The 61074-nt window shown below is 38.7% G+C and overlaps 3 protein-coding genes, 2 long non-coding RNA genes and 1 other non-coding gene across 12 annotated transcripts in view; 2 read left to right on the forward strand and 4 right to left on the reverse strand.

Moving 5' to 3' along the window:
• The window catches only part of LOC5579480 (cAMP-dependent protein kinase type II regulatory subunit), a 351461-nt gene extending 350210 nt beyond the window's left edge, over nucleotides 1-1251 (forward strand). For all 6 annotated transcript variants that reach the window (XM_021841993.1, XM_021841994.1, XM_021841992.1 and 3 more), the window contains one exon: nucleotides 1-1251. This exon is cut by the window's left edge and continues 589 nt beyond it. The gene's annotated coding sequence lies outside the window, so the exon portion shown is untranslated.
• Nucleotides 1252-16968: 15717 nt separating this feature from the next.
• Trnaa-agc lies at nucleotides 16969-17040 on the reverse strand. Its single transcript has one exon. It is a non-coding gene; the product is annotated as a tRNA-Ala (tRNA).
• A 16715-nt stretch (nucleotides 17041-33755) lies between these two features.
• On the forward strand, nucleotides 33756-49973 carry LOC110675926 (putative leucine-rich repeat-containing protein DDB_G0290503). Its single transcript, XM_021842002.1, has 10 exons — nucleotides 33756-34188; nucleotides 34248-34326; nucleotides 34381-34559; nucleotides 34617-34668; nucleotides 39547-39599; nucleotides 48718-48769; nucleotides 48830-49021; nucleotides 49078-49130; nucleotides 49399-49598; nucleotides 49660-49973. Exons 1-10 carry the CDS (start codon nucleotides 33880-33882, stop codon nucleotides 49913-49915), a joined length of 1425 nt encoding a protein of 474 aa, XP_021697694.1. The 5' UTR covers nucleotides 33756-33879; the 3' UTR covers nucleotides 49916-49973.
• A 48-nt stretch (nucleotides 49974-50021) lies between these two features.
• LOC5571704 (mitochondrial thiamine pyrophosphate carrier) lies at nucleotides 50022-50734 on the reverse strand. The gene is made up of 2 exons (XM_021839504.1): nucleotides 50112-50734; nucleotides 50022-50037 (listed from the first exon to the last, which is right to left on the reverse strand). Exons 1-2 carry the CDS (start codon nucleotides 50732-50734, stop codon nucleotides 50022-50024), a joined length of 639 nt encoding a protein of 212 aa, XP_021695196.1.
• Nucleotides 50735-53136: 2402 nt separating this feature from the next.
• Nucleotides 53137-53410, reverse strand: LOC110675285. Its single transcript, XR_002499333.1, has 3 exons — nucleotides 53386-53410; nucleotides 53259-53327; nucleotides 53137-53195 (listed from the first exon to the last, which is right to left on the reverse strand). It is a non-coding gene; the product is annotated as an uncharacterized LOC110675285 (long non-coding RNA).
• A 6642-nt stretch (nucleotides 53411-60052) lies between these two features.
• LOC110675927 lies at nucleotides 60053-60663 on the reverse strand. 2 transcript variants are annotated; one of them, XR_002499926.1, is made up of 4 exons: nucleotides 60579-60663; nucleotides 60390-60513; nucleotides 60263-60331; nucleotides 60053-60201 (listed from the first exon to the last, which is right to left on the reverse strand). It is a non-coding gene; the product is annotated as an uncharacterized LOC110675927 (long non-coding RNA). The 2 variants fall into 2 exon arrangements; XR_002499925.1 differs by having other exon boundaries at nucleotides 60390-60648.
• Between the last annotated feature and the right edge of the window lie 411 nt (nucleotides 60664-61074).

Here is a 61074-nt window from a genome sequence, read left to right on the forward strand (position 1 = left end):
TTCGCATACATGTGTAATTCGTAGTGTATTGTTTTTAGGTTAGCCGAAGGCGCTTTGATAGCGAAATTTACGAGTATGGGACATTTGTAATAACCAGCAGAATGGAAAATGTGGAACAGATGGAGGATTGAACAGACAAAAAGAAAAATAAATGATTATTTAGTCGATTTGTGGATTCGGAATTACATTAGATAGTAGATGACGAGAGCGAGCGAGATAGCGAGAAAGAGTCAGAAGCTTGAGAAGAGTGAAATAATATCACCACCGCCGCTGTTTAGCAACAGTTTTGATTATAAAAAAAATGATATAAGTGGAGCAAATATGATGATATAAAATCAAATATTTGGCGGAGGGCCGCCAAACGATTCATTTCAGTTGTAAATGTTTTGTAGGGTGGAAAAATTGCCAAATATGTGGATAAAATTGAGAATTATCAAATATTAATAGGTGTGTGTTAAACCCAAAAAAAAACTGATAACATCAATATCAAAATAACAACAAGGATTCTTAATCTTATTTGATGGCGAAGTAAACTGTCTAAACGATATGTTTGATAACAATAGATGGGAAAACAATTGATCATGAAGTATTCGTAAATGAAGCAAACTGCAACAAAAGCAAATTGTACTAAGTAACCACTGAAGATAACACGGAAGTATATACTAAATAAATAGATAATTGCTGGAAACACGCAAAGAAAGTAATAAGCAAAATTTTAAATTATTTCTGTTAACTTATTATAACATGAGGCAAATATTGATAAACGAGAAAAATACAAAAAAAAACAACTTAACTAGTGAAAATACTAAGAATTTAAGGTACAGTGTTTAACATTTAAGATAAAAACAAAAAAAAATATCACTCTTTAATAATTAATGAATTGAAAATAATTTAAAAAAAAATCAAGCAGAGATTTATTGTAAGGACCGTTAAGCAGAACATATATATTTAATACGAAAACAAAACTAGAGATCAGCGTTAGATAAGAACATAGAGGAAAAAATGATCGCCCTTGATTGGTAGAACCATCAGGGCGAAACGCGCAGAGGAAGAAAAACTGATAACTTTTAAGACTTTGAAACCGCTTCAAGAAGCGATAAGAAATGTAGCAGCAGCAACAAAAATAAGATATGCACAAAAAGTTAGAACTTTAGCGAACAAAGCAAACAAAAAATTGCTTGGACCGCGCAGCAGAAGAAGGAACGGATCAAACTTACACACACTGACAGTAACGAGAGTAAGAAAAAGAAAAATGCTGTGTCATATCGAAACATCAAATCAAACATCCAAACCAACACACCGAATGAACTGAATGAACATTTTTACCTAGTGTAGCAGCAACCTACATGTAGCAAACCACAGTCGTCATCCATATAGCCATTTAGCAGTTTGGTGGCGCAAACCGTAGAATTTGAATTGAGAACGAGACTACCTAGTTCCTGAAAGATCCGAATGGTGCTCTTCTGAAGAGATACACAAGTGTAATCTTCCGCCGCAGTTTAGCACACACACACGCACCCGCACCCATACCCATGCACCTTCCTTTATCCGATTTAGAAAGGAAGATCGCGGTATTTGCGCAATTTTCATCCCCCTACCTGTAAAAAAACCTAAAAAAAACTTGTTTCACACTCTCCAACCAAAGACGTCTTTGCTGTGACAATTTGCAATGGATTCATTAGTTTTTGGCCCACCGATTATGAAGCTGTTTTCAGAGTTTTCGTAACACGGACAGTTTTTGAGAGAACCATTTTTTTGTTCACCAAAAATTTTTGTTTTCATGGAAATTCCTCTTATTTAGATTCATTTTTGCTTTATGGCAGTTTCATAAACAGCCATAAATCATGCCACAGATTTATTAAACGCTATTGGGCTTATTCTACGACTGGGGTGAGGTGACAATTGTCGGTGTCGTATAGCGAGGTGACAATTCTCGACTCGAGTGAAGTGACTCTCCATTTGATTTGCACGGCGAGTCACTTCACTCGAGTCGAGAATTGTCACCTCGCTATACGACACCGACAATTGTCACCTCACGCCAGTCGTAGAATAAGCCCATATGAATCTTTGCACTGCGAGTTTTTTGTTTTATAAAAGGTTATATGACGGTCATGAAGAGTACTATTAAATCCATGTTCAACCCCGTGATAAACTTTAACAAACATCATCAATGCAGGCTTCTACTTCACAGTTACTTAGAGCATGACTATGCCAAAAGATGCAGTTTTATGTTTTACTTTTAGCGGTTGTCGTGACAAACTTCACTAAAATGCTAATAAATCAAACTTCAAACTACTCCATCATTACCTTCTGACCACGGCTATAAGACAGTCTTATAATCAATTGGCATACCTTTTAAAGAGGCTATCACTACCATTTCAAGAGCAATAATAAATCCGCTTTAACCTTCCATGTACATTGGGGTCATTTTTGGCCACTCTAAAGGAGCTGTAACTTCGTAGAGAAAAGAGATAGAGAACTTAAATTTTCTGACTTTTTCTAACTTCTGAATACGAACATTTTAGTGCTATAAGAAGCTTTCAGTGATCTCTAGGAGTGACACTACAAAAAAAGTGACACATTAAGGGTAAAAAATTACCTATCACTCAATTTTGAGACCAGTTCAAATATAGCTCCAGGAATTCCTTCAGGAGAACCTCCAGAGATTCCCTCAAGCGTTCCTCCCGAAATATCTCCTATTTTTTCACCAGCCTTTTCTCCAGAAACTATTTCAGAGATTCCTCCAGGAATTCCTTGGAAGATTCCTCCTGGGATTATACCAGAAATTCCTCCAAAATAATCCCTACCGTTATCCCTGCAGCAATTTCTCCAGGAATCACCACTAGGGATTTCACCACAGATTCTTCCGAGCATACCTCCAGGGAGAACTTTGGATCGTTATTAGGATTTTTAGATCGATAAGATGGGACTCTTCAGGAATACCTTCAGCAATCCCTCTAGGAATTTTGTCAGGTGTTCCTCTAGGAATTCCCACAAAAACTATTCCAGGGATTTCCGCAGAAAAATCTCTACAAGGATTCCTGTAGAGATCTTGCGTGGAGATTCTTCAGTGATTCCTCCATGGGTTCCTCCAGTATAATTTTTATTGGGATTTTTCCAGGAATTTCTCCTGAATTTTTCAAGCAATTATTCAACGGACTACACCACGCGTTCCTTAAGTTTCTTCAAACGTTTGCTCCTGATATTCCCGTAAAGCTTGCTCAAGCAATCTTTTCAGAGATTCCTCCAAAAAAATTCATCAGGAAAATCTCTACAAAAATTCTTGGTTCTATCCAGGAATCTTAATACTCCTGTTAGTTCTCCAAGGATTTCTGCAGAAATTCCTCCAAGCATATGAAATTTCCCCAGGTAGACCTAAAGAGATTCCACCAGGAGCTATTCCGGAGATTTTTCCAGGGATTCCACCAGGATTTTCTTCAGAGGTTTTGCCAGGAATTCTACAAGAAATTACTTCAAGAATTCTCTCAAGGATATCTCCAAGAAAATCGCTACATGAATCATTCCAAAGATTTTTCAAAACAATCCTCCAGGAATTCCCCGAAACATTTTCCCAGAGATTCGCTATTGGCCTCCGAAAATTCCTGTTCTTGAAGATATTCCCTCATAAATTTCTCCAAAGATTTAATCAGAAACTACCCTAAGAGTGCTTCCGGGGATTCCTCCAAGAATTTTCCCAAGAATTGCTCAAGGAATTCCCTCATTGAGGAAATTTTTGAAAAGCCCCTGGATAAATTCCTAGAGGAATCGCTGGAGAAATTCCGTCTTTCCATCAATTGGCCCACTCTTCAAAGAGGCTATCACTACCATGTCAATGAAATCGCTTTGTACATTGGGGTCATTTTTGGCCAATCGGCACTCTAAAAGAGTAACTTTGTAGAGAAAAGAGATATAAAACTGAAATTTTCTGTCCATTTATTTCAGGGATTTCCGCAGATAAATCTCTACAAGAATTCCTGTAGAGATTTTGCGTGGAGTTTCTCCATGGGTTCCATGGAGTATGATCTTGATTGGAATTCCTCCAGAACTTTTCAAGCAATTATTCCACGGATTGCTCCTGGGATTCCTTCAGGGTTTCTCCAAACGTTTTCTCCTTAAAGGGCTTCCTCGAAAAATCTTTCCAGGGATTCCTCCAAAGAATCCATCAGGAGTAATTCTTGGATATATCCAGGATTCCACCAAGGATCCTAAAAAAAATACTCCCGTTAGTTCTCCAGTGATTTCTACAGAAATTCCTCCAAGCATATGAAATTTCCCCAGATAGACCTCTCGAGATTCCTCCAGAAATTTCGGAGCTTTCTTCAGGGATTTTTCCAGGAATTTCTTCAGAGGTTTCGCCTGGAAGTCTACAAGAAATTACTTCAGAATATTCCTTCGAGAATTCTCCCAGGGATATCTGCAAGAAAACCGCTACATGAATTACTACAAAGATTTTTCTAACAATCCCCCAGGAATTCCCCGAGATGTTTTTCAAGAGATTTGCTATTGGCCTTCTAACATTCCTGTACAAATTCTTCTAGAGATTCCCTCATGGATTTCTCCAAAGGTTTAAATCAGAGACTACCCTAAGAGTGCCTCCGAGGATTCCTCCAAGAATTTTCCCAGGCGTTGCTCAAGGAACTCCTTCATTGAGGAAATTTTCGAAAAGCCCCTGGATAAATTCCTAGCGAAATCGCTGGAGAAATTCTTTGAGTAATCTCTAGAGATCTCTGGATGATCTGGAGAAAAAAATATGGGATTCCTCCAAGAATTTTTCCAGGAATTGCTCGAGGAACTCCTTCACTAAGAAAATTTTTGAGAAGCCCCTGGATAAATTTTTAGAGGAATCGCAGGAGAAATTCTTTGAGCCAGCCCTGGAGAAACCTCTAGGAAAAAATAATGAAAAAATCCCTAGAGTAATTCCTAGAGAACCCTGGATGAATACCCGAGTAAATCCCTCGATAAATTCCCGAAGAAATCACTGAAACAATGTTTAGAGTAACCCATGTAGAGTTTTTTTGTGAAGTATTTTCTCGAGAAATTCCTGAAAAAAATGATGGGTAAATCTCTGGAGGTACCCCAATAGAAATTTTCTTGGGAGAATCCTTGGAGGAGTCTCTGGAGAAATTCCTGTATAAATCTCTGAAAGATTACCTGGAATTACATAACTATTCAATGAAAGGTTACATGGAGTAACTTGCTGAAAGAATCCCTGGATCCATCTCGCGAGGAATCCTTGGAGTAATCTTCGGGGGAATCTCTGGAAGGATAACAGTGAAGATTGTGCGGGAGGAATCTCTGCAGAGACATTTCTGAAGAAATCCCTGAATAATCCTTCGAAGAATCCATGGAAAAATCGCTGAAAAAATATCTAGAGGACTCCATGAAGGGATTTTCCTAGAGGAATCTAGGTAGAGATTATCCTGTAGAAATTCTCAAAGTATTTTCAGATAAAATTCCTGGAGGATGATTCCATTGGAGGAATTTCTAGAGGAATTCTTGAAGAAATCCTTGGAGAAATTTTTAAAAGGCCAGAACAAATCTCTTAAGAAATTTCTGAGGGAATCCTTTGAAGATCACATGGAAAATGCCTTGGAGTAGTTCACGTAGCGATTTTCCAGGAGGTATTTAAAAAAAATCCCGAAGGAGCCGCTCAAAACATTCGTGAAGCAATTTCTTGTTGAACCCCTGGAGAAATTCCTGGTGCAAGTTGCTATCAACGCTTAAAATTTGCTGATTTGTACAGGCCGACTGTGATACGATTCGGATCAATCTATATCACATCAACATCATGCTGTCTACTCCATCACCAGTGCATTGATGGCGATAGACAATGGATATCACTGATGGGCTAAGTTTAGCCTTTAATTAAGCAAATAAAACGGCAATTTATCAGCACGATATTTTTGACAGTGCTACAGACAGTTTGAAACTATTTGTTGATCACTGAAAAACATGAATAGCACGGATAATTACCACGTGATCACTCATTCTGAAGGGATTATGATCTAGAGTGCGATGTCGCATCACTGCTGTTGGTTGTCAAATCAAAATGATATTGATAGCTCGTCAGTGATATTGATAGTTTTAGAGCATCAGCCATCAGCTGATATGATTGATATTAGGCAACTCTGGGTGGAACCCCTGGAGGGATCCATGGAGCCCTGAAAGTATCCTTGGAGGAATCAATGGAGCAATTTCTGATGAAATAATATGAAGAGGTTTATCTAGTGTAACCGCTGAAGAAAGACTTTCAGACATCGCTGGAGAAACCGCATGAAGAAATTCTCTGAGTAATCCTTGGAGATCTCTGGATCATTTCTTATAGAAAAAAAATATGGAGAAAGCTCTGTAGTATTACTTCAAAGAATCTTCAGAGTAATCTCTAGAAGAAACTCAGAGAATCCCTTGAGAAATCCTTTAAAAATTCTTGCAGCAGTCTCTGGATGAATACCCGGGGAAATCTATCGAGAAATTCCTGAAGAAAATTCTTCAAAAAATTCCTGAATAAATTGCTGGGTAAACCCAGTAAAGATTTTCTTGGGAGAATCCCTGGAGGAGACTCTGGAGAAATTCCTGTAGAAATCTCTGAAAGATTACCTGGGTGAATTGCTGAATTAGTCAATGAAAGGTTACCTGGGTTAATTGATGAAGGGATCTTTGAAGAATTACCTAGGTAACTTGCTGAAGGAATCCCTGGATCCATGTCGGGAGGAATTCCTGTAAGGATCACTGTGAAGATTATGCGGGATAAATCCCTGCAGAGATATTTCTGGAAATATATATGGATGATTCCATGAAAGGATTTCCTTAAAGGAATCTAGATACAGATTTTCCTGGAGTAATTCTTTAAGTATTTTCTGATAAAATTCCTGTAGGATGGTTCCATGGTTAATCTTTGGAGGAATTCTTGAAGGAATCCCTGGAGGATTTTTTAGAAGGCCAGGACGAATCTGTTAGGAAATTTCTGAGGAATCCCTTGAAGATCACATGGAAAATTCCTTGGAGCAATTCACGTAGCGATTTTCCAGGAGGTAAAGGGCGAACACGAAATTATTGCGACACCGAAAATGTCATGCCAATTGTCTTATAACCAAAATTTTAGGGTAGTTACATACATATATTTACTTCAAAAATCAAAATAAAAGTTAATCGATGGAGCCATGAGTGTAAAATTGAAGGCATTTTCGCTTGATGCCCCCCATCAAAGTTTTTACAGTGTCATCCGGTACCAGTTTCTCAATCTTTTTTTTTTTTTCATTTTCTTAACATGTCCTTCTTGTCTTTGACTGTCATCTTGCTCTTCCGAAGCGGGAACTTCATTATTGCCCAGTACTGCTTCACCGGGCGCAGCTCCAGACAGTTTGGCGGATTCATGTCCTTTGGAACAAAATGGACAGAATTGGCCTCATACCACTCCAGGAAACTTTTGGAATAGTGGCATGATAGCAAATCTGGCCAAAATATCGGAGCTTCGTCGAACGGCAAAAGGCGCTTCTCGAGGCACTCATATTTGTAGATCTCGCCATTTACTGTGCCCTTTGTCACGAAAGGCTCATTCCTTAGTCCACAAGAGCAGTTGGCCTGCCAAATGAGATATTTGAAGGCGAACTTCGACATTTTCTTCTTCTTAAATTTGTCGTCCACATCGAACTTGCTCTTGCCGGTGAAAAACTCCAACCCCGGAATTTGCTTAAAATCGGCTTTTATATCCAGCATTTTAAAATCGGCCGCAAACGGACTCGCTTTCTGGTATGGATAAGTCGATATGACGTTTGGCTTGGGTCGTTTTATATTGAACGGACCTTAGCCAAATGTCATAACGACTGATCCCTACCAGAAAGCGAGCCTATTTTCGGCAGCCATTAGCGCTCGTAAAAAGCTGGATACCTTTCGTCGTCCATCACCCAGCAGCCATATTTTGTCAGCATCTTCTCGTAGAGCTTTCGTGCCCGAGTTTTAGCCATCAATTGTTGCCGCTCATCGCGGTTTGGGAAGTTCTGTACCTTGTATGTATGTAGTCCCGCTCTCTTCTTTGCATTCTGAACGTATCTCTGCGACATGCCTCCGGTCCCGGTTTTCTTCCAGCTTCTTTGCCGTGGTCCAACGTCAACCGCTCCTGGAACCGCTTTAACACTCTAGAGACGGTTGAATGGTGAATGTTCAACATTTTTCCCAACTGCCGGTGCGACAGGTCAGTAAATTCCAGGTGTTTGGAAAGAATTTGTTCTCTCAACTCGCGTTGGTTCACCTCCATTTTCGTTGAATCGAAAAACACGACTTCGAGTTTGACAGCATGTAAACAATGCACATAAATGAGAAAGTGTGCAAAATTTGCTTGATTTTCACCTAATGGTGGAAAAGTTATGCCCTGTTGAATGGGTCGCAATAATTTTGTGTTCGCACTTTATTCTTTAAAGAATTCCTGAAGGAGTTGCTTAAAAAATTCGTGAAGTAATTTTTGTAGAACCCCTGGAGACTTCGCTATTCCTGATACGGTATAAAACTCCTGTCTCGGAAGCTGCTTGCTAAATCCGCCACCACATATGTTTCATGCGAGAACGTTGCTCCTCTTACTTGGACGTCATTTTGAAAACTGGAGAGCAAAATAGGAAAACTCATCATAGCAACTTTCAAATGCAGCATTCCCGATTTTTTTAAATGCATTTTCAATAGAAACACATCAATTTGAAGTTGACCAATTCTTGCGCGTTCCAGTCTTTATGAGTGATTTTGCGAAGACAACTCAGTTTTCATCAAGGTATGAATAATCTTGTACAAGTCCTTTTAAAACTTTCTGAGTAGAGATGATAATTATATGTATTAAATTGCTGTAGGGCAAAGCAACTTGAATGTACTTGATGATATGAAGTTTTGTGATCAAACAACCATTTTTCCTATACTGCCCATAAACGCATAAACCTCACATGTTACGAAAGTTCTTAGAGCAGATATGAAATCAGCAGGTCAAAATCCATTGCAAATGCTCAAAGTGCGTGAAACACTTGCCTATTGTATTAATCCTTCTGGTTTATTGTTGGAGCACTGATTTCTTTGTGAAAAGTTAGCTCTAGTGAGTTAACGCGATATTCAAGCTTGACAGATCGCAGTGCACATTCTATAATTTACTCTACTACCTCACGCGGCATCATATTTTGGGCAGCGGCAAGGGACATTAACGTCATTATTTCGTTTTTGGTCAGATTCTAGCTCCAATTTAGACATATTGTCGTCGTACTTCTTGCAGATAGTCTTAAAACCAAGTTTTGTCCATAATTGGCTCGATAAAAAGTATTGTATCCTGCCACGCTAAATCGGTTTCATGCCATTCATCACGTAAACTTACGTGCTTGCGATTCGTAGTACTAGATCGGATCTGACTTAGTCTAACTGACACGCTTCATCCAGTTAGAGATATTCAAAATGTTTCCATATAACCACTGCTGGTAGACTGTGTAGAAACCCAAAGTGCGTTCAAATCTGAGTAACATTCATCCCGATTATGCTTTCGTCCCTTATATTCTAATACTCCACATGTTCGACCGTTGTCGACAATCTTCGGGATATATCCGGACAAGCTCCCTGTGTATCCCCTAGACTTTCCGCAACGGCTCGTCAACGTCACCCAGGTTCATCCGAAAGCACGGAACAATCTCCGGAATCACAATGTCTAAAAGAATACCGATATAGTGTTAGTGTCAATCCTCGAAACAAACTCTACTACCACACTCTTCTAATGCCATTAATCGCGTGTAAGCCGGAAAACCGAACTCTTTCGAGCATATTTCGCCTGCGCAAAGTTGTAGACATTTCGTACTTTTTGGAGAGATATATAACATGAGCTTACACATACATGTGTATTTTTTATCCTTGTAAGACAATATATACAAAACAACTCTAAACTAAAAGAAGCAACATATGATCTACTACTACTAAACTACGAAAACAACAAAAAACTGCGCCACACGTTCACAATCATAAGCGAATGTCCTTATACAGCACCCACCACCACTATTAGCTAATACCGCAAAATTAGGAGGAAAATCATCAATCTCGTTACACTCGGAAAAGGGCAAAAAACGACCAGCAAAGTGACGTTCCAAGCTTTATTATGGTTTTATAACGGCCAACCAAGCCTTCCGAAGCTATGATAAAACCAATAATGTCACCAGAATAGCGTCCAGTCAACCGAACGGCGCTCCATTACTTCATTGCTTCACTCGTTAAGTTTAGCGATTATATTTTGTAGAAAATGCTGGACATTTTCGTTCGTCTTCTGAGAAAAAATGGTACAAGCAACGGAAATTTCTTTGATTTTATACGCACCTGCCTGCCAGATCGTATGATGAAAAAAGTACTACTACACAAAACCGTAGTACGCAGCCAGCTGAATATTTTAGAACGAAAAAATGTAACAGGAAAAGAAAACAATGTTACAACCAACGGATATTCGTTAACGGAACAGCACTGAAAAAGATAGGAATGATAGGACCCGACGACAAGCGTTTCTCGAAATTTGTAAAAAGTTCAAACAATCAAAACAGCCATATTTGTGTGTCTCGAACCACTATAGACGTTTCGAGATTTGACCCATATCTTTCTTGAATGTTCATAACGACAGTGTATACCCGTACTTTCCGCAGAAACTCGAAACTGGACTCTCGTGAAAAAGAGTTTCCCATTATTTTGTTATTAGTTTACTTTAAATAAAAAACGAACGAGGAAGCTTACATTGCCCCATACACATATACGATAATCTTATGTATGCATATTAACGCAAATATTAAAATAATAATGATAACTGAAGAAAAGCAAGCAAAAAAAGTCAAATGATTACAGAAAGGGAAAATACAGAGATACATTTTACTACTATTCTTCCCCTTCCCGATGGGTGTACGCAATTTAACGTCCTAGGTAGGTTGAATAAGCGAGTTTTTACATTTATTAACCGATTAGCTCACACACACGTTTAGTTTAGTTTCTTACCTTCGTCTTTTTGCATTCTTACATTATTTCTAACGATCGATAAGTTTGAACAATTATAAAAAAAACTAACAAGAGAAAAGTCCCCTAAAAATAAGAAGAAAAAAACACACTAAAAATAATGAAGATGATGATTTATCAAAAGAACACGCAAACACACATAACCAGCAGCAGCAGCAAGAGAGAAACACACAGAACACACAAACAAACACACTGAATCAAACTGTTACTGTCTCGTTATTGAAGGTGTCGTATTGAAGTAGTAAATCAGAAAGAAGAAATCAAATATAAGAAAAAAAAACACTTGAACCCGTCCTGGTGGTGGTACATTTGGGGATAGAAAGGAAAGAAAGCATTTTAACGACGTACATCTTTTTCTTCTTCTTGCTATTACGTCCCAACAGGGATAGATCCCTGTGATGTGTATATAGATAGATGTGTAAGGGCCTTCCTTAACCGAGTGGTTAGAGTTCGCGGTTACAAAGCAAAGCCATGCTGAAGGTGTCTGTGTTCGATTCCCGGTCGGTCCAGGATCTTTTCGTAATGGAAATTTCCTTGACTTCCCTGGACATAGAGTACAACCGTACCTGTCACACGATATAGGAATGAGAAAATGGCAACTCTGGCAAAAACAGCTCTCAGTTAATAACTGTGGAAGTGCTCAAAAGAACACTACACTGAACGAAATCTCCCGCCACGAATTGAATGATTTTTGTCTCATCCGAACCCCATACCTATTCTCAGACACATTCAGGATGATTTTCATCCTCGTTGGAATCCTCTGTTTACATATCGCATTGAATGAAAATCATCCAAACTTGAAAGGATTGCAATCCTTCTGAAATCGGGATAAAATTGAATGATTATCGTTCATACATATAAACACCCCATGCTATATTGTTATTAATAATTCCAAACTATTCAATTTCATAATGAATAACTCTCAACTGTTGATAACTTCACGCAATATGAGTTTTATTAGGGATAAATATCGAGCATAATAATTATTATTGCCAGCAAGAGATGCTTCTCTAGAGCGCACGAGTTTGACTCCAGAAACTCCATGATAATTCCGTCTAACCGCCGCACATTTATCAGGATTCCGTACACTGAGGAAAGCAAACGTAAGACTGTCATAAGATTTGCTTATGGAATTACGACACAAGAAAAATCTTTGAAATTCATAAGACTATCGTATGGTTTTCGGCAGATGTTGTTTCCATAATACACTTCGAAGGAATTTCGTAAGATGATCTTATGAACCATCATTGACTTGATAACAAAATCCATAGATAGTCTTATGAATTACGTTCTGAACCATTCTTGGTTCCATAAGACTGTCTTGTGTAATTTGAGCTTTAGATTATAAATTTCAATGAATGAATAATACTAATCCGCGTTGAAAAATAGGTTAACCAACTTGGAAAAATCAAATTTTCATCCATTTTGTCACGCCGCAATTCGATCAAAGCACTTCACTGTATGTATTAGAATCGATTTGCGATACGACAAAATGGATGAAAATTCGATTTTCTCTAGTTGGCTAACCTATTTTGAACGCAAAGAAGTATACACTGATAAAAATCCACACGCTCGATCTGTGTGTTTAAAATTATGGATTGATTCATGAACGTCCATATCGATTTGCTATGATTTTCTTGCAAACTTCGTGTGTGTTACACATTAAATTCCTGTGTTTTGCTTCATGGATTGATTCATCAACCGACAACAGGGATTCCATATTTTTTCCACATAAGTTCCTGAAGCTCTCTCTTCAGATTCGTATGTGTCAACCTATGGACGCATAAATCATCACTCCAACACGGATTCAGTGTGTTTTGCTTATGGTTATCTTGTGTCATAATCATCATGTTCAAGTTGGTCGATTCATTGATTTGCGCAATGAGATTGTTATGATGAAATCCATGAGCTATGCTATCGATTTCCATGTTCAAAGTTTCTAAATTGTTTGTGATCAACCCATGGGATGCATAGTGAACTGAATTGCGGTTGGACCTCGTGTCGAACGACAGTGATCATCATGCTTCCAAAGAGAAGAAGCAAATTTTGAAGCTGAAAGTGTTAGATGAAAAAATTTGTGAATTCGATTTTTCTTTTATTAGTGAAGTTGACCGATATACGAGAATTCTACCTTTCTATAAGAAAACATTGATTATAATGTATAGTTTAGTAGAAAAATCGGATTCCACTAACAGATTTTCCTGGCTTTCAGTTTCGAAAAAAATGGAATATGCTTATCCCTGGCTTCCCAAATTATGGATTTGCGGCGCCCCGCTTGTTGCTGGCTCACGGGTTTGATAAAAACATCAAGAGAGCTTGCGACAAGCAGAGAAGCCTCGGATCCATATTTTGGGGAGCAAAAGTTTTTCTACCAAATTTCTTCTTTCAGTCCCATGACATTTATGTTCTATCACACATGACTATCTAAAGCTACTACATTTCGAATTCAATAAGCAAATCAGTTGGTTTTCATGATTTAATATTTGGAAATTCATGTTTGTTTCACATGACAACCTAATGTTGATGAAATCCATATGGCTACCACACTCAAATCATGTGGTTTTCCTCATTGCGCAAATCTATAAGTAAAACACACGACCTTGACGTGTAGATTTTTCTCAGTGTATCATAGCAGCGAAACATTATTGCGAAAAGTTGTGAAGAACGCCTGAATTGTTGCAGGTTTACGTTAGGGGCGGATTAATGGATGAGGGGAGTTTGTGATTTCTTACGCGTCATACAAATTGTTTTGAATTTTCATTCCCAAATCTTATTGTTTGGATCCAATTCCTTAATCTGTTCGAAAGAAAATATTATTTACAGCGGAATTGATGATAAATAGAAAATATTTACCCTTTGATGCATTAGAAACGGAGTCAGCCAACGACAAATCAGCAAACACGTCCATTTCGGAAGCCATATTGAATTTCTGATAGTGAAATGAGAAAATTTGCCTCACGTGGTTCTTCACAATGATGAGCAATGGGGTTCATAAGCGTTCTTATGACATTGACAATTGATTGTTATGAAAAAATTACACTTGTCTTATGAATCTCAATCTCGTCGAATGAAATACACAAGTGTCTTATGAACCAACAAAAAAATAATAAAAAACGCGTTCATTAGTGCGATCTTATGAAAATCATGCTAGATTTTTGCCTCAGTGTAGATATCAGTGATTTTTCCGGCCTTTAGAATAAAAGAGACATGGTTAAAGTTAAGATAACCATTGATAATATCATCACAACACGCAATTACCTGTTATATTCAATCGGGAGTTTTGGATCCGCCACGCTTCTGCCGCCATATTTACACTACGATTCACAACAATAATTTGACAGCTATGATCATAAGCTTTCCATATGTTGTTTCGGACGGAAATTGAATGATTTTTGATTTGGAACATGGTAGAAGTTAAAATCCATCATAAGTTAGATGTTTTTCATTTGCGTTAGCATAGTTCAAATATCCACTTACTGTCATACGGATGTACAACGAAAGTCATCTCAGAATTGGATGATTTTCGTTCATTTGTCGATGGATTCATCATATAGTTAGATTTTCTTTCAAAAGGAGGAATGTGACGTTCTACAGACAAGTGAATTATAAATCATTCAATTCGTGGCGGGAGATTTCGTTCAGTGTAAGCTGAGAAGCAGGCTTTGTCCCAGTGAGGACGTTTTGTCAAGAAGAAGAAGAAGAAGAAGGGAAAGATCCGACACTTCTACACTCAAAAAAATCCAAACGTCATTGCTACGTGAAAAATCACGTAGATCATTCCAAATTCATTTTACCCCCACTTCACCTGACTAAGATAAAGATCACTAAACCATTCATAACCACCAAATAGTGACTCGGTAATTTTTACTGAGGTTACCTATCGCACTTACGTGAAATTCACGTAGGTGCCTAAGTTCATTTTGACATCTGCATATAGTACACATTCGGTGATGAGCTCAAATCCTAAGATGGCGCCCGCTTGATTTTGGAAGAACTTCAGAAGCTGCTGCTGCTTTAAACCCTGTGTAAGATTGAATTGCAAGGTAAATATGCTTTGAATACCGAAGAATCCCTGCATTACTTCGTATTTTATACCTGATTTATAACCTCTATCAATTATAGCACGCGTAGGCTACAACAAGACCGTCCAAACTCACAAAATTGGGGAAACAGGATTAAAAATGCTCAGATTGACAATAAAAATATCACATTTTTTTAAGTTTGTTTACATTTTCCAATTGGGAATTAGTTTTTTTCCAAAGCCTATTAAAAATAAGATTGATCTTTATTACAGTTAAATTTAATGCAAAACCATCTGGGTCCTATTGAAACGCTTCGTAAAGGCTACCAGAAAATCCACGTAGCTCTTACGTATAGCGCCGGTGGAATGGACGAAGTTTAAAAGTTCATGCGTTCATTCTGGGCTACCTATGATTCACGTAAGAGCTACGCGAAAAGTGCGATGGAAAAAAATCACGTATGTTTTCACGTAACAATGACGTTTGGATTATTTTGAGTGATAGTTGTTAATTGAGAGCAATCTGCGATAGCGCACATTGGGGAAATCCGAACCCAAAGGTGAAAAAATTGATAACTTTCACAATAGAAAGATAAAAAATAAGTTTTATAGCTCATTCGAAAGGAAATTTTCTCAGGAATCGATTGGTGATGGTTTGCCCCGATTCCTTGAAAATTTTAGATTTTCATGTTGTTTTGAGTAAAACTGTTTTATTGTGGAGATTATTTCCCATGAAATCCATCATTTCTAGTCCATTCAACAATGTTTCACAGAGAAAAAAGTTATAAAAAGATGAAAATTTAGGGGATTATGGGGCCAAATGTTCAATGAAATATTTTTTGTTTTAATTTTTTTCAACGTGTTTTTATCTATATAAATAAAAATGGAGTGGTGTTTGTATGTCACGAAATAACTTGAAAACGGATCAACGGATTGAGGTAAGTTTTTCACTTTTGAACTCGACAAGGGATGCGACGTGTTCGTGCAAGGAAAAAGTTTGGGAAAGTCTCTGGAATAATAGGGAAAACGGGAGAAGACTCAGGTGTAATTTTGTATGGGGTATTACATGACTTTTTGCAACAGCCTACTTGATGGCAAGACGAAGTTTGCCGGGACCACTAGTATTTAAATAAATTTTAAAATAGTCAAATAATCATGAATATACCTTGCAGAAATAAGTTGTAATAAAATTTTTAGAATACGTATGTTCATTATTTATGCTCTATGCAAAATATTGTGAATAATTTACCTTCTTATATCACAAATTCCAAACATTTCCAAACGATGTGCGATAGTTGGGGTAAACGATATTGATCTAAATGATCGATTGCCGTTAGCCTCATTGATAGGAGATGGTGGGAGCATATAGTTTTTTGGCTATGTTTTCCCCAATTCCCCTAAAAACGATTTCTTTCATGATTAATTGAACAGATATCTCCGAATTAAATTTATTATGTACTAAATTGTTTATTCAGTAGTTGATACAGTATTTAAATCCTAATAGATAGGATATTATGGGGATCTTTTACACATAAATAAAAAAAAACAATAAAAACACTCAAAAATGGATCCATTAAGTAACCATCTGCAGTTTTTTTTTTCTGATTGAAACAAATCACTCAGAATTAAATTAGTTACACAATCATACCTGAAGAAATTTCATGAGAATAAAATTGCATATTGAGAATAAAATTGCGTGGAAGTGCCCAAGTAGCTCTGCCTGCACCCTACTACTGAAAAAGTGATCATAAACAAACAAAGTCTTCCATATATTTCAATATGGCACATTTTGATTGAAGATGTAGTAGTTAATAATGCTTAATTCAAAATAAATTGACGCTTATATTGAGCTGTTCGGTAATCCAATTCGCATGGTTATTAAATTAATTAACTCATTACGCGTGGTAAAGATGGACAAATCATGGGTGAAATTATGAAAAAAAATCCACGAGCTCGGCTGGGATTTGAACCCAGGACTCTTGTATGCTAGACGAGCGCTTTACCAACTAAGCTACCGAGCCCGTAAAGCGCTCGTCTAGCATACAAGAGTCCTGGGTTCAAATCCCAGCCGAGCTCGTGGATTTTTTTCATATTTTCACCCATAATTTGTCCATTTTTACCACGCGTAATGAGTAAATTAATTTGAATTTCTTCATGTTATGCATTTTAGAAAACTCTTGCTTGAAATTCAGTCAAACAGATGTAACCATAATTACTGTTTACAATATTAACAAAGTATGGAACATTGATGTCAACCAACAAGCAATCTGTTAACAGCAAATGTAGAGGCAACATAACAAACATAGTAACTATAAATTATACTAATGAAATGAATGATCGGTTTTGAAAAAATCTAGAATTGAGCATTATTAACAACTGCATTATCACTTTTATGATAACTTTTTCTGTAGTGTATGATGGCAATTGGAATATTGAATACCAAATATCCATAAAAAGCAAAATTATTTCCCGAATAATTTCTTGTAAAATGCAATTTGACTCTCACGAAATTGCTACAGTAATGATTGAGTACTAACCTGATCCTGAGTAATGTGTTGCAATCAGAAAAAAACGGCTGATGATTTCTTGATAGATTCATTTTTTTTTATTTGATTATTTTTTTGTTTGTGTGTAAAAGATCCCCATAATCTCCTATCTATTAGGATTGTGTTGAGTGCCTGAGAGTTAATACGCACTGAATCTTTGTCTACTTAATTTCGCATAATTACGCTAGAATAAAACGTTAAAAAATCTCGGAAGATAAGTTTTTACGAACATCTCCAAGTGCTACTCGCGAATCAGTGAAAATATCCTGAAGACATAAGTGATTTCTATAAAAAATCACTAAAAACATAGTGCCAACTTCTGGCGTCCTAAAAAAAGTGGTGTATGGCCAATTGACCATGAGTGTTACGTCTGTTCGATACAAAAGATCAGCTATGGATGAGTGCTCAGTCTGCAACACTGAAATCAAAGTAGACGATAAACATGTGAAATGTGTCTATTGTAGCAATGCGTTGCACGTGAAATGTGCGGGTCTATCTGAATCGCGCTATAACAAAATTCAGAAGAACCATTGCTATTACTGCTCTGGTCAATGTGAGACCTCACATGTGAACAGCAAAAAGATGGACGAACTACCAGTGCCGTAGCGTGCGGTTGGCCAGGTTGGCATCCGCCAAGGGCGCAAGCGATCAGGGAGGCGCCAAAATGCGTGGTGCTTTGGTCAATGTTTTGTAAATACACATAAAAGGGCATCTTTAAATTCAATGTTTGAAAACATAAACATTATAAGTTCTGAAAGAAATTTCAAATTATAACAATCGATTATAAAAAAATATATTGTAAGCATCCTACAAGATGTTGAAGGATACTTTAATTTAAATGAATTTTCAGATAAATCATTTCAAATTTATTAAAGATTTTTGTGGGCTTCGTGGCCTTGCGGTTAGCGGCGTCAGTCGTCTAGGCGTATTGTGCCACGGGGTATGGGTTCGATTCCCGCTCCAGTCGGAGAAAACTTTTCGTCAAACGAAAAATTGATCGCTGGGCTACTGGGTGTTTCGTGTTGTCCGTTGCCTAAGTTAGTGCAGCCTATGTGCTGAAGACGGCGTAAATTGTCTTTTTTTTAATAGTTCTTCATGACAATTATTTGTAAATCAGTTTACGCATTATGCCTGTGTGTAGAAAACGGGCAAATCGAAGCTAATACAGCGGACGTCACAGAAATCTTGCCGTGAATTTCACACAATCCTCAAGACGCAATTCACATTGAAAGTCATGTTAAATAATCCATAACCCTGATAAAAAATAATAAATTTAAACAGGATGCTTTAGTATTGCTGGACGGTGTTCTCATGCAACTTGTACAAAATTCTCATAGAGTCTTATTCAAAATTTAGATGAAATACTGAGCACAATTATAAATGAATCGTAAATAAAAGTCGCAGAGAATTGTTTACCATTGAAAGAACATAAAGTTGGTTATTATTCGTAACAATAATCATTTCTTCAAACAAATGCTTCAAACTGACTGATAACAGCTCGAATTTATAAAAATGTTTTAATAAGAATTTTCTAGAAATCAGAGCAAAATTCTCTAATATTTTAAAAAGGTTTAACTGACTAGTTTCAAAACTTCAATTCCATGCTTCTATTTTTAATAAAATATTTAGATGATAATTTTGTGAAATTTCCTTATAGTAGAATTTTCCTATTCGCTTTGAGTATTTCATAAAATATAAAACTTAATCTATTTTATACACAAATTCTTTGAACAACTTTCATAAAAATCAAAATCTTGGAATTTATTTCGAATTAATTTATTTATTGTTCATTCTTCAAAAAGTTGAAATTCATTGAAAATTTTCTGGCTGTTTTTTTTCATGTTATCAAAATGTCGATAATAAACTACATTAAGAGATTTATTGAACATTTAAATTGGAATATTGACTATATGAATTATACTTATGCAAAATAAATGGTTTGGCAATGTCTACAATAATTTATTTAAGAAAAAGAGTTTTACCAAAATTTTTACGATGATAAAAATACCAATAGTTGTTACGAATTCACTTCTGACCATATAAACGGTAATTTTATTAGCTATTTATTGAAGATTAAACTTAATTAACTCATTACGCGTGGTAAAGATGGACAAATTATGGGTGAAATTATAAAAAAAATTCAAGTGCTCGACTGAGATTTGAACCCAGGACTCTTGTATGCTAGACGAGCGCTTTACCGACTAAGCTACCAACACGTTGATAGCCTTCCCACATCTTTACTCTTCCACAATACAGTGATGTAGGTACGATGGGCAAACAGTTTCAACACTAAATAAATCGCACTCGCTCTTTCCGCGTGTGTAGTGATATGAGATGGATGGATTTGGGTTATGAAAGGGGTCCGCGTGGTCTGTAGGGATTCTAAACTTGTAACCAACTCAGTTATTGGGTCACCAAGTGGCTCGGTAGCTTAGTTGGTAAAACGCTCGTCTAGCATATAAGAGTCCTGGGTTCAAATCCCAGCCGAGCACGTGGATTTTTTTCATAATTTCACACATAATTTGTCCATCTTTACCACGCGTAATGAGTTAATTAATTTGATAATCATGCGGATTGGATTACCGAACAGCTCAATATAAGTATAAGGTTAAGATGTTTTAAAGCTATACTTCAAAACTTTAGCGTTTCGAAACTTGATGGATTGGTCATCACTAGCTTAAACGGTTGTCTGGTTCTCTAGATTATCTAATTCTCGAAAACTTATTCAAATAGTCTCAAGTCAGAATAGTGAACAAACTTACTTTATCGATCCTACGTGTTTCTCAGACGAAATTCCACACGTTCCGTTCATACTCAAATTGATTTTTCACTTTTAGAACGTTTAATTTCCGGATTTACAAAACGACGAAAGTAAGATTCTCCACTTTCGCAACCTAACCACTACTTTCGCCGCTCCGTTGTATGGGGAGACAAAGTGACTTAACCACGAATCAAAACAAAACACTACTTGAGCCGATTTTACACTGGTACAAAAACGTCGAAAGTAACTGAATGAAACGGCTTAACATTTTGTTATAACTTTTTTTGTGGTAAATAATGGAAACTACCTAGTTTTTGAACGCGAACTGATTGTATGCAAAATTGAGGCGATGTACACGGTAAAAAAATGTTAAAAAAGTGATTCATTTTAAAACAGTTTTAAAAGACAGGTTGTGATTCTTCTTAATTAATTTTCTCAAAACCGTATAAAAGTTACTTACGTCGATTTGAAAAAGTAATCGAGAATTCTTAGTTAATGCTTAAGCCATCATAGACATTCAAATTTTTTTGTTTTTCTGAAATTTTTAACACTAACTTGTACAATGTTTTGCTGAGATGAACATGCCTTCGACAGAGAATCCGTTAAAAAAGAGATAAAGAAAAACATTGTAAACTTGGCTTTTAATCAGGGGCGCTCAAATGATTGTTCGCCAAGGGCGCCATGAGACCACGCTACGGCTCTGCGAACTACTTGCAACCATGAAAGGCCTACAAGTTTCCATGGACAAACTTAATCAAAAGTGTGACGAAAACGGTGTGAACCAGAAAAAGACGGATGATGCTGTGAAAAAGTTGAGTGCGTCCATATGTGCACTCACAAAGTCCCAGAGTGATATCAAGGATTCGGTTGAAGAGGTGAAATCGTCCCAAACATTCATCGCTGCGCAGTATGACGACATCAAGTCGTTACACGAGGACATGAAGAGGGAATTTGCGGGATGCTCGACGAAAGTGAGTGAGCATGACGGCCAGATTCTAGCGCTGAACAATGAAGTCATCGAGATGAAGAAGCGGCTACGTATGGCTGAACAAAATGGGTTAAAAAACGAAATCATAATAAACGGTATCCCAAAGGAGGTATCTCTTGCCGAGGCGACTATCGTCACAAAAGTAGCTGCAGCAGTTGGGGTACAGTTGTTTTCCACAGACATCGAAAGAACTCACCGCAGCAGAAATGGAATGATTTTGGTCGACTTCAGCAATTTGAAAGTGCGGAATGACATACTACGTGCACGCAAGGGTAAATCGATATACCTGGACGAAATCGACTTTGGCAATGCAGTGCTACCCGGCAGCTCTAGGTCCTCGCCTACCAACAAGCGTCATCATACTAAAGTTTTCATAAATGAGAACTTGACCAGGGAAACCCGTTCAATTTTTCGAGAAGCCAAATCTCTCCGTGGGTCCCACGGGTATAAGTATGTGTGGTGCAATAACGGGAACATCTACTGCAAGAAAGATGACTCTGCGGATGTCTATATCATTGATTCCACTGAAGACCTCAAGAGATTGCGCTCATCTCCCAGAAAAGCTTGACCTCTCATACTCTCTGTTGTTGCTTGCTGTTGGTGTTGTTGGAGGCTGTTGAGGATGGTGTTGGTGCGTTGCTGTCCATACAAATATATCCTTCACAATGAACACAAACGATGATGACTTCATTAGCAATGTACGATTAGGTGATAATTTGGATATAGCTTACACACATGTAAATGAAACTTTTACCAATACTAAAATCAACTTATTGTATATGAACATAAACTCAATACGGAACAAACTAGCAGATTTATTGGTTTACATTTCTAATTTTGGCTCAATCGTTCATATAATATGCATAACTGAAATAAGACTGAACCCGGACGAAACTTACATCTGCAACATACCCAATTATGACGTTGTTTGTTGTCCAAGATCTAATAGATCTGGTGGAGGTGCCTGTATGTTCATTCATCAGTCAATGCAGTTCGATGTGACGAAAAATGAGGAATTTTTGGAGGGTAGCTGTATTGTGGTATCACTAAGAGAGCCTAAACTGAGCATTGCAGTTATATATCGGCCTCCACATGCTAGTTTAAACGACAGTATACACTACTTGGATTCTCTTCTGGAATCTGCAGGAAAGTTGGTATGCGTAGGTGACTTCAATATCAACCTTCTTAGTACAAATTCTAGCAACTATGTATCGATGGTAGAGTCAAACGGGTTTTCGTTTTTAAACAAAATTGACCACAACAGCGCAACGCATGGTAATGTGCCTACAGGAACAATAATAGATCATTCATTCACCAATTTATATTCGCAGAAGTTCTGTATGTGTATTGACAACATTAGCTTCACAGATCATAAAGCTCTCTTAATTAGTTTCGGCTCAAACACTCGTTTATCCAATAATGTAAAGACTACCAATATCAAGAAATACAACTATGGAGACATTTCTCACGATCTAGCGCAATTTGTAGTATCTGCAGATAGTTTGGATAATTTAAACCAACTGATAGAAGATTGCATGTCAAAAAATTCATATGTAATCCATTCCCATAGAAAATATCGACCCAAAGCACCATGGATAGATGAAATAGTTTTAAGAGAAATACGACACAGGGATCAATTATACCAAAGAATGGTTCAATGGCCACAAAACTCCACTATCCGTAATAACTTTAAAAAACAGAAAAACTTTGTGACTCGACTCATTAAGCAAAGACAGAAGCTTTACTATCAAAATAAAATAGCACTGAATCGTTGCAACATAAGAAAGGTGTGGAGCATTTTGAATGAAATTGTATTTTGTAAACCATCTAGTAACACAACTATCTCAAAAATACTTATAAACGATAGGATATTGACAGATAAAACAGAAATATGTGAAGCGTTTAACTATTATTTCAAAAACATACCTAATGAACTGTTTTCAAATTTGACCCAAACATTCAACAATACGCCCCGAAATTTCACTTTAGATAGATCTATTCAAAATTCTATTGTAATGCTGCCCGCTTCGAATAATGAGATAAGTAATTGCATTCGTAACCTCAGTAACTCAAGTGCAGTAGGAGTGGATGGTATTCCATCAAAAATTCTAAAACAAAATGAGGAAATTATTGCTCCTAAATTAACCTGCTTAATCAACCAAGCCCTCGACGAAGGTGTTTTTCCGAATTGTCTTAAATCAGCAAGAATAGTACCAATATACAAAAGCGGCCATAAAACGTATGTTGGAAATTATAGACCAATAGCTATCCTGCCAACTTTGTCCAAACCGTTTGAAAGAATCATTCATCGGAGACTTTGTAATTTTTTTGATCAACACAACATAATCAGTGCACACCAATACGGATTTCGCCCAAATTCAAATACTACTAGCGCAACTGTAAATTTAGTTAATGAAATTCAATTGAACCTAGACCAGCGCAAATTATGCTCTGCAATATTTATAGACGTGTCAAAAGCATTCGACTGTGTTCCTCACACTATATTACTACAAAAACTTCAAAACTATGGTATAAGAAATAAGGCTTTTGCGCTGCTTGAATCGTATTTAAAAAATAGAGTCCAATGTGTAAGAATAGGTAACAACACTAGTACATATTTAACTGTTGATTCTGGTGTACCACAGGGCTCGATATTAGGTCCACTGCTTTTCAATGTTTTTATCAATGACATTTTTGATTTGCCTTTGAGGGGAAAACTCCAACTCTATGCCGATGATGCTGCCTTAGTTCACAACTCAAGTAGTGTAGAATCTCTATACCAAGATATGCAGCATGACTTAAACTTAATTCATCTCTGGTTTTTTCATAATGGATTGACGATTAATGCATCTAAAACTAAGTATATTGTATTCTCCAGTACCGATCGCTTAAACGTTTTACCTGACTTGTGGTTAGGTGAAGAGAAACTAGAAAGAGTTTTATCTCTAACTTACTTAGGACTCATAATTCAGCAAAATATGAAATGGAACTTACACATTGAACAGACTCATAAGAAGCTAAACAAATTTCTCGGTATACTCCGACAGAGTAGTTATATTTTACCCATTAAAGAAAAAAAGAATCTGTTTTACGCTCATGTCCACTCACAGATTTGTTACTTAAGTGTAATATGGCAAAACGCACCCAATTACGTTATTAGTAAAATTTCTACAACATTAAACAAATTCATGAGAACTATCTTTTGGGAAGACTATTTAGACCCGAGTATTAGAACTGCAGATCTATACAAAAACAACAAAATAATGAACTTCAATCAAATTAAATATTTTGAGTCGGCTTTGTTTGTGTATAAAGTTAAAAATAATATTATTAAACATACTTTAGATTTTCAATCTTTGAGTGAGCTACACCGATTCAATACTAGAAACATGAACAATATTAGAATGATAACACCAAGGACTAACTATATCAGATACGGTTGTATTTACCCGGCTATATTGAACTTCAATGATTTACCTCTGAATTTGAAAAACATTCCTTCGATTTATACATTCAAAAAAGCACTGAAGATATACGTATTGGAACACATTGTTTAAAACTTATATATTATTAGAAAAATACTTAGAATACTCTCACTGGCACGAAATACTATCGATATAAGACCTCCCAATCAGTCCTTAGACTGTCTGAGGTCTACCATAACTTTATACGTTATTCGTTAGGGGAAGAAAACAAGATTATCGAAACATTGTAAATTACTATTGTAAAAATTTTAAAGGGGTTTTTACGCCTGAGATTGAACCATATAAATGATGAAAAATGTTTCCATCTTGGCTTTTCCCCTTGTTGAAAAAATAAATAAAATAAATAAAAATAAATAAATAAATAAATTTAAATATTGTATCAGATACAGAATAAACAATTCTGTACACAATAAATTTGATTTGGGAGAAAAAGTTAAATTAATTACGAAAGAAATCGTTTTTAGGGGAATTGGGGCAAAAATAGCCAAAAAACTATATGCTCCCACTATCTCCTATCAATGAGGCTAATTGCAATCAATCATTTAGATCAATATCGTTTACCCAAACTATCGCACATCGTTTGGAAGTGTTTGGAATTTGTGATATAAGAAGGTAAATTATTCACAATATGTTGCATAGAGCATACATAATTATCATACATATTCTACAAATTTTACTACAACTTATTGCTGCAAGGTATATTCATGATTATTTGACTATTTTAGAATTTATTTTTGAATAAAAAAAACACGTTGAAAAAATTTAAAACAAAAATACTTCTTCAAAACTATTTCATTGTACATTTGGCCCCATAATCCCCTAAATTTCCATCTTTTTAAAACGTTCTCTATGAAACATTGTTGAATGGACTAGAAATGATGGATTTCATGGGAAATAATCTCCACAACAAAATAATTTTACTCAAAACAACATAAAAATCTAAAATTTTCAGGGAATCGGGGCAAAACGGGCACCATAGCTTATCCCAGAGTGGCCCACATTCATGAAACCATCACCAATCGATTCTTGAGAAAATTTCCTTTCGAATGAGCTATAAAACTTATTTTTTATTTTTCTATTGTGAAATTTATCAATTTTTTCCACCTTTGGGTTCGGATTTCCCCAATGTGTAGCGATGGGCGAATCGATGTTTCGAAAATCGATTTTCTCGTTCCGATTAATCGATTTTTTGAATCGATGTTTGGAGCATCCAAAATCGAGTGAATTGATTTTCTTTATTCGATTTTTGTTTCGAATCGTAAGGTAGAAATTGAGAATATTTTTTAACGAGTTGATGACCCATAAGCCTAGTTTTGCATCCGTCTTGAAGTGTTTGATACATAATTCTCAATTACAAACGTTATTCAATTTAAGGAATTTTGAAAATTGTATGCAAATTAATTTGGTCTTATTTGTAGAGCATATTTTGGAAATTTACATATTTTGGACACCCACGCATCCCCTCGTAACGCATTTTGTATGGATATTTTTCAGATATTGTATAAGTTGTAACATCGTAAGGACACCCGCCCACCCCCTATAGCGTTATGCAATTTGTGAAAAGGCCCCTTACGTTTTGCGCATCCATTGGTAACTGATTGAATGTTCTTATCCCACTGTAATACATTGATTTTTGATTTGTAGTCATTGTGAACGGCACAACACGCAAATCGTCAATATGACTGGTCCTGTACTGGTGCAAATTTATCCCCCTTACAACAGCATTACACAAGTAATATGACAAAAGATTGTTCAGCAGTTTATATATCAGTACAAACACATTAAAATGATATATGTACTTCCCGGATGAGCAGCAGAGAACCCTGATTCCGATTCCTACAATGTCCTTCCTTCAAAAATTGTGACCACTAACCTCGAGTTGCCACGAGTACCCTGGCTCCATCTCATATTATTCTTAAACCGAAAAAGCTCATGAATTGTATACACCTAAAATACAAAAAAAATGAATTTCGGTTCCGTAAAGCGTTAAACGCGATTGAGCCTCAAATAAATGAACTAGTTAAAAAATAAGCACATTAAAAATAATACGTTGCTGAATGCAGTGTCTTTAACATAGTTCGAACAGGAGTGTACTTATTATAACATAGGGTAAAAGCACCGGTTTTGGCCAGCCTAAGAGAAAATGTAAATAAAAAATAAATGGGAAGCCGTATTTATACTACAAATACCGTCGTTTGGGGGTGACAATGGGTCAAAAAGGGATATATGCGATTTATTTTTTGAATAACTATCGCAATTTAACTCCAATAAACTTCAAATTTGGTGTGTATGTACTTTGATGGTACATTAACAACTGTTCAAAAAATTAAAGACAAATATTTATTCACAGCGGCACCACAAGTGAATGAAAAATGACCCAATCTCACCCCATGGGCCCATAGAGGGGGTGACATTGGGTCACTGTAATTGAAATAACTTGTTTTTGAGAATATGATTTCAAAACCATTCACAAGTGAAAAATATTGACAAAAAACGATGCAAACAAGACAAAAAGATATCTAAGATGTTTCACAAGTATGATAAACCCACTTAAAAGAAAAATTATACTGAAAATTGAAGAGCTATGAGAAAAAATATGTAAACCCAACTGTTTCGGCCAGGACGTCTTTCCCTACGTTGTGTCTTTTTATGGGCGGACAAAGAATCAAACGATCGACTCACTTTTACTCTTACTGATTTATTGCCACCGAGAGGCAGCGTGCCTGCTCGGTGGGGGAAACGATACAAACTACAAATCTTACATGCTAATGCGTGCGCCTTATACATATAGGCCCACAGTACGGATAGACAAAAAGCATTCATTTCCCGCTCATGCTTCCCTTCGCAGTTTGGCGCGATGTTGGATTGGCGCCAACTGAAGAAGCTGCACGCTGACTGGCAGTGGAATATTCCACTGCGCCGATGAATGGCACAATAGGTAGCGTCTCTCTCTCCACACGCTTCAATTGAGCGGCAACTAGCGATGACGCGTCTGTGATGAGCGCGAACACCAACATTTATCGTCAAGTTTACATAAATTTTCTTGGTCTTTCCCTCAAATTGTCTTCAAAGTCTCATCCCCATTGCTATAAAGCCCATTCAGTTTCCCCAAAGGTGTACTGAAACAGTGATTATTTTAAACCTTCGCAAATAGTTAAATTTCGGTGCGACATTCCACGATCAATAAATTTCAGGCAGAAGTTGACGTCATAATCCCAGTATCCAGCGTGCTGCGCACGAAACACAGTTGCTGGTTTGAGAAGTTGTCAAAATGCGTTGTATTGTTATTCAATGCACGGAATACTCAAGTAGATTTGTTTGATGTTTCAGAGATGCTGTATTTAGAAAGAAAAAACACATCTTAATGAAAAAAGAGAACACCCGGCACCGTAAAATGTAAAAAAAGTGGACTTGGAATTTCATTTACTATCGTTCTTGCTTGACCCAATCTCACCCCCATTTTCAATGTTTTAGACATCGTACCGAAAAAAATGATTTTTTTTTGTGGGAAAATCAAACAGATTCCGGAAAATACCTGTGATGTGTAATGAAAAGACTTTCAACATTCTACTAATACAACGATAGAGGCTAGAGTACATGCGTGATACTTTGTACAGGAGAAATTTTATGTTGTAAATTTTATCTAGTTTAAATATGCAAGTTTATTGATGTAGTACACAAAAACTACTATTTCTAAAAATGTATATTGTTATGAATTATGTGTAATAATATGTTCCCTTACATATGAATTATTCATTTTAGTAATATCAGCGTTACTAGCTGAAATATTTCACAAAACATATTTTTCCGTTTTGACCCAATCTCACCCCCTAGACCCATTGTCACCCCCATCGACGGTATGTCAAATGCAACCTTTCAATCCATATTATGTGTATAAAATATCAAAATAGAGCTAAAACCATCTTTTCGCTTTGAAAATCCCGTTGGTCAAGATAGGCCAACGGAACCAGTTTCGGCCAGAGATTTAACTTCGGTTCCTAAATTGGCCAATTGCATTGATTTCTCATGGGAGTGGCCAAATTAGGTGTATGGGAGTTAAAGTTTTAAGGAAAATGAATTGTTTTTCTTATGTTTTGAATCAATTTGGACGAGTGAATGAATGTAGCTCTATCACATAAATATGATCTAGTGAACACAAAAGGTTTCATGCTGATTGGTTATGTAAAACGTTTTAAAATCCACTATGGCTATAATTGGCGTATGGCCAAAACCGGTGCTTCTACCCTATAAGAAATCTTATGAATTTGATTTTCAATTTTTGTAGTCTTTTCAGACGTATACCGTTTTGATTCATATTACGGACAGCTTCAAATTCCGGACACTCTCGTTTGTATGGGAAACATTTCACACGAAATGTTTCAATTTTCGCCGTCCAAAAGTTCTCATTTTCGAGGCTCGTTTTATTAGGTTTTTTCCATGAATATCATAGCAAATTTATAATGCCCAACTACCTTAGACGTCTCTTAAGTGGTTGAACGATTTCAATTGATGATTTGATTGTTCCATTAATGATTATCATGAGCTGTCCGTAATTCGAATCAAAGCGTCCGGAATATGAGGCAAAAGTGAGGGAGCGTCCGGAATAAGAATCATGAAAAGGCCACACGTTTTGATTTATTTAAAATTATTCAAGTTGCGGACGCGTATTTTTACCCACCATCCGAAAGTTAAGGGCTTCCGACGCTCGATAACGCTAAAAAATCACACAGAATGATTTATTTTGTATGGTCCAAGCTGGGTTATACTTCACTGAGGCCTTAAGTGTCCGTAATATGAATCAAAACGGTACTGCCGTAAATCGCAAGTCAGTCCCATCTGCATTTTCGTCAAAAATGAGTTAAGTTCAGTTTTCAACATATCTTCCAATGCTCTTTCAGCTGCACTATTGAGATCATATGATTTGTTTGGAAAAACTAGGAAAAATAGCAAGTCAAATTGTCCCATAATGAAAAGTAACCGCATATCAGTCCCACTGCAGACTTCCGCATCGTGTAACACAAAAATGAACCGTGTTTTGATCATCTTCATATTTTTTTCGGAAATATATCGTAGTGAAAGGCTAATTGCGTAAGTTTCATTCAGAGTTGAACAATTTCTAATCCTCTGGATTTTTTTGAATATTCTTATGTCAAACGGTTTTGGAAACTTCACAGCCCATTTTCTCAACGCCTACTTTTTACAGATGGGACTTGCGATTCATGGCAGTATATCACTAGCAACATATAAAACCGATGAGAAATAGTCTATGTGTGGTGCAACTAATGTTTTATATAGAAATATTTTACTCCAAAGTTTCCTGTGGCGGCAGGGTTTTTCGATTTGATTTGAAATAAGTAGAATGGGTACTTATAGTACGAATAGGGGAGGAGGTCAAATTACCTGGTACGATATTGGCCAAGAATTTACCGTAGGTAAATACATTCGAAATTGAAAGATTCGAACGGCTACCCGACGGATTAAAATTAGTTTGTGAATGAGCATGATCTGGGAGGGAGAAACCAATACGAAATTTATGTACGTCAAGGTGAGCCGAGATTCTGCTGTCACGAACTGTCACTGTGATCCCAGATCTAAAACATTGGACAAACATTATAAAAGCGCGTAATTGATTAAAACGCATTTTTGCATTTTATCAAATGTGACAAAAATCGATTGAAAAGCTATTTATACTTAGTAATGTCACAATAGCACCTTTTATCCTGATTGAATATTAAGTGTTCAAATACGCACTATTTTACTTTTTCCAATAAAAACGAAAATTAAATGCACAGAAAACTTCAGCCCTTTTTCCATGTTTGTCCAGAAAGATCGAAGGAACACAACAAAAGAAAACTAGCGATTTTCATCAAGTCTGCCTTGATTGTGGTTGGCAAGCTGGGGTTTTCTTGCAATGGGGCTCTGCATTGTTTTGATTCTGTATGGGATTTTTACTTTTACTGGTCTTGTTCTGGGAGGGAGAAACCAATACAAAATTTCTGTACGTCATAGTGAGCCGAGATTCCGCTGTCACGAACTGTCACTGTGAGCCCAGATCTCAAACATTGGACTAACATGAAAAAAGCGCGTAACTGATTAAAACACATTTTCGTATTTCTTCAAAAGTGATATAAATCGAATAAAAATCAATTCATGCACATAATGCAAGTAATGTCACGTGAGCACCATTCAATCTGATTGAACATAAAGCATTGAAAAACGCATCGTTCTACTTTTTCCAATGAAAATGAATATTTAGTGCATAGAAAACTGTGGCCCTTTTTTCATGTTTGTCAGGAAAGATCGAAGGTGCACAACAAAAGGAAATTACCGATTTTTTCGAAGCCTGCCTTGATTGTTGTTGGCATACTGGAGTTATCTTGCAGTTCAAAATAACGTTGTCTTATATTTCGTGTGTAGTATCGGTGCCTCCCTCCCAGGTCTTGTTGTTTACAAATTTTATGTAAGAGTGAAAGAGAGTGGATGATTTTTGTGCAGAGCCCCATTTGAAATAACTTTGTGTCATATTTCGTGTGTAATATCGGTGCCTTCCTCCCAGAGCATGATTATGATCTTCCTGATGGGTATGATTCCTAATCAAGCGATCGTTAACTGAAAAATGAGCATTGTTCGATACTCTACCAGGCAAATTCCGGAAACGACCGTTATCGTAACGGATATTATCTTTCATCTGCCTGACACGAGCCTCAATGACTCTCTTGCGTGAAGGGCAATTCCAAAAATTTGACTTATGATTGGCCCCGCAATTAGAGCATATAAACTTGGTGCTTCCTTCACTGGACAGACGTCCTTGGCGTGAGAAAAACCTCCACAAATCATGCATTTAGCATCCATGCGACAATTTTTTGTACCATGACCCCACTTTTCGCACCGACGGCACTGAGTGGGGTTTTGGTAATTTCCTCCAGGTTTCTGGAAATCTTCCCTCGTCACACGGACATCGAACATAAGTTTTGCTTTTTCTAAAGCTTTTATATTATTTAGTTCTTTTTTGTTAAAGTGAACTAAATAATATTCTTGAGAAAGCCCTTTCCGAACAATGCCAGCTTGGGTTCTCTTTTCATAATGATTACTTGGACTGGGGAAAATCCAAGTAAATCATTTATTCCATTTTTGATCTCTTCAGGTGACTTATAGTCACTTGAGAGACCTTTCAAGACAACTTTGAACAAACGTTCAGTTTTGTCGTCATAAGTAAAAAACTTGTGCTTCTTCTCTTCAAGATGTTTGAGAAGAAGTTCGCGATCTTTGAGAGTTTCCGGCAAAACGCGACAGTCTCCTTTCTTTGCGATTTGGAAGGAAACCTTGATTCCCCTAATGGAGTTCAAGATCTCCTGCCTAAATCCCCAAAATTCGGAACAACTGACCACGATAGGCGGCACTCTTTGCTTCCTCACTTGTATCAAAGAGCCTGGGCTAGAGGCTGCTTCGATTTGGTGTTCGGAAAATTTGTCTAGAGCATCGAACTGATTGCTCATTTCGATACAATTATTCATTTCAACCTTGGAAGAAAGTTCGCATTCCGGGGAAACGTCTGATACCATGTTTAGTTAATAAACGAGTCTTCTGACGTTCGAGAGGTTTTTCCCAAGACGGTGTCCAAGAAGGATTACCACCGCTAGCTTTCGCCAACGGGTTCAACGAAAAATCTAAGGCATGGGTCCAAACAAGGACGTAAAGGGATCAATAGTAGAAAAAATAGTACTGAAAAGTACTGTTTTAGTAGCACTGAAATGTACCGTTTTTAATTTTAGCACTGAAAAGTACTGTTTTTGTAGCACTGAAAAGTACAGTTTTATTGCTTTAGGTAGTTTTTAAGAAAACTTCCAAGAGCAGAGAGAATTCGTTTACGCATAGCACGGAGGTACGATGCTACACTTTGCGCAGGGCAGTCAAGAATATTTCCATTACGGAAAGATCGTGGACTGACCGGAAATCGGACCAAAGCACCTTCAGCATGGCTTTGCTTTGTAGCCGTGGACGTTACTACTAGGCTAAGGAAGGTTCAGGCATTGCAGAATTCGTTCTTAATTGATTACAAAGCGTAACAAAAATTACATGTTTGCGTGTCTCAAGGATTAAATTATGTGTCTCTAGTAGATTTGGGGTCGCTGAATATGTTGCCGTTCTCTGAAATGTCCCAGCACGTCACAATTTCTAGCTCAAAGATGTATAACACATTATTGGTTTTATTGATATTTACATGAAATTCAAGGTATGGTTTATGAGCTTGTTTAAAATCTAGTCCAGCAAGCATACAAAATATGACTTTAACTTTCATTTCAGATATAATTTGGTTGAAATTGCACAAGTTGGCTGATATAGTCAAATTTTGCATTTCCAACAGCCAACATCTCAAAAATTAGACGTGCTATGATTTTTTTTTTTTTTTTTGAAAACGGCAATGGATTCAGCAGATCTCAATTAAATAAATAGCGGTATTTCGATGCTCGAGACAAAAACGTGTTCCGCATTGTTTATGTGTTACATTACAATTGAAATAAATTTATTAATAAGGAAATAGATTCAAATCTGACCATTTGAATTACTTTGTATTGAATAGCTTAAGGTAAAACATCGCGATATCAAAAGATGGCCGTCGCAATGGCCAACTTGAGTCCCTACTCTCGACACGATTTCAAAGGCACTAAACTGGAGAAATAATGAACGTTCAAAATTGAACTTATTATTTTATGCTCTCTGCTAGTGCACAATGCTAAACTAGAAAGTTCATTGTTTTCTATGTGTCCTTCTCGAGATTTGTGATTTCGAAGTCGTGGTACAATATTCAATTCGTATTCCAAGCTGTTTCGCCTTAGAAGAAAACGTTTTCCCTCGTCTCTCGTCTTATGGTACCTGTGCCATACGTTTTCTTTCTATACTTTTTTGCGCTATAATGCTTAGCATGATGCGCATGCTCATTCCTTACATTATGCAGAGCTATTTTTACTCAATGTATACAATTTTCCGGCTGCATTCATACTGAGTGGAAATCAAATTCAATATTGATCCGGAAAAGTGTCCTAAAATCTTCGAATAGTTTCCGATCCCCAAACGGTAAAATGGCTCGCAATGCGGTTCTGGCTCGAATGGAAACAATCTGCGCCGAGGTGATGGAAATGCCGGAAATTTTTCTCGCTGACGATGAGGAGGACGACGACGAAGCGAATGATGGTGGTGATGATGATGCACAAAGTGAAAATCTAGACGCTGATGAACCGGACGATGAAGACATTCCAGCTGGCGTTGATGATGAGAAGGGATGTGGAGAAAGCGACCGGAAAGAAAACGATGGTTCGTCGGGAAAATCGGGTCGCAAGAACAAAGGCGGCAAGGCGGATCCTCAACAGGATAAGGGTGTATCAGTGAAGGTTTGTTAAATGGCCCTTTGAAATTGAACCAACTTTTTTGTACGAATTGTGATCCTCAGGTGAACTGTGATGATAAGAAGCAACAGCGTTACGCCAAGTGGATTTCACGGGCGTTACGAGCAGCAGTTAATCCAATTGGTAATTGTTGCATTATGATGTAATTCAGAAAAAATCCAAAATATGTTTTTATAGTTTCCAGATTCAATCTCAATTTGAAGGTGAATCTTGACTTGAATGTGGCGAATAAGGCGAATGCCCCTACCAAAGCGGATCCCAAAAGAAGCAACAATGAATCGGCATCTCAAGCCGGAAAACCAAAACCATCACCTCAGCAGCTACAGAAAAGAGCTGATCTGGCTAGGATTAGAGAAGTGAGAAGGCTACATTTATCTTTCATCTAACATTAATTGTTTATCATGATTTTTTAGTTAGAGAAGGAAAACCGACATCTTGAGAAGGTGTTTGAGAAGATAGTTGCAGGTCAGTACGTTTTGCAGTAGAGTTCAAGTTCAACAACACACCATAGCAGTAATGCGGTTTGGGTGAATGTTTAACAAGTTTATACTCATTGAAGTGGCGACCATAAAGTTCATACTAGAAATATCTTAAGTTAGACCCACCAAATCTGTTCACTTGAACCACCAGAAGCTACTGTGAAAGTTCGAAAAGTTTGAACGGCATCCGTCGATTCTAAGAGAAAAAACTTCCAAATACCTACATTAGGGTGCGCTGTAGTTGATAAAATTCGTTCGTTAGTGACAAGAAAATCTTCTTTCAATAGAAAAAAGTCTAGGACTGTGTAAATATCAATATTATCGGTAATATCGACATTATTAGATCATGATTACATGATGTCTGCTCAAAACCATGGCTGCAGCGAGTTGATTTTGGGGTCATTTTATAGAGAGGAGCGACGTATTGCATATGGATTTTAAGAAAAAAGTATCGGTTAGTTTATTCCGATATTTAGCCCATTGGCAAATATCATCTACATATGTACTTGCCTGAACAGGAAGAAGGGATATGATTCTGGTTATACCAAATGATGTTATGCCAAACGGCATCATGCAAAATGGCCCATTCTCTTATCCTTTCCACTAAACACGTAACCTCTCGTGATATCTATGAGAGTATGTAGAGGTCTCTACTACTCTTATACACCTAAACTGCCCATAAACGCATAATTTTCCCATGTGAATAGGAAATCCAGCAAACATGGGACTGACATGCGTTTATGGGCAGTAAATTAGAGAATGTCAGATTGTTAAATAATATCTGCACACTCAGATTTTGCAAAACAATCAGGCGAGTTTACAGAAGGGTATAAGTGTCCAATCAATTTCTATCCCACAGTTTTCGCAAGGACATGGCCAAAACAAATTTCGACTGTTAGAGGATATGTCAGTTTCGCTTAAGAAGGAGAAATTCGTCCCAAATTTGTGTCTATGGTAACGGACGGGAAGAAATCAGCCCTCAGAGGTCCAATGTTGTACCACCTATGTATTTGTGTGAATGCTAACGCTAACTTTATCGATATCCCTAGAGTCGATATTTTTCGATACAGGAAACCTAGAAGAGACTGCATCGAACCGGAACTATTTTCATAGAGAAACAAAAAAATATATACCTAGGAAAACTAAAATTCGGGTTTCTCCCGTAATAGATGATGATGATGATGATAATTATTTAGCCACCATCAGCGCAAGGATTACCTATGGCTGCAGAATCATACCGGGATGGAATGATCTACCTGATGGTTTGTTGTAGCAGGGCTAGTTAATATCTTTGAAGACCTTTGGAAGACAACACTAAGGCTGTTTTCTCATGACAAAAGGCTGGCGACCCCACGCACTTTCATCCAGTCAACAGTTCAATTAACTCCCTTAGGCTACCCCTCCCCAATACCCAATATATAGTAATATATCATATATAGTGTTATTAAAGTATCTTACCTCTTTATACCCATAGAACCACAACTTCTAGCCCTTTGTTTATAAACTCTAGAAAGATTCGCGAAACCTTATGACATTGAGGACGAAATAGTAAGATAAATTGTACAATATATGTGTGGTATTCATGATGTTTTAAAACTAGGTTTATGAAATGTGAATTATGGTGGAATGTATTATTATCTCATTGTTATTGATTTGTCAGACATGCCCTTATCGCGAATCCCTCTCGTATTCTACTAAACTCATGCCGTGTCAAACCAAAAACGCCTTTACGGGAACAGCTTGCATGCCACGCATCGCGGTGTCTCTCAACGAACTAATCAACCTCGCATAAACAACACATAAACAAGTTACATTTGCAAACACCACCACCACTACATTGAAGCACGTGATACCATGCGCTACCGAGTATTTTTTAGTAATAGGGGGACTGGGGGTAGTTTGCCCACGTTAAGGAGAACAGCGATTTTAGATGTGAAAAACATTATTTTATGCTCTTTTTTTATTATGGTCGGATAGACAAACATGTTTTCTACCAAATAGTAGAAACAGCTATCCATTCTAACTTTTCTGGGGTTTATAAATTAATTTTAAAAAAATGCTTGCTTAAGTGCATATGTATTGTTTTGCGGGGTAGAACGCCCCGCTTGAGTTCGGCGTTAGCCATGCTGTAAACGAACACACACAATCATGCTTGTATATGTGTTGCATACATCCGGGCGTTTGTTCAGATGTTATTGTTCAATAATAGTATACATGCTGATGCGAAAAATGTACATTTGTAAGGTTCCATGTTTTGTGTAACTTCAACGACGCATTACGTTTGGTAGAATTTGAATTTAAACGGCTGTTTTGGTGTTATGAAATAGGGGTGGGCATTTTGCCCCCAGAGTTGATTAAAGTTTAGGTCCTTCAATAAGCTCTTTGAGGGCAAATTTAACATATATTTTGCACATAATACAAACTATGACAGTGCACAAGTTGGCTCTTGGCAATAGTTTCAGTAATTTGATTATTTATCGACCTAAAAAATGACATTGAAAATCGCAAAAAATTGCAACGAAAACAGCGAAAAACGTTTTTATACGATTTTATCGATTTGATTGAGAAAAACACATAAAAACATATTAGGAAAAGCATTTTCTTCCATTTTCTATGATCTAGGGTGAAAAAAAGCATTGTAAAACTCATCGTTCGCCCAAATCGATGGTGGCGCGTTTTGCCCCCTATGGGCATATTACCCCCAGTTCCCCTAAACCGCTTTGGATTATTGCACCGAAAAAAATACACTGACACAACGGTGATATGCAAATCAGAACAAACTCGGGTTTCTCCCGTAATAGAACACACAAAAACGTTATTTTCAAGAGTGCTCCGATTTCGTTTAAATTTTAAGAGTTGAGTCATTATTCAGAAATATTAGACCGGTATTTTTTATTTTGAAAAAAAGGTGTCGTTGTTTGGGGTTCAGGCAGTCCAAAAACTAAATTTTCTACCCAGAAGAAAACCAAATTTCAGCGTCCTAGGTTAAAGTCTCTAGATACCTATACTTTTCTCCTATGCGGGACAACAATTTTATAATTTAAAATGTATCTAGTAATACTACATTATGTATTTCTAACTTTTAGGCAGTAGTGTAGCAAGGGGGTGCGGTGGATGCGGTCCGCGGTTTATGGTTTTGTTTAATTGAAAAAATAGCATGATAAGCATAAGTTTGGGAAGAGACATGGATCAGCGATGTACTGAGGCCCCTTGATTATATTGTTTAATACTTAAGGGCTAAGTTTAGAGTGAACCGTGGGACCGTGGCTTTGGGCCCACATTCTAGGGGCTTTCACAAATATTAGTTTTGTTGATTGTTTTCATTCCTTTTTGGATTTCAGTCGATTGCATTCATGAGAACACTTAGCGGCCCTGATGTAGATACTTAAGTATGTGCAGATACCTATTTTGAAGATATTCAGTCTAATTAGGCTTTGAATTCACAAATATTTACCTTATGAATTCTAATTTTCAATAGAACCTTTCCTAGTTTGTAGGCCTTCAAAAATCTGGAGCATTGGTGAGCTTTTAGCTTGTGCAAATTTGTTTTCGATCTGAGCCTTTATCATTGATAATTACCAGTTTTTTCGAGAACTCTTCCAAACATTCTTGCCAACATTTCTTCTGACACTTCTTTTATAAAAAGTTGATTGGGAAATCCAAGAATTAAAGAAACTTCGACAGAGTTTCAGAATTTTTGTTTGCTTCAGTAGAATCTCTGAATGTTTTTAAGATACATTCCAAAATTGTTTCCAAGTATATCTCTGTGAGTTTCGCTGGAAATCTCTTATAAGGCGATTCAAATTTTAAAAATGTTTGAAAATCCGATTTCCCATACCTTCCTTACAATCCTTACCATAAAAATAGTGTTCTGTGAAATTGTCAGCTTTCTAGGTGGTGATTTAAAGGTGGTACAAAGACGATGAAGGTTTATATGGAAATTACTATGGAGAAATTTTAAAAAAAAGATGCCAAACACGTTAGTACTATAATGTTAGTGAAAACTTTTCATCTCATAATTAAAACTCATTCTTCAAGTCATAATGAAGAATGTTGCTGAAGAAACAAATCCCTTTCGAGCTAATTTTATTTGGTTTTGTCTCGTTTGTTTTTGAAGATGTTTGCAGAGCTATAATCTCATATGATACTAAATAATAGCTAACAAACTCATGAATATCTATTCTCCTTTCCGTCGGGTTAAACTGCTTTCTTCAGCACATTGTTATGTTTCAAATAAAACAAAAATATAACTCATTTTGTTGTAAGCAACCGCGCTCAATTTGTTTATAACTAATTATGTTCCAAATTAAAACAAATACGAAACAGCCTTTAATTTAATAATTCCCTCCGTCAACTTAACGTGCTTCTAACAAAACTGAAACAAAATTTGCTATTTGTAACAAATCTTGATATAATTGTGCTACAAATTTGTACCATTCCATTGGTCAGGATAGCACCAACCGCTGTTGTGATATTTTCACCGGCCGAAATGGAATAAACGAGGAACCGAGATAAAACGTGGCAGCAAACACAAAACACATCCACCCGCGCCATCAACTACATCCCTATGGCCATAAATGTAGTTGAAATATTGTTTTCCCATGTGTGTGGTCAATTTTTTCATACAAAATTTGAGCTCTTTTAACTCTTTCAGATTCCCTTCGAACTTTCACAGTAGCTTCTAAAGGTACAAAAGAACAGAATGTTTTTTGGATCAACCCAATGCACACACACATGGAATTCATACAAACAATTGAAATTCGTTACCCCATGATGTTAAACGTTAAATATATTGCCGAAACCATCATTACCCCTGTTTATCAATGTAACTTGAAACCAATATTATATATTCAAATATTCGCAGCTTATACGGCAATGAAAACAAATCTGTCCGAGAAAACGAAAGAGGTGGAAATGGTAAGTCACATATCACTCAAATTTTTGTAACAGGGGTAGTCGCGATAGATTACGCGTACGAGTATCATTTTCAAAAAAAAAAAACAGGAATCAGAATGTCAAAGGCTGCCTAGTGGTAACCTTATTAATTTGGAATTCATCCGGTTGATGGCGATAGTGATCATGCACATATTTGCAACGCTTGTACCTCAAAATCACTTATAACACTTAGAAAGATCGCATATTTTTGGAAAATTGGATCATGCAGAGTTTCGGGCTACATTAACCCTTAACAGAACAGAACGGCTTCCGATGGTCATTTTTTGTCGAATATTTTTTTTTTTTTTTGACACAGTTTGGAAATCAGCGTTTGATTTGGATTGATTCTCCGGGATCACATATTAAGACTTCCAGTCTCCTATACCTGAACATGTCAAGTGGCCAAGTTTTTATTGTGGTTCAAAAATGTGTCACATGAGCTCGCAATACTTGATACCTAATATATTCATATACTTTCACATAAATACATTCGGAAATCAGCGTTTGATTTGGATTGATTCTCCGGGATCACATATTAAGACTTCCAGTCTCCTATACCTGAACATGTCAAGTGGCCAAGTTTTTATTGTGGTTCAAAAATGTGTCACATGAGCTCGCAATACTTGATACCTAATATATTCATATACTTTCACATAAATACATTCGAAATACTTCTTTAACAAGAATCACTGATGTAATAGGAGGTGTGCACTACATTTCCGGCCGTATGTCCGGCGCAAAAAAGACGTCCACGCCTTTTAAGGTGAAACAGTTTGGAATCTAAGATTGTACTAATATTTCAAAGGCACAAATCTCGCGAAGCATCCCACAACAGTGCACTTTTTATTTTGACTTTGTGCACTAGCAGAAAGCTTAAAATAAGAAGATCAGGAACGTTTGCCTACTATTTCTCCAGTTTTGTGCCTTTGAATACGTGATTAGGGACATAAGTCGGCCATTGTGATGGCCATTTTTAGATTCCTAGATGTTTCACTTTAAGGGTTAAGTACCAATCACTTTCTGGAGAGCATCATAGCCAACTATCAAAACTTAATAAGAGTTCCACTGTAAGTTTTTACTGAACTTCGAGGAGAAGTTCATAACAGGATCGCGTTGAGCCTCTTAAGCAGCTTGAAAGTTCATAACAATTTCCACGTAAGCGTCTTGAGGATCTATGATTTTCTGAAAAATCCTGAAGATGCAAAAAATAATATCTTGTCTAAACCGTGTTTTAAACAGATTGATAACATACACGTGCGTACAATATAGAAGTGCTGCTCGTCTGAATTACCTTACTTTTCGCAAGTTCCTTGGAAATCTGCTTTATAGGCCATTTTATGAGACATTTCAAATCATATGGTTTCCGTATTCCGCATAGTCGCATTGAAGTTTCCATATATAGAATAAATGTGCATGTATATGTGCGAATCGTGACGATGTGCTCTCCAGCTGCGTTAGTCTGCAGCATTTTCACCTGCTGTCAGTCGTTCCAACTAACGGGACGGATTCGCTAGATGGAAGGCAGTCGTGTTCCAACCAGCGAATCCCCGCTGTATATATCAGTTAACCCAAATTTGGTTTATCCCACGGATGAGCCGAATTGCGTCAAAAGAAGTCAAAGTTGGGTTGATTTGCGGCTCCGTGCACGTCTGGCGAACCTCGAAGTTCATATAACTTCTTAAAAAATGAGGCTACTTAGAAGAGCAGGAGCATTAACCTAAGAATGCTAATGTCGCTGCTGTTCGTGTTACCAACATCTAGTTTGCCACGAGCTGACAGCGTGAGTACCGGGCCTCAAAGTGTCAGATTCATTTTAAAAACCAAAACAACTACATGGTATTGAACAAACAATGGAAATCCATAATTTAAGGCAGTAATAATTGAAATCAGTTTTGTGACAACAACGCCACTAGCGTTCTACTACAAATATTTCTATTCTGAGAAGGCTACAAACCAACATCAAGCTTGAAAATGTCCTTCTATCCCATCTTGTGATTACTTGGGACGTGGCCTCCTTTACATCAGCTTTCGGAAGAATTACTAATGGAATGGACCAATGCACGAGTTCACTCAATTACGTGGTGCCAAATGTGTTCTCTGCGAAAAGCCTTTTTGAGGTTTTGAAGATATTTTATGATATAAGGCTAAGGGTGCTGTCGAAACCTATGGAGTATTTTCGAGTTGTTCATAAATTACTAGTAGAAGAAATATCGGAAGGACCGACCTGATCACTATCCAGCTTTTTACGCTAGCTTGCTATAATCTTTGAATCACACCTGATGGACATTCCTTACCAACACTATAATTTTTATAGCTAGGTCGAAGTAAGCTTTGCGGTTGATATTCATGTTGACAAGGTAACGTCAAATATTTTCGTTATGTTGTTAGCTGAGTTTGAATAAAGTTCAATTTTAATTTCCTATTTTCTAAATATTATACATAATAATGATTTGTTTTTTTAGGTTTGGCAAAAGTAGGTGAAAGCTTACCAGCAGAAAAATTGGTTTAAGATGGACTTTTAAATTGGTACTGGTAGTATGAAAATTGAAATCAATCTACGGATGGATTTAGGACAATGGTTTCAAAATTATTGAACAAAGTTGTGTATATATTATTTTTTTTTATTAAAAAGGACAGCTCAATGTGCGGAATAATAATCCGCATTAGCTTACTTCATTTTAACATGAACAGTCTACATTCTAACGGTAAGCCCAAACCGGAAATGCCAATTTGAAGTTTTACCGTGACGTAGAACAATTTTCAGATATTTCAGATCATTCCTACCCTGCATACTTTAGCCAAAATAATGGCCAAAATTACTGCCGGCAAGCTCAGGCATGTGGTGAAAATCAGCGTGAATGGGTGAGGAAGGACTAGCCAATATGTATGTCTAGAAAGTCAAACTTATTGGATGATATTTTTATTGGACTATTGGCAAGATATCATATCATATCATTTCCAAAAAGTTCACGTGATCTACGTTTCAAACACAGCACCGGCTGGGGCTGTCTTGACTTCGTTCCGAATAATTGAGCCTATAATGGTGTACACAATATATACCGCAATATTTTTTATATCAAACTTTAAGTCCTTTCAATTTTCAGTAGTAACACTTTCCTCTTGTAGATTCGAAGGTCCTTCGATGTCTGGTACCTAAAATGATATACCTAACAGGAATAGAGTTACTAGAAAAAATGGTTAATCTATAATTTAGTTTATTATATTATGGAACACAACAAGATAAACTCCAAACATATCCAGCTTTTTACGCTAGCTTGCTATAAACTGTGAATCACCCCATTCTGACATGTGTTGCCTTCACTATAATTGTTAGGGATGGATCTAAGTATGCTTTTTAAAGTTGAAATTTTTCTTGTTGATAAAGCAATGTTAAAAAATTTGCAGTTCTGATTCAAGGAAATTGATATCGATAAGCTCAAAATTGCTAATTATACTAACGTTCTGATCATTTTAGGTTGAATACATACCCAAGTAACCACAAGCATTAAGGTATTACCGTATTTTAACTTTAATTCAACGAGTGCAATGCATCATTGCTTTTATTCTGCAATATGCGTGCAGTAATGCTTTAATTCCAATTTATGAATGCAATGTAGCATTGTTTTATTGTAGCAATGAAATGTGCATTAATGAGTGATATACGGTCACCATTCAATGCTTCATTGCATCATCTTACTTAATGCTTCATCGCAACAAAAATGGCAAGATTTCATTGCTCTATTTATCGTCAAACCTTCCCTCACTCAGGAAAATAGGATAAAGAAATACTTAAATATCCCTTATGAAAATTCGCCACAAGAAATCTTGTTGAAATTCGTAGATTTTTATTACGAGAAACCAGAATTTGAAAACAAAAAAACAAACAACAACCTGGAATTGAACCAAAAACCTTACGATTGATAGGCCCGTGCGTACACCACACGGCTATCAACGATTCAATATGCCGAGGCGCTAAAACGATACATAAAACGTGAAGATTTAGCCCCACACAATGAAAACAAAACAAAATCTCAACAGCAAAAAAGCGACAGCCGTGGTAAACTTGGAAGTGCAACAGTCGTGTCCACTTACTTATTGCACACTTCACCCCAAATTGGACTATCACAAAAATTATAGAGTGCAAAAAAGTGTGATAAATAAGGGTGCACACGTGCATCGGATCATTAAAACGTATTCGTTACACTTGTTCCTTGAACCACAAGGAAAAAGTGCACTAAAAACACCATCATGATTTGACGTAACCCTGAGCTGCTTCCACACTTTGAAGGAGCTTACACACTTGGGACGGTCCAACTTGGAGTGAAATCGACAGTATTTATCACTGGCAACGAAAGGGCGCTACTTGAAGTTGCACAATTTTCCCGGCCAAGACATGCAGCATTCATGGTCCGGAGGATAGGCGCGACGAGTCATCGAAAACATCACACATTTAATTTAGGTTCAAATCCCACCAAAGGAAGTAAACAAAATACACATATGAATCATACCAAAAAAAGCAACACTGACCTGACATCCAACGAACAAAAAAATTGTTTTGTGTTTCTATTTTTGATCCTTTTCTTCATGCATTAAATACACTTTGGCTAAAGCTTTTATACGGTACAGGCCGTAACTATACTTTAGCAATTGCTAACATAGAGCTAGGAAATGTAGCCGTATTTACACTTTAATAGTGCCCTTTTCCACTTTAATACTGCATTAATGAGACATGTAATGCAGTATGACTTTATATGCCATATTTTATAGAAGCATATAAAGTGATATTGATGCAACTATATACAGCTGTACGGTTACTTGGGCGTACAGCTGTATATAGTTGCATCAATATCACTTTATATGCTTCTATAAAATATGGCATATAAAGTCATACTGCATTACATGTCTCATTAATGCAGTATTAAAGTGGAAAAGGGCGCTATTAAAGTGTAAATACGGCTACATTTCCTAGCTCTATGTTAGCAATTGCTAAAGTATAGTTACGGCCTGTACCGTATAAAAGCTTTAGCCAAAGTGTATTTAATGCATGAAGAAAAGGATCAAAAATAGAAACACAAAACAATTTTTTTGTTCGTTGGATGTCAGGTCAGTGTTGCTTTTTTTGGTATGATTCATATGTGTATTTTGTTTACTTCCTTTGGTGGGATTTGAACCTAAATTAAATGTGTGATGTTTTCGATGACTCGTCGCGCCTATCCTCCGGACCATGAATGCTGCATGTCTTGGCCGGAAAATTGTGCAACTTCAAGTAGCGCCCTTTCGTTGCCAGTGATAAATACTGTCGATTTCACTCCAAGTTGGACCGTCCCAAGTGTGTAAGCTCCTTCAAAGTGTGGAAGCAGCTCAGGGTTACGTCAAATCATGATGGTGTTTTTAGTGCACTTTTTCCTTGTGGTTCAAGGAACAAGTGTAACGAATACGTTTTAATGATCCGATGCACGTGTGCACCCTTATTTATCACACTTTTTTGCACTCTATAATTTTTGTGATAGTCCAATTTGGGGTGAAGTGTGCAATAAGTAAGTGGACACGACTGTTGCACTTCCAAGTTTACCACGGCTGTCGCTTTTTTGCTGTTGAGATTTTGTTTTGTTTTCATTGTGTGGGGCTAAATCTTCACGTTTTATGTATCGTTTTAGCGCCTCGGCATATTGAATCGTTGATAGCCGTGTGGTGTACGCACGGGCCTATCAATCGTAAGGTTTTTGGTTCAATTCCAGGTTGTTGTTTGTTTTTTTGTTTTCAAATTCTGGTTTCTCGTAATAAAAATCTACGAATTTCAACAAGATTTCTTGTGGCGAATTTTCATAAGGGATATTTAAGTATTTCTTTATCCTATTTTCCTGAGTGAGGGAAGGTTTGACGATAAATAGAGCAATGAAATCTTGCCATTTTTGTTGCGATGAAGCATTAAGTAAGATGATGCAATGAAGCATTGAATGGTGACCGTATATCACTCATTAATGCACATTTCATTGCTACAATAAAACAATGCTACATTGCATTCATAAATTGGAATTAAAGCATTACTGCACGCATATTGCAGAATAAAAGCAATGATGCATTGCACTCGTTGAATTAAAGTTAAAATACGGTAATACCTTAATGCTTGTGGTTACTTGGGCGGTTACTTGGGTAACTTTCAACAACTAAAAGGTTAATGAAAATGAGCTTAAATCCAGATACAACCATCTGCAATTATGTTTATTAGGGTATTAACTAGTGAATTTGTGATTCCGGGTTCAATTGAACGCGATTAAATAGTATGCGGAACGAAACAGTGACATAGGGTCAATTTCCTATATATTTGAAGCGAATATTCCATACAAACTTCGAATTGATTGCGCCAGCTGGGGGAGCAACCAAATGAGTTGGAATTTTGAGAGAGCTTTTTTCTTACCCTAAAGCATATATCTAAGGGGTGCCCCGTAGAGTTTTACAATTTTTTTGTTTAAGAACCAGTCTAATCGTATATGTGCAATTTTCTTCATTTAAGCTTCTACTGGAAGAACTACATGAACCAGTAGACTAACTGAAAAAAGGGGGGCCTTGAAAAAAAACATCTCGAGGAACGGCCAGTGCGGTTCTTCTTATAGTGTTAGTTTTATCAATTATTGCTTTGATTTTTTGGAACTTTTTCCAATTCGTACCGATAGAACGTAAAAATTACCTATGACCCATCCCCTAAACATGTCACCCCACCAATGTTGGACATATCCACTTATGATTAAATGTGATGAATGTTTAAGAATAATGCCAGTTGTATGTATGAAGCTGGACATTAATGGCGTAGACATAGACGAGGAAGAATCGGTGAACATCTTGTACCAACCCTCTCGTTACAGACAACTTGCATGGATGATAAAATTTTGGCGGCTCGCCTTTTCTAGTCGTAATCTAAAATCCAAAACAGCCGTGCCATCAAATGTACTACATGATGAATCGATCTATCGATCTAATTTCATCAAATTTTGTTTGAAATTCCATTGGTTTGGTGTAGCAATTGTTCCAATGTAGAGATGTTTGGTCCTACGGTGCCTAAAATGATAAAATAAGAATCAATTACTGCGATAAATCTATATAAATTATGATGTTTCTATGTTGACAACTTGAATGGTAATGATCACTTTCAATTACACGGCCTACTGTAAGATATGCACATCTACCAAATCTCCTTTCCTTCAATAGAAAATGTACATTCATGTGACAGCAAACCAATCGCTCAGCTGACAAATCTTGGAAAGGTTTCAGATTATGCAGGTGAACTATGAGCCACCTCTTAACAAAATGAAATCGAAATGGCTAGCTCTGGTTCGTGGTTTTCATCGCATTCTAAAGAAACACATACATTCAACAGTCTGATTTTTCCAACGCAAACCGTGGGATAGCAATATCTCCTAGTACTTACGAGAGCTGCCCGTGAAAGAATTTAAAAATGTTCAACCGATACTTCTCATAGGACTCGATAATTTGCACTTATCAGTTCCTCTCAAAGTACGTGAAGGGGTACCTAGAGTTCCAGTCGCTGCGAAATACCGTTTCGAAATACTCCATGATGTTCTCCAAGAGTTGTTCCAATTAACTTCTATATTGCGGTACTTTGGATCCGGATTAGTAGCTAAATAAACATCTTTGAAACAGTTTCGCTGTGGATTCAGTAGGGATTCCTCTTTCTTCCTAGGTTTTATTAACTGAAGGCTCCAGACTGTATTCGTTACTTATCGATTGCCTTTGTTCACCGTAAAGCTTGCTCAAATATCCCTTTATTCATTGTTTCACATTTTCTATTTTGTTTTATTGCTGCAAACCAAAGTCTCTGAATAATTTTGCCAATTTCCCAATAGACCATACATTTTCACGACCACTCGACAATAGTAGGCTGCTCCCTACTAACGTGAGCACTTTCCTGAAAAAATCAAAACTGTCATTTAAACTGCTCCCTTCTAAGGCGAGCATACTTTCAACTTCCGCCGGACCCGACAGTTCGAAACTGTCGCTTCGGCAGCTCCCTTCTAAGGCGAGCATTTCAATTTTGGCGGGACCCAACGGATCGTATCCGTCGCTACGGACCTACGGTTGCTTCCTTCTAAGGTGAGCACTTAACTTCCTCTTCCACCGGACCCGACAGTTCAAAACTGTCGCTACGGCTGCTCCCTTCTAAGGCGAGCAATTTAATTTCCTTAAGTTCCCTCTTGAGGCGAACTTTTTTTAACAGCCTGACCCGACGGATCGAATCCGCCGCTAAGGCAACTTCCCTTCTAAGGTGAAGTTTTTTTTTAGAAAACTTACTCACATATACTTATAACAATCCATTTTCCAATTGTTGCATTAAATACATTGCATATCGAACTATTTTGTCCTCGACGGATCAGAGGTTCAGGCAGGTTCAGGCTACTGCTGTTCTCTTGAAATATTCTTCCCTTGATGTGCAATCCGAATTTTGATGAACTTCAATCGAAACTGGGTTCACTCGTCACCAATGTGATGTTTCTATGTTGACAACTTGAATGGTAATGATCACTTTCAATTACACGGCCTACTGTAAGATATGTAAATCTACCACATAAATAAAAATGGAATGGTGTTTGTATGTCACGAAATGGCTTACGTCAGCAGGTCAGCGGATTTGGATGATTCTTACTCCATTTTGTTTGTCAAGGGTTCCGTCGTGTTTGTATGTATAAAAGTTCCAGGATATTCACCGGGAAAGACGGAAAAAACGAGAGTGAACGGAACTGTCATTTTGTATGGGATGATTCGTAGTGCTTTTCAACAACCTACTTGATGGCAAGACGAAGTTTTTCGGGACACTAGTATTCAATAAAAGTGTATCTGATAGAAAAAGTAGCCGATAATGAGCACAGAGAAAATTACAGATCCATTACAGATCGGGTTTGGATGAGTTTGTACAGATTAGCTTTGAGGTGAAGATAGTTGACAACATAGAATTGCTTAGGTTAGCTGATTGCCAATACAAGCGATTGGATGGACACGACTACAAATCGTACTTAGAACACTTTTTGACCACTTGATTTTTTTTTTCATATTATATCTATTTTACCAATTGTATATATTTCAACAGCATAAAAGCACGGCGCAATCATTAGAAGCACAGCTGAAACAGATTACGAATGGTAAGTGTAAGCCAAAGTTGTTTAAGTGCTCCCGCATTTTAAACTTGAGGACAATTTCAGAGAAAGAAAAATTAAAGACCAAGTCAGAGCAACTTCTTTCGGTTCGGAACCAGCTAGAAAAAGAGAAAACACAACTTCAAAGTCAAATTACGACCTTGCAGCATGAGTTAGAGACGTTGAAGAAACACAACGTTAGCAAATGCAACGATGTTCAGCAGTTGGAAAAGAAACTAGGAGATTTGCAAATAAGCCGTAAGTGAAGATTTTTGGAGGATGTTAACTGTACTACAAGTTATAATTCTTTTCAGATAAAGAAGAAATGGAAAAGGAAAGGAGTAGGTGTAACAGTCTTCTCGCTGAGGTAAGCTATTCTGCCCAGACTTGATTGTTTATCACATTACACCCGATTCTGTTTTTACACGGGGGATGCGTACCGTGCAAAAAATGTTTTCAGTTCAAAATTTCAAAAACCTTGCAAAAAAAGTAACACCAATTCTCGACGTTTCACGCAAAAAATAAGGTTTTGGTGAAAAATTTTGTATGAAAACTTTTTATGCACGGCCGTGTAAAAAAAATCCGTGCAAAAACAGAATCGGGTGTACTTTGATATGACATGAACATTATTACAGAAACAAACCATAATTGATTCCAACGAAGAACAGTTACGCAAACTCAAGGCAGATATTCAGGAGCTGATCGATTGCAAAACAGCTACTGAGAAGATTTTTCAACAATCAGTTCAAGAACACATCCGTTCGAAAAATCAGTTGGAACTCAGATGCGTGGAATTGATGCAGCAAAATCGAGAATTAAATTCTTTAGTGAGCAGGTAACTTGAAAATGTAGATGTTTTAAATATAAGCACATATTCAAATAACCCTTCGTTTCAGAGCGGTTCCGTCATCAGAGAACTATACGGTGCAAGAACCGATTTCATCCACAACAAGCGCTAATATAACGTGTCCCATCTGCGGGAGACCCTTCAAAAATCTCGGGGATTTGCAAATTCACACGGAAAACTGCGGAGTTTTGATGTCAGAAACGTTTATTCAACGAGTACAGCAATTTGTCGTAAAAGGTAAAAAATATGGCGGACGTAATGGCGGCCTTCAGCAGCGAAGAGCTCAATCCTTTGTAAAGCCCTAGCATTCCTTCCTTTCGGACGACCCTGTACATACACTGGAGCAGGTGCTTGCACACGAAATGCTTCCCGTACGTTTTTCTTCCGTTCGAAAAGCCTTGAATCTGCAATCTACGCTTGACCAAATCTAGCGGGTAAACGATCAACTTCGTGCAAAATCCAGACAATGCACCGCAAATCATCAGCTCCGTTGAACCCAACATGTCTTCCTGTGGCACTTTCTTCAATCGTTTGATCACGTCTCCGAATAGGTTGTAGAACATGAACTGACCGCCAGTTAGTGGTGCTGTCTGCATGATGGCCGGTCCTAGTCCTCGGTAGAGTCCGCGCAAACCTTCGTGCCGGTAAATGCTGGACACCGCGTGAAACGCATTTCTATAGCCCCCATCTGGATCCTGCGAAACCAATCGCGTTTTGATCACATCCAACGGCATCACCATGAACGTGGCAAATGACCCACTGAACGCTCCACACACAAAGTTTCTTGCGCGATCATGTCCTTCAAAAATCGCCATTTCCCGGAGGACTTTGTTGAATCGTTCGTAGAATGTGAATTGCGCCATTCCTTGGGCCATCGACAGAACCTGCGATGCATTGTGGCCCTTCCAGAAAGCGAGGATTCCCTCTTCTCGGTAGACAGTTGCAATGGTTTGGGGGATTGTGCGATACTTGGATGTTGAGGATCGCGAATGGATTGGCTCCACCTGTAGTTGCAGGCGTATTTTTATGACATCAAACGGTTGACACAATGAGCGAGTTGTACAGCCCGTTATGCCACCTGCCAGACCAGTGTATCGGACATCTTTTTCCTTGGGACGGTCCATCGGCTACTAGGATTCATTATATGTAATTGTTTCGCTTGTTTGTTAATACTTTTTTACCAAGTGCACTTAAGGTGAAACAGTTTAGAATCAATTTCTAAGATTGCACTAAAACTTCAAAGGCACAAATCTCACGAAGAAAGTATCCAACAAAAGTGAAATTTTTATTTTGACTTTGTGCACTAGCAGAAAGCTTAAAATAAGTAGATCAAAAATGTTTGGCAACTATTCCTCCAGGAGGCAAAAGGCCAGAAAGGGGGCGAAAAGGATAATATGATAGGAATAGGGTAACGACTGTTTATTCCGTTTTTAAACGTTAACAGTTGGCGCCAGCGGCAAAAAGTACAGGCAACAACCTTTCGAACATTCAGTTTTCTTTCACTGGCCGCCGAGCGATGACACTGTTGTTTGTATTCCACTCACTGATTGCGCTACGCTGGATTCTCAAATTTCTCAAACTTTCGACACAAGCGTATGGAAGAATGGTAGTCGGAAAACTGTCAAAACGTGTGGAAAATAATGAAAAACGTAATTTACTTGTAATTAGAAAACTGGATGAAAAATGTAGTGATTATAAATCAAGTGTAAAGTGAATACATAACTTTTTGTGTTTAGTTCATTTTCCGTGGTGCTTACTTTGCTCAGGATTTCGTTTTTACTACCACTGAAAAAGAGCCATCTATTGGCTTTTCAGTTTTGAATGTCGCCCTATTGAAACCAACGACTCATTTGTAGAAGACACTCATTTTAACGTTCGACGATTCGTTATCGTCATCATCGAAAAAAAGCAGTTTTTTCTGTTCAAACTAAAAATTATTCTATGAAAATTTGTTCACAGTGATTCGGTTGGAGAATAGAATACAGTGAAAACATTTTCGTGTAAATTATCTAGATTTTGAAAGAAAAACTGCTTATGAAAATTCCGAAATTCATGACGGATCCTGCCCCCTAAATAGGTGTCGTTTTGGTGGTTTAAAAGTTCGATTTTGCTTTTCGCTCATTCGATTCTAGATCAAATTATTGGTGTCCTCCCAAAATTTGGGCTTATTTGAAAAACTGATACTGCAAGAGCCCTTCAAAGTTTGTATGAAAAAATACTATGGAAAAGCAAGCAGTTCATTCAATCGATCATATTGTTTACGCCCATGTGCTCTAGAGGGTTAGAGCTACGCCGATACATTCGTCAGCTACAACTCTGCCGAATCGCAGATTTTAAAAGTCATCATCACACATGAAGAAGCAGAAAATCCAACGTACGAACTCTGCTATCACAAATTTCGCCGTTCGCAAAAGCTCGGGCACTTACACACTTAGAATCAAATGCCGAAGCTCGGCTTTCGGAAACCGAGATCCGCACAGCCGAGCGCTTCGGCATTGATCTCGGTTTACCATTTGTAACTGATAAACTCGATTTGTTCAAGAACTGGCATCTGATGTGTTTAACTGAAATTCTCGGTTAATTAAAACTGAAATATCAGCAAAAAATCAAAACAATCATTTTAGACGATACCGAGTATTCGGCTTTTTTATGTGGTAAAGATATTTTCAAATTTGGTTTTTGTTGGCGAGCCAAAGAAACTTTTAACGCAATTTCGACGATTGTAATAAATAATGCTTTAAATCACATTTTTACTGTTCCAACTTAATTAATTTGAAAGTAATGAATTTCGGAATTCCGGATCACTTGATACAAAAAAATCCAGTCATACTTCAATTCTAAAGCTTCGATTTTTAGCATGTCCGTGGCAGTAAAACCACTGTTGTCAATCTGCAAAATATCTCCTGATTTGGTCAAAGGGTACGATGTCCAATTTGGAGTTTGTCGTTCTACACGCGGTTGAAGGTATCAATTTTTTTGGAGTCTTTTACAAGTATTTCAGTGTAGTACTCGACTCCGGTTGCTCAGTAGGAAGTGGACAATTGGACAATCCTTAAGGATGTCGTTTCGAAGGCTTGTCATGATTTTTCCTATAGCCGAGTTTTGATACCGGATCGAAGTTCCTGTGGCGGATGTGAAGAAAGAAACAAGTTGTACTTCAATATTAATCACTGAACAAAGAGAAAAACTGTAACATAATCACTGCTGACATATTTTTTTTCGTTTCAGTACTTGTTTCATTTTAAAAAAACCTCACCAACAATATTTGTTGGGATTTGCCAAACTAATTGCACGGGATAATTTCCGAAATAATAATACCGGTAGGAACAAACCGGGACAAATGGGTATTACGTTCGTAATTGGAGTATTATTATATTCCTGGAATGGCATTTTACTTTAAATTAATCTACAATTTTATATGCCGATGTTACCATCAAAGATCAAACGGAGTTTAAACAATTTTTTTACCATTACTACTTACGTTTAGTCCCGCGTGCAGGGTCCACGGTAAGTTTGTACATAGGGTCAATGATAAAAATCGATGCTTGGCGCTGTCTATGCTATCTTCTGTGATCGTACATATATCTTGTACCGGAACAATATCGTGTAAATACTCAATTGGAACTACTTTTAACTATTTATAATTACCTTGCATGTATGTTTAGAGTAGCGTAGCTTTAGGTTAGAATGAATTCATTTAGTTTTAAGCCGGCACTACTGTAGAGAAATGGTTTTTCAATAACTTCAAGTAAGCACTAATTCAATAATAGTTTACCTATAAGTTGCCACGTTACAAATCACGTAAATATACAATAAAGTTATGTTTAGATTTAGTTAATTTCTTGGTTTGGCCACAAACATCTAATTTCAACGTGGGTTGTCTTCTGTTCGCTCTATGTTCCTACAATAACATATTGCCTATGACGTTCGGCCAACGTTCTAGAGAAAAGAGGGACTGTACTATACCTGGTTGGGCTGGTATGAGTGGGCCAGATTGTTGGATGGAAGATGCGCCAGCTACGCCAGGGGCGTACTCAACACTCCCCCCGGTACGGCCGGTTCCCTAAACGGCTTACAGTTCGTCGCGCCGTACATCCAACACCGCCAACTTGGCTACCGGACGCTCGAACACTCCGGTTGCAGTCTGTACGGTTGCGGCCCGGATTTGTTTGTCCTTTTGGTTGATGCTGGTTCCGATGGACCTTTCCCTTAGGCCAGCAGTTGCGAGGCAGCTTCGGATCGACGATCACAACGACGTCGCCAAATGGTGATTGGCTTCGTATCGGTGTACCATTTTGTTCTTCGCGTGATCTCCGGCAAGTACTCAGTAAGCCAACGTTTCCAAGAACAGGTTGGCTAGTTGTTGAGACATCTTCCAGGACCGCCGTAGAGTCCATTCCGGTGTCATCTAGGGTACATAATGGTTTCGTACCGTCGGATGTTCCCAGGAGAAATGATTAGGTGTGAGAGCGGTGCGGTATTCGTCGTCGACCGGACGTGAGTTAGGGGCCTTGAATTAACAGTTGCTTTCGATCTCCATTAGAAGGTTTCGTAGTACCTCATCGTTAGGCTTATGCGGAGGTCTAATTGCCATTAAGTTACGCTTCACGATACCGATCAAGCGTTCCCAACTGCCACCCATGTGTGGTGACGCTGGAGGGTTGAACTTCCCATGTAGTCTCAGTACCGAATTCTCTCATCATATGCTCCTGGTTAATCGTTGTTTGCCGCATCTCTCATTTCAACGAACTCGTTTCCGATGAAGCAAGTGCCGCGATCACTGTAGATCGTTTTGGGTGGTGCCTCGACGGTGCTGCAAAGTTGCGAAGACCCATGATGCACGAATCAGTACTCAAAGTGTACACCACTTCGATATGGATTGCACGCGTAGTCAGGCATGTAACCAGCATCCCCATCGTTTCTCCACGCGGCGTCCTACAACGACTTCGAGGGGGCCGAAATAGTCGACGCCAATATGGGTGAAGGGACGGGCGAATGCGTCGAGGTCGCTCTGAAGGCAAGGTCGGGCCATTATAGGTGGCTGCGGTGCGGCGCGGTAGTTTTTGCAGTGTTGGCAATTGTAACCGTACCTTGGCGTAGGCCACTCGTAGTCGCGGTATGCAGTAATCTTTGGCGGAGCTCATTTATAGCGGTTTGGTGGTTAAGGTGGTTATACTTTATAGTGATAGTGTGCGATAATAAGTTGGTGGTATGGTGGTCTCGTGGGAGGATAATTGGGTTCTTAGCGTCTTCGGGTGGCTTGACAACAGGGCGTCGATTCTTCCTCGCAATCCGCATCAATCCGTCATTATCCATCCAAGGAGAATAGTTTAAACAAGGAACTGGTTTTGGGAATGGGTTTCGACGGCTTCTGCAGAATTGCTATTTCGTCTGGGTAGGCTTCTTCGTTGAGCTTGACGAATCACGTAGCGTTCGGCGATTTGCTTTTCCTCCGTGGAAGGAGGCCCATGAATGGTGGACTTTCTTCTGGACCTTCAGACGACAGTTCGTAAACGAAACGGTGTACGAGTGCGGCTACTCTGATCATCCGCTTCCAGCTGGAGACGTTGATTGGTGGATCTGGTGCGGAGAAGTGAGTTAGCAGTGAAGGACGGAGTTCTGTTGATGTCTTGCTACCTTTCGTTGATTGGCACGGCCATAATTCTTCCGAATGCTGTAAAAAACTCTGGCCCGATGAACCACCTGGACTCTGGTGTCATGTCCGGAAATTTCTCCCCACTTCGTGCCTTCGTCAGCCTACGTTAAAGCTTGTCGGGACCCACCGCCATTGTTTTCTGGTCCGTAGCTTCCAGAATCTCGCCAACACGGCTGGCAACGAAAGGTGTGTAACGACGATGGTCCGAGTTTATCCAGCAGATCACATCCCTGGAGTCCGAGTGGAAAGAACTGCTTACTTGGAGTGATTGACAGAGATTCGGTGACCGTTTGGGAAAGTCGTGTACCGATAACAGCTGCCATTAGCTCAAGTCGCGGGATAGAGTGGTATCTCAAAAGGTGCTACTCTTGTTTGGCGGCAACTAAACGGCACCAAACGAAGCTATTCGCTCAAATCGTAGGTAGCATGCGGCAGCCATAGCGTTCTCGCTCGCGTCTACGAATGTGTGCAAGCTGAACGTCGTCGTACTCCGAAGAGGTTTGGGAGCAGAAGCATCGAGGTATCTGAACCTGTTCGACTTGAGGCAGCACTCGCAGCCAGCTGCACCATTTGGCAAAGGCATTGTCATCGATCTTGTCGTCCCATTGAATTCCACTGCGCCAGATTTCTTGAAGTAAGATCTTGAGGAACGATGAGGAATGGCGCGATGAGTCCAAGGGGGTCGAAGATCGTCATCAGAACCCGTAGAACTCTCTTTTCGTGGGCTGGCGGCGACCTTTCCCACAGATCACTATCATAACGGTTCCAGCCGACTTTGTAGGTGAACACGTCTGAAGCTGTGCACCACCACATCCCGAGCACCTTTTCCGTTCCCAATTCTGGCGAAAGGTCCAAGATTCTTCTCTTCCGCGTTGCTTCCACGTAGGGCTTCCAGGACGCGTTGAAGAGTTGCTGGTCCAATTACGTATTTTCGAACCCGCCCTGTGAGTGGACGCTACCTTACTTCTTTGGGCAAGTTCGACCTGCCCTCCTCCCTGTGTCCGACGCTTACCAACATATCGTCGACGTAGTGCCGTTTCTCGAGTAACGGCTCCACCCGCTGCAGGGTATGTTCTGGGGCGAAGCCGCTGAGCATTGAGGTTCATCGCATATTGGGGCACTGCTGGGAGAAAACAGGCCGCCGAATGTCATGACGCACATCACGCTAGAACCGCTTACCCGGGTTTCCAATCATCGTCCCCTCCCAGTAAAAACGTTGAACCCTGCTGGTCTTCTGGCCGGGATCCCGTACCTGGTGGAAAATTCCCGTAATGTCACCAGTCAGGGCCTATGGGACGTTCGCTGGAAACCGGATCAACACAGTGAACAACGACGAAAGATGATCGGGACCTTTCAGCAAGGCAGAATTCAGAGATACTCCGAATGCTTTGGCCGCAGCGTCCCATACGATCCTTACTTTCCCTGGTTTATTTGGGTTTGTCACTGGAAACACTGGGAGGTACCAAACGCGCTGTGTTTTCTGCCGCAATTCTTCGGATAACCTTCGTATGTAGCCTTTCTTCAGGTAGTCGGTCATTTTCTCCTTCAACGTTTTAGCCAATATTTCCTCCTTCATCATGCGCTTTTCAAGCACTGGAAACGTCGCTGGGCCATCGCTCGACTGTCCGGCAGGCGAACGGCTTCGTATCGCCAGAGTAGACCGGTTTCATAGCGTTCTCCTGTGAACTTAGTTAGCGACTGGAGAAGGGACTGCGCTCGTTGATCCTCGACGGAGAGAGGTGCTTCAGAAGGTTTCATGATCCCCAAGCTATCCAACGCAAAGTAGTCTTTGATAACTTGGTGTAGATCTTCGTCCGCTGGGCACTGATCCTCGCATGAACCGATGTGATAAACAGAGTGCACTGGGCTGGTTACATCTGTGGATCTTCCTCCACAAACTGTCCATCCTAGACGGGTCTTGATAGCGACGGGATCGTTCGGTTTGCCTTCGCGGCACTTGAGCGCAAGGCTGAGATGCTGGTTCTTAAGGCCAATGAGGATACGTGGCCGAACGCTGTGATATGATTCGATCGGCAGTCCCATTAGGTGAGGGTAAAGCGATGCGAGTTCTTCGGTGTCCATCGTCTGGTGCGGAAGCATAAGTTCATTCACAGTACGTGCACCGTTGATTGTGAAACTCTTAGCTCCTTTGTGTACACCAGCTATCTCGAGTTCGACGATCCGAGACTTTTTCTCTTGACGTTGCGTGCCACCGGTCCAGTGAAGACAAAGCGATCGCACTTCTCCATCTAGCTCTAGTTCATCGGCTAACTCTTCGTCGAGTAGCGTGAGATCCGAACCGTCGTCGAGGAAAGCGTGTGTACGGATCGATCTATACTTGCCGTGTAGCACAACCGGGAGATAGCGAAACAGTATGTCGCTCGATTTAGTCTGATGTGCGTGGCAACTATGCGTCGAAGGACCGGCTCCTGTCTTAGGAGGCTCCGTACCGTCCGTTGTCGTTGGGATCAATGCAGGAGATGACTGCGTTGTTGGTGAAGCGGGTGATTGTTGCTTTTGGTCTTTGTGCAGCAGCGCGTGGTGCTTGAACTGGCAACCATCCTTTCCGCAAAGCTTGGCTTGACACTCGCCGTTATGTCGGCTGAGACAACGACGACAGAGTCCGAATTCTCGTACCGTGGACCAGCGCGAATCGCGGGAAAACTCTAGAAACCGCTTGCACTTGTCGACCGCCTTGCAGGCTCCTTTGCAAACGAGACATTCTCCGTTGGCGTTCGAGCGCTTCCCACTTGAAGGATTTGGTGAACGAGATTCTGAAGGGGCGTTTTCGGAATGAGCATTGACGAAGGCATTTCCCTTCTTTGTTGTGCGACTCTCACTCCGGATTGGTCTGGAGTTTACTATGTTTGGGATTGTAACTGCACTAGCAGCTTCAGCGAGGGAGTATATCCAAGTGCTAAACGACGCTAAATTGACTCCCGGAAGTGCGATCCTGTACTGCGCCCAATTCAGCTTGATAGTTGGTGGAAGCTTGCTAACTAGCTGATGCAGGAGAGTAGAGTTGTACAGGTATTCATCCAAGCCGCAGGCATCCACAGTCGCGCAGAAGTTCTCGATACTGACGGCGAAATCCACCAGAGTTTCCAGTCTGTCTTCTCTAATGGCCGACAAAGCGTGGATTTTTTCGATCAGCGTATGAACAATGGCTTCTGGCTGCCCGAACATCATCTTCAAAGTCTTCAACACGCCGGTAACGTTGGCAGGATGAACTAATCGGCTCTTCACTGCTTCGAAGGCACGTCCTTTCAGACTTTTCTGCAATCGGAAGATGTTCTCGTCGTTTGTGAAGCCGCACATGGCCGTCGTGTTGTTGAATGTCGCTATGAATAGAGGCCAATCCTCGGGGTTGCCGGAAAACGGGGGCAGATCCTTGGAAACGGCCTGTCGCGCCGCTAGCTGCTTCTTGGTTAACGGACAGCGATCTTCATCATACTCCGGCAGGCAACTAGCATGCTGCGGAACTTCTCGGACGCCACTACGGTGTTCGTCTTCGAAGACTTGATTGGCAGCAGGCTGATACTGCGGTAATTCACGCTGCGCGCTACGGAGCGCTTCTTCGCCTGCTCTGGGTCGAAGGTTGACGACGGAATTGGCAGCAAGGTGGACGGGTTCAGGAACAAACGACCGCTGACTCGATTCTGCTCTAGGGAGCCATCTGCTTACGACGTCTGACTGGCTGTGCACATCTGATCCGCTTTCACTAGCCATCTGTTCCAAAAGTCTATATTTCTCCTCCAAGTAGAGGCGTTCTTGCTCCAACTTCCTCGAATTAAGAATTCGTTCTTCCTCCAACTTCTGCAGCTTCAGCTTGGCGATAGATTGCGACGATCTACTGGACGCATGACTTGACGTATGAGATGACACAGAATTAGCCTTGCGAACCGGTGGCTCAACGATCTTCGACGGATACTTGCTGCTATAATACTGTTGCTCACCGACTTCCAGCGCTGGCTCAATCTTCTTTGACGGAAACTTGTAGCTGTCCATCTGGGAATGCCCGTCCTTCGGAGGTACCGACTCCAACTTATCCTTAGGGAGCTTCTTGGTGGTCTTCTTCGGCTTCGTTTGGCTTGCTTTGATCGTGTTTGAGGTTTTTGGAGTTACCTGGACGCTTGGCTGAAGATGCGTTGAAGCGTTATTGTCCTCTGCAACGATTGATTTCTTCTTGGTACCTCCGTGAGAAGCAGCAACGCCGGCTGGATTCAACTGCAAATTGGCATTTTGTGTTGAGCTCTCGCAGCCAGCACAGCTCCACGGAACGTCTTCGATGGCTTGGGTGACTCCCACGCAGATAAAGTGAAACCACTTGAGACACTTATCACACCTCACCATTTGTTCGTTGTCCTCTCGACGGCAAACTCTACACGATTGACCGGGAAATGATGCTTCCGGTTCCACGGTTTCGTCGGTGACCACCACCCTTAAACCACCAGTTGCACCACCTTCAGTTATGCCACCAATCGCATTATTAGTTGCACCACCAATCGCACCACCATTCGCATCACTATCACCCCCACCGGCATTACTGCCTTTATTTGACCGACCGCGGCTCGACATGACCGAATTGACCGATTCGTTAATATAAACGAATATAATAAGATGTTGGGATTTGCCAACTAATTGCACGGGATAATTTCCGAAATAATAATACCGGTAGGAACAACCGGGACAATGGGTATTACGTTCGTAATTGGAGTATTATTATATTCCTGGAATGGCATTTTACTTAAATTAATCTACAATTTTATATGGCGATGTTACCATCAAAGATCAAACGGAGTTAAACAATTTTTTACCATTACTACTTACGTTTAGTCCCACTGTGCAGGGTCCACGGTAAGTTTGTACATAGGGTCAATGATAAAAATCGATGCTTGGCGCTGTCTATGCTATCTTCTGTGATCGTACATATATCTGTACCGGAACAATATCGTGTAAATACTCAATTGGAACTACTTTAACTATTTATAATTACCTTGCATGTATGTTTAGAGTAGCGTAGCTTTAGGTTAGAATGAATTCATTTAGTTTTAAGCCGGCACTACTGTAGAGAAATGGTTTTTCAATAACTTCAAGTAAGCACTAATTCAATAATAGTTTACCTATAAGTTGCCACGTTACAAATCAACGTAAATATACAATAAAGTTATGTTTAGATTTAGTTAATTTCTTGGTTTGCACAACATCTAATTCAACGTGGGTTGTCTTCTGTTCGCTCTATTGTTCCTACAATAACATATTGCCTATGACGTTCGGCCAACGTTCTAGAGAAAAGAGGGACTGTACTATACCTGGTTGGGCTGGTATGAGTGGGCCAGATTGTTGGATGGAAGATGCGCAGCTACGCCAGGGGCGTACTCAACAATATGTAGCCGTTGCTCCATGGTTAATCAGTTCATTCAGTTTATTTCATCAGATTAGATAGAAAGAGACCTATAAAACAGGTAAGGTTGAGGTACGCCAAAGCTAATTCAATTTTGAATTACCTCTACGCCATAAGCTAGTTAATCTGCCATAAAAAAGCTCATAAGCTCTCAAACGGCCATGAAGGAGTTCTCCGAAGGTCAAGGAAATTTAGAATCTCCGGAGAAAGTAGGGGAAAGAATGAGTCGCGGCCGAAGCCGAACTTGAGCGAGCATTCAACATAAACCGTGGCACTCCCGAATTATTTCGAAGAAGTTCGTGGGAAATATCGAACTTCCGTTGAGTTCGGTCGATGGCACCTTCCCTAATCTGAGGATCACGGTTTCGTTTTACTTTCGTTCGATCCGCAGATTAGTGTAGAAG

The sequence above is a fragment of the Aedes aegypti genome, chromosome 2, assembly GCF_002204515.2.
Source record: "Aedes aegypti strain LVP_AGWG chromosome 2, AaegL5.0 Primary Assembly, whole genome shotgun sequence".
Lineage (NCBI taxonomy): Eukaryota > Metazoa > Arthropoda > Insecta > Diptera > Culicidae > Aedes > Aedes aegypti.

What these genes read in the sequence shown, in the direction of transcription:
- LOC5571704 (XM_021839504.1), bottom strand. Translation starts at nt 50,734, where the DNA reads ATGGACCGTCCCAAGGAAAAAGATGTCCGATACACTGGTCTGGCAGGT.
- LOC110675926 (XM_021842002.1), top strand. Translation starts at nt 33,880, where the DNA reads ATGGCTCGCAATGCGGTTCTGGCTCGAATGGAAACAATCTGCGCCGAG. An exon ending in ATCTGGCTAGGATTAGAGAA is followed by an intron (nt 34,560 to 34,616) that starts GTGAGAAGGCTA and finishes ATGATTTTTTAG; the next exon opens with TTAGAGAAGGAAAACCGACA. An exon ending in TTAAATTCTTTAGTGAGCAG is followed by an intron (nt 49,599 to 49,659) that starts GTAACTTGAAAA and finishes CCTTCGTTTCAG; the next exon opens with AGCGGTTCCGTCATCAGAGA.